Source organism: Gymnogyps californianus, chromosome 1, assembly GCF_018139145.2.
Source record: "Gymnogyps californianus isolate 813 chromosome 1, ASM1813914v2, whole genome shotgun sequence".
NCBI classification, from domain to species: Eukaryota; Metazoa; Chordata; class Aves; order Accipitriformes; family Cathartidae; genus Gymnogyps; species Gymnogyps californianus.
The window spans coordinates 132,458,907-132,526,534 of record NC_059471.1 but is presented as its reverse complement, the minus strand read 5'-3'; the positions used below and the strand labels follow the sequence as shown (position 1 = coordinate 132,526,534).

The 67,628-nt window shown below is 52.9% G+C and overlaps 8 protein-coding genes across 8 annotated transcripts in view; 1 reads left to right on the top strand and 7 right to left on the bottom strand.

The window, feature by feature from the left end:
* Positions 1-2,494, bottom strand: part of LRRC23 (leucine rich repeat containing 23) — a 6,033-nt gene extending 3,539 nt beyond the window's left edge. The window contains exons 1-4 of the mRNA XM_050895242.1: positions 2,381-2,494; positions 2,192-2,304; positions 1,066-1,319; positions 850-980 (exon numbers count right to left, since the gene is read on the bottom strand). Coding sequence (XP_050751199.1) covers positions 850-980; positions 1,066-1,319; positions 2,192-2,304; positions 2,381-2,494 — 612 coding nt within the window. The remainder of the gene's footprint in view (positions 1-849; positions 981-1,065; positions 1,320-2,191; positions 2,305-2,380) is intronic.
* Positions 2,495-7,600: 5,106 nt separating this feature from the next.
* On the bottom strand, positions 7,601-10,618 carry TPI1 (triosephosphate isomerase 1). The gene is made up of 7 exons (XM_050901306.1): positions 10,467-10,618; positions 9,501-9,624; positions 9,331-9,415; positions 9,068-9,200; positions 8,730-8,815; positions 8,442-8,529; positions 7,601-8,177 (listed from the first exon to the last, which is right to left on the bottom strand). The coding sequence occupies exons 1-7, from the start codon at positions 10,576-10,578 to the stop codon at positions 8,059-8,061; spliced, it is 747 nt and encodes a 248-aa protein (XP_050757263.1). The 5' UTR covers positions 10,579-10,618; the 3' UTR covers positions 7,601-8,058.
* Positions 10,619-11,492: 874 nt separating this feature from the next.
* USP5 (ubiquitin specific peptidase 5) lies at positions 11,493-26,214 on the bottom strand. Its single transcript, XM_050892733.1, is given in 21 exon segments — positions 11,493-11,608; positions 11,780-11,864; positions 12,501-12,654; positions 12,736-12,881; positions 13,040-13,183; positions 13,735-13,926; positions 14,116-14,204; positions 15,577-15,751; positions 16,164-16,317; positions 16,758-16,883; positions 17,104-17,185; positions 18,504-18,575; positions 18,738-18,931; positions 19,444-19,538; positions 20,129-20,313; positions 20,608-20,753; positions 21,058-21,191; positions 24,119-24,154; positions 24,157-24,184; positions 24,482-24,607; positions 26,107-26,214. Coding segments are annotated over 21 exon segments (2,565 nt in total). The 3' UTR covers positions 11,493-11,514.
* Positions 26,215-26,690: 476 nt separating this feature from the next.
* CDCA3 (cell division cycle associated 3) lies at positions 26,691-29,333 on the top strand. The gene is given in 6 exon segments (XM_050895977.1): positions 26,691-26,766; positions 26,769-26,803; positions 26,895-27,024; positions 27,108-27,362; positions 28,405-28,526; positions 28,922-29,333. Coding segments are annotated over 6 exon segments (759 nt in total). The 3' UTR covers positions 29,063-29,333.
* A 1,493-nt stretch (positions 29,334-30,826) lies between these two features.
* Positions 30,827-40,721, bottom strand: GNB3 (G protein subunit beta 3). Its single transcript, XM_050895967.1, has 10 exons — positions 40,659-40,721; positions 35,844-35,945; positions 35,232-35,270; positions 34,953-35,059; positions 34,778-34,841; positions 34,499-34,661; positions 34,331-34,397; positions 33,206-33,407; positions 31,814-32,030; positions 30,827-30,986 (listed from the first exon to the last, which is right to left on the bottom strand). Exons 2-10 carry the CDS (start codon positions 35,898-35,900, stop codon positions 30,880-30,882), a joined length of 1,023 nt encoding a protein of 340 aa, XP_050751924.1. The 5' UTR covers positions 35,901-35,945; positions 40,659-40,721; the 3' UTR covers positions 30,827-30,879.
* A 1,743-nt stretch (positions 40,722-42,464) lies between these two features.
* Positions 42,465-53,604, bottom strand: P3H3 (prolyl 3-hydroxylase 3). The gene is made up of 15 exons (XM_050894614.1): positions 53,191-53,604; positions 52,715-52,867; positions 51,805-51,994; positions 51,546-51,677; positions 50,493-50,626; positions 50,138-50,227; positions 49,739-49,791; positions 49,468-49,526; positions 48,182-48,306; positions 47,962-48,057; positions 46,815-46,965; positions 46,524-46,641; positions 44,020-44,095; positions 43,456-43,596; positions 42,465-43,160 (listed from the first exon to the last, which is right to left on the bottom strand). The coding sequence occupies exons 1-15, from the start codon at positions 53,602-53,604 to the stop codon at positions 42,948-42,950; spliced, it is 2,145 nt and encodes a 714-aa protein (XP_050750571.1). The 3' UTR covers positions 42,465-42,947.
* A 1,244-nt stretch (positions 53,605-54,848) lies between these two features.
* Positions 54,849-58,797, bottom strand: GPR162 (G protein-coupled receptor 162). The gene is given in 5 exon segments (XM_050906938.1): positions 54,849-55,486; positions 55,489-55,714; positions 55,881-56,032; positions 56,611-56,800; positions 57,631-58,797. Coding segments are annotated over 5 exon segments (1,707 nt in total). The 5' UTR covers positions 58,471-58,797; the 3' UTR covers positions 54,849-55,187.
* Positions 58,798-67,142: 8,345 nt separating this feature from the next.
* Positions 67,143-67,628, bottom strand: part of LOC127015266 (T-cell surface glycoprotein CD4-like) — an 8,520-nt gene continuing 8,034 nt past the window's right edge. Inside the window, exon 9 of the mRNA XM_050895124.1 lies at positions 67,143-67,164. Coding sequence (XP_050751081.1) covers positions 67,143-67,164 — 22 coding nt within the window. The remainder of the gene's footprint in view (positions 67,165-67,628) is intronic.

Genomic DNA, 67,628 nt, shown 5'->3' with positions numbered 1-67,628 from the left:
GTCCAAAAATCTGTTTTCTACCAGAAAATTGCAGGCAATCTCAGCAAGCAATCTCCTCGGTGTTTTCTGCCAGGGAGTCTTGATGAAAAGAAACCATATAGCTTTTCAAAGTCTTTATCATCTTTAATTGCTTTTTAGGAGGTAGTGACTCAGGACACCCATCCAGTCTTCGCAAGCTGTAGCACTGTGTGATGCATGGGACTAAGCCATACATACTTTCTTCACTTGCGTCTCTAGGAGTAAATGTTCCCTGAAGCAACTGTTTATGGTATTAGGAAATTGCTTCTCCTATCTTAGTTTCACTGCAATGTTCAATCAGTTTCTGTTTTGGCAGCTGAAGGTGTGAATCATATAATTGTGCTGGTTTTAAGCCAGTATTTGATTAGGCCCATCAGAGAGGAGAAAGAGGCATCACCTCCTCCTGTCACTGAGTGCAAACCTGTTGCTTTCCCCACTGACCTCCGGGGGTCCTGGGACACACTGAATACAGGCTTGCCTAACACCGCCAGAAGAGAATACCGCTCTTCCGTAGGTGACTGGGAGGGAAGAACCCGACGCACTGAACATTGCCGACTTCTCTGCTCTCTGCAGAGGAATTACTGGTCAGTGGCCACTCCCTTCACACCATCTGGGCAGACAGCATAGAAGGAGCTACCCCAAAGAAGTGATTTTGTCTCTTTAGCGCTCTGAAATCTGTTCCTCTCTCAGGCTGAGAAGTTTGAACTGAACAGGCTAGCACAAAAATTATGCTGCTTTGAAGGGGACAGCCTCCTCCCCTGCTCCCACTGACTGGAGGTGCCAGGCTCTGCAGCAGCTCTGTCCCACTCCCCTAGCTGGCTGATACCTTACCAGGTAGAGGTTCTTGAGCTTGGGAAGATTGAGCCCTGCTGTGCTCTCTAGCATGTTTCCTCGCAGCTCCAGGATTTGCAGGCTGAACAATTGGCCATGACCCAGGCCCAGCGCTGTCTGGATTTTATTTCCTGAGTGTCAAGAAACGAGAGAGTTAATCCCACCCAAAGAGAGTGTCCTATGGGCACAAGAACGAAGAGAGGTTTTCTGTATCACCTTTCAGGCTGAGGTTGGCTAAGCGGGGGTGAGTAATGCCCTCCATATCCTTGATGCGGTTGTGAGCAAAGCTGATGATCTGGAGGTAGGGCAGCTCCTGCATGCAGGCACTGGTAAGCAGATTCCCATCTACCTTCAGCCAAAGCAGGTGGGTTAGGCTGCTCAGTGGAGACAAATCTTGCAGCTTGTTCTCTGACAAATCCACATACCGCAGGTGAATGAAGCATTCGAGGAGGCTGATGTCTGTCAAGTCCCTGTGGGAGGGAGGATGTGAATAAAACATCTCTCATATTTCCTCCTGCTACCTTGCCGCTACTGGAGGGAGGGCATCCTCCTCTCCCGTTTCCCTGCTGTCCTAGGAAGCCTTGCTGGAGAGAAGGAAGAAAAAGGCAGGCGATAGGGACAGGCAGAACAGTCTGTAAACAAGGCCGAATGGTAAGATTGGACCTGCTTTCCTGGCACAGGGAGTACTTATTCCGATTGAATTGTATCTGTCAGGAGAGGGCAGAACCAGAGCAGAAAAGAGGATAAGTTTGGGGGGGTGGGTCTGTTAGACAGTAGGGGCAACACCAAGGGCTGTGTGGAAGGACTTTCCTAGTGGGAAAAAGCTGGTTGAGATACCTATGAGGCTGCTGAAAGGACACAGTCTTACTGAGGCCTGTTAGTTAGGTCTAGGGTTATGTGTGTGTGCTGATGGGGCTGAGGCGCCAAACTGTCCCCAGGCCATTGTGGCACTGTACTTGCAAGTGCATGCCTTAAAGGTTAGCAGTTAACAGGAGAGATGCTTAATGGATATTTCTCAAAGTGACTGTGGGGAGGTCACCCTGTTTAGGTCCCTCTAAGGAGACCACAGTCCAGAGCGATGGGCAGGCTCCCCTCAGTCTAGGGGGACACTGATGTTCCCACCAGTGTGTCTGGCTACGGTGGAGGCAGTCCCCAGCTCAGGGCTGAGGAGGGACAAGCTATGCTGAGGCACAGACTGGCGGCCAGACAGCCAGAGAACATGGCCTGGAAATGCTCCTGCCCCACACAGCCAGTCGCCAGTGGCCTTTTGGCGCAGCTGCTCGGTGGCTACACAGATGCCCAGGGAGGAGGCCTTCTTCTGGGGCAGGTATTGCACACTCACTTGTATTTGGCTTCAAATTTCACATAGGCGTGGGCTAGGCCATTGCCGGTCTTACAGAGGAGAGAGAGGCCTTCCTTCAGGACCTCCTCTGTCAGGGGACACAGGGCCAGCACCTGGGAGAGAAGGAGAGAGCACAATGCCAGCGCTGGCCTAACCACAGCCAGAGGGTGCTGAGGCCCCCTCCCTCACCTGTTCTTCCTCCTCCTGCTCCGACAGCGCCGCCGCCTCCTCCTCCTCCTCCTCTCCCTCCTCCCCCTCCTCCTGAAGGCTGTACTCGTCCCCCTCCAGCTCCTCGCCCTCCATCCTCACAGGCTCCGCTTCCCGCCCCGCTGAGGGAGCTCCGTCAGGCCCGGCGGCGGCCGTCACCCTGGGCTGCGCGGGCCGCGGCGGCCCGCTGCCATGGAAACGGGGGGGAGGCGGGGCCCGGCGCCGCTGCCATAGCAACCGCGCTGAGCGACAGCTCCGGGGCGGGGTAGGGCAGGGGGTTGCTGCTTCCCGCGCCGGCGCTGAGCGCGCGGGGCCGCCGGGGCCGGCGGCGCTGCAGGGGGTGCAGGGCGCTGCAGGCAGCCTGGGCCTCTGCCTCAGCCACACAGGCCTCATCCTCTGGGCTTTCCCAGGGACACCCCTTCTCTCGCCGGCGTTATCCTTGCCCCTCTAATCCGGACCTTTCTGCTGCCTCAGACAGGCCAAATGTGAAATCCGAAGTCTGGTCAGCTCTGAGTAAACCCCCCAAAAAGAGACTTCTCGTATTTCACAGGCAGCGTTCCGATTAGTGCATCCCACAGCTAACGCTCGATTTCCTGCAGCAACGTGGACGCTGGTGATTTGCAGCTCCCTGTGGTTTCTTTTTTCATCATCCTGCTGGTAATACTCCTCCCAGCTGACCGCTTGTGTTCGTTTGCTGCTCCGACTGCAATGGCTCGTCATTTGTGGTATTAAATTCCATGTGGAAAGCTCAGAGCACGTCTCGCCTTCATCAGAAGCACTTTGTGATCCTACTCTACCTTCCCAAGTGTTCCCGGCCCTTCCTAGCTGGGTGACATCCACAATTATTAGGAGTGTATCCAGAGAACTGAAGGATCATTTCGGTGGGAAGGGACCACTGGAGGTCATCCTGTCCACCCCCCAGCTCAAAACAGGGCCGGCTTCGAAGTTAGGCCGAGCTGCACAGGGTGGTGGTCACTCAGGTAGTGAGTATCTCTGAGGAAAGACATTCCCTCTGGTAAATGTTTATTAATATGTTGAGCAGACTTAGGCGCGGGCTTGGTGTGAAACCTCCCACGACACAATCTCCCAGATGCCAGGAAGCGGCTTTTGGGGTACGGTGTCCCGACCCGCTGCAGGTGACGCTGCTTCAGCCCTCTCCTCCAGGCTGGGGAGCCGAGGAGGGCTGAGGCTGCCAGTGCCCAGCAGATGCCATCAGTGCCTGCCCGGCTTTAGCACCCGTGGACAGGCGGGTGGCTGTACCCCCGTCGGCTGCCGAGCAGAGCTGGGTGTTCACCAGCTGGGAAACACTGCTCAGAGCTGATGACCGCCAGTGTCTTGCGGTTAGTACCAAAGTCCAAGGCCCTGCTCCCTTTTCCTCTGGTGCACTTCGCTCCTTCACAGCCCCCAGGCAATGTCAGCGTTAGATAAGCTGGTCCAAGCTGAGCTGGACACACAACCGTCAGACACGCGTCTCACGCCCTCACAACGCGTGTGCGAGCCGTCACCCCTCCTGCAAAGCACCCTTCTGCGCTCAGGGCTGCACGGCAAGCTACCGTCCATGTCCCCTGCCTCGTCCCGCTTGACTCCCCGGTGCCAACCTCTTCTCCTGTGCTACACTCACCCCATCTGAATTCACTCCCTGGTCATTGACCTGCATATGATGTGGTTTTCCACTATATCCCCTGAAAAAAAAAACCCTCTACACATAAAGCACTCCAGCTCCTCTTGCCTTTGCTTTCCAAGGCTTTAAGGAGCCCTTCAGCAAATCGGTGCTGGAGGAAAAGTGATGACATGCTTTTCTTCCTGTCCCTCGTCCCTTTATGCTGAAGAACGCACTGGTAGAAGTCCCGTGTGCCTTTGTACACATGTTTTATATGGTCTTACAACATGAGCATATGGCTCAATTGCCTTGTTTCTAGATGACCAAAGAACTTACAAGAAACAAGAAAAATTATACAAGGAAACCGAAATCTTTAAAAGAGAGAAATTTTATTTAGGTTATGTATTAAAAAAAAAATCCCAAACCTAACTATACTGATCATTAAGGAGGTTATGTGCTAAAAGCTCCTCTGCACACCCACAAAGGAGCACAGGGAGACGAGGGCAGGAGCGGGAGCCCAAACAGCACCCTGCCGGGCTGCTCCCAGGCCCATCCCAGGAGCCATCAGCCCACCAAAGGCCCATCCCAGGAGCCATCAGCCCACCAAAGGCCCATCTCCACACGCCCTGAGGAGCACAGGGGTACGATGGCAGGCAGGAACCCAAAATAAGGACCCAGAGGAAGGGACACCCTGTCCGGGCCCCTCCCAGGGCTGTCCCAGGGGAGCCTCAGCCCCAGAGCACCTTTAGGGCTGGGGGGAGTCGCTGCGTTCAGGGGTGTGGGACGCATGATGGGATGCAGGGGAAGAGCGTTTGGGGATTGCGCAGGACTCATTAGGGGACGTTTAGGGGAGGAACCAAAGGCGGGAAAGGGAGGGAACTAGGTGGTTTGTGGAGGATCGAGTGTGGGAGAACAGAGGGATACGGGAATAAAAAGGGCCAGTCGTGTGTAAATGGTTTGTGATGGTTTGGCCATGCCCTGTGCCTGATCAGCGCAGCCTGTCCCATCTTCTCATTAAACTCCTTTCGCACTTTGCCCTGGGCGAGGGACTCTTGTTACCACATGCAGGGGGTGTGGGGGGGTCTGGGTGCCAGCGGCTGGGACTCGTGCCCGTGGGGCAGCACCTGGCATGGGCATGGGCATGCGGGCGAGCGTGTGAGCAGCAGTGAGGGTGCAGCTGGACCAGCCAGCGAGGGGGCCTGGGGACCAGGAGGGGGCTGCGAGGGGGGAGATGGCTGCCAGGGGGACCGGGCAGCTGCCAAAGAGGCTGAGGGGCCTGGGGGGCCAGAGCACCATGGGGGAGCTGGCTACTGGGAGACCAAGGGGACTGGAGAGGCTGGAATCGAGGGGCAGCTACTGGGCAGACTGCCTGAGCCCAGCTGCTGGAGGGAGCATACATGTGTGTGTATGTATATATATATAAATACACATATATATATATATGCATGCTTACTAGCGCACCTCCATCCTGCTCAGCCAGAGGAGGGGGTGGGATGAGGCTGCTGGTGCTGTGTTCATGCGAGTGCTCTCTGTGGCTGGCCATGTTATCTGCGTGGCCATCCGTGTATATATGTATATATGTGGTGTATACATGTGTTTGTGTCTGGGCACCTACTGGGAATACAAGCTCAGCCTGGCTAGTGGTTGGGACTGAGGACATGGAGCCGCAGCAGCCTCTCTCAGGCTGTCATATCTGGCACAATGCATTTTTCCCAACAGCAACCTGTTTAAGATCCAACCACTACAATTTGCGGTGAGGATCTGGCAGTATTTCCACTCCACAGAGCTGTGGTGCTGCCAGAAAGCAGACAAAAAGAAGAAAAACAAGATCTGGCATTCCTGCTGATGCAGAAATTATTTTCCATGAGTTTACTCCTCATTAAACGAATGCTTTCATGCCTCTGTATTCTCCTCAAAGCAGCAAGATCAATGCTCAGCTCCCATCTGTTTTCTTCTATGTAGGTCACTCTCCTGGGCTCTTGCCTAGCTCTGTGGGCAGGGCTGGGCAGGAGCGGGAACCGACAGCGGAGCTGCAGCCCGTGGCTGATCCCTGTGAGCAATCCTGCCCACCCACTGCCGGCAGCCTTAGGCACTGTCCGTGTCCCTACCGAGTCACCACTGCTCTGGTCATGCTGACCCCAATGCCCTGAGGCATCACACTACGGTCATGCCCCAGCAGCCTCTCAGAAACACTCTGGTTGCAGAAACCACAGAATTTTCAGGTGTTTTGTTTTTGTTTTGGTTTTTTTTTTGCCTTTGAAGCATCCTCCTCTCCACATCACTCTGCACGCACCGAGAGCCAGTAGCTGTCATCTCTCTGCCGCAGTCAGGCTCTTCCTTCTCAGGCCATCCCACGTCCTGCCCTGTTTGATGGGCCTGCTTCCGTCAGGAGAGGTTCCCAGCAGTCGCAGGGCTCCTACGCCCGGGGCCCTCCGCTTCCTAACAGCGCTTACCCCACCGCGACCCACGGCCGGTTTCAGCGCCATTTTAGCGCGGGCTGGCCCAGCCCTGCCTGCCCACGCCGCCCGCCCCTCGCCGGCGGAGGGCTCCGCGGACGCCCGGGGGCGCGCCAGCAGCGCCCGCCCCACCGGCAGCTGGCCCGGGGCCCGGCGGCGGCTCCTCCCCGAAAGGCTCCCGCCTCGGAAGGGGCAGGGCCGGGCTTCTGCTCCCAGGAGATGCCCCCTGAAGGGTCTTCTCTCCCCGTCCCTTCCAGCTGGGAGGAGGAACCCCTGCAGCAGCACCTCAGCGGAGTAGGAGGACCCGCAGCATTAGCGGGCTTCCAGAGACTTTCTCCTCCTCGGTCCCTCACCTCCTGCCTTCCATCCCTCAGGTGATGCTGGCAGGGCAGTACACTGACAGCTGGAGCATCAGGGGAGGAACATGCCACAACTGCAAAAACTATGGGCCAGAAACACGAAATGGGAGAGGATCTCTCAGCTGTGCGCTGACAGAGCGAGTGCGCCTTCGCATGTCTGCTCCACACCAGAGCACTGCCCACAGGCTCCCAAGGATATACTGCCTCACAGCTAAGCTCCTCCTTGCGAGGCGCTTCCTCTTTCATTACCCTTAGTACTACCTAAAAATCTCCTAGCTGGTGCAGCAGCTGGGAAGTAACATCTAGTCTTGCTTTCTCACCCATCAGCACACAGCTGAAAGCAGGCAGCAAGCACAGCCTCAGCACATGGCCTTAAAAACCTTCCCTGCATAAAGAGGGAGTTGCTCTGCTCAATTACCAGTCCTCACAGGCAAGGGGTAGGGATGAGCGCATTACCAAGCCTGCCTGGAAAGATCAGCTCACTAGTGGGACAGCCAAGTGCTCCAGCAGCTACTGGAATAGAGACATTCACAAATCACCACGGGCCCAAAGAGGAGCTGTAACAGGAGAGAAGCAAGATGCCCAGGGCATGCTGCAGGTAAAGCCTATGACAGCAAAATGCAGGTTGTTGAACCTGTGCAGTGCCTACCAGGGCAATGGAGGGCCCTCAAAAAAAAAAGCCGACAAAAACCACACTACCCTCTCTGCAACCAGCTACCTCCAGAATTAGTAAATTCTGTACACTGCTTGTCCCCAGCTGCTTCTGAATAAGAGCCAGGACACACCTTTGCTTTTTCTTTTTTTCATTTATTGTTCAGTACAGGACACAGGTGAGGTAAGACATCTCACAAGGGTCTAAGCTGACAGGCTCCTTGCTGATGGAGCTGAAGGATGCAGGAGACTGTAGTTCCTTTTTCCTTCCCCCAGCACCAGTGGCCCCCTCTCCCTGCAGTGCCGCAGAGAAAGGGGGAGGCACTGGCCAGGTTGACTGTGGGCTCTTACAGGTCAATAGGCAACCAAGGATTTTGCCAATTCAGAGAGGAGGCTGTCAAGACTCTGCTGAGACAGGCTCCCACTAACAGAACTCCAACATGGTGGTGGGGGTTAGCAGCACAGCTAGAACAATGACCGTAGAGGGGGAAAGCCTCAGAGGATGCCTCTGTACTGAGAGGTGTGCAATGAAAGGTCCCTTCTTGCTTCCGTTTCTTGCTCTTAACCACAAGGGACTGCTCCTCACAGGCTGCTTCAGTGTTTGGCATTGATAATATCCACAAACTCTGGCTTGAGAGAAGCTCCACCAACAAGAAAGCCATCCACATCGTGCTGAGAGGCCAGCTCCTTACAGTTGCTGCCAGTGACCGAACCTAAGGAGGGAGCAGTATTTTAAGGTCAGATGGCCAGCTCTAAAAAATGGGGCCAGGGCAAAGGTAAGACCTGCAAGGTACTAGCCATCTCTTACTATGCAGACAGTAAGACTGTCTCCCATTTACCCAAACAAGCTCGTACATGGTTCTTCATGCTCTGACAATCTCGAGTTTCCTCGCCAGCAGAGCATGCTGTACAACTGCAGCAACAAGCAGAGAAACTAAGTGCTTCCTGCACTGGAAAGGGGCTTCAGACTCATTTACCTCCGTAGATGATCCTAGTTGACTGAGCAACAGCATCAGACACATGGCTTTTCAGCCACCCCCTCAGCTTCTCATGAACTTCCTGAGCCTGCAATGGAACAGAAAGACTCCCACTGAGGGCTGAGGCATTCTGCATACAATTCCCTTCCAAGGAGAAGAGAAAATGTCTTTTAGAGGATCTTCAGAGAATCTCTAAATCTTTATTCTTTACAGAGAATCTTCAAGAAGATCTCTTGAGTGGGAAGGGTCAGTTGGCCATTTAGTCAGCCACCTTTCCCCCGCTCATACCTGTTGGGGAGTTGCAGTTTTACCAGTTCCAATAGCCCAAACTGGCTCATAGGCAAGAACCACTTTACTCCAGTCCTTCACGTTATCTGAGAAGGAGGGAGAAAGTATAGGTAAGCACAGTACCCCACACTGGGAAGCGCAGAGGTGGAAAACTTTCTGGAGCATGCAGGCCTTTTATTAACATGATCACATTAATATTGTGTGTGAACATTTGCAGCAACATGTCTGCAAGCCTTACAATGAAGGCCAGGATAGCCATTATGGCCTTCCAGTTAAGGCCAGGATGACCATTTCCCAAATGTCCAAAGCAGAAAAAAGCACCAGTTTTCTTCCCTTACCGGCAATGGCCTTGGTCTGTTCAAAAACCACCTTCTCCGTTATGCCAGCTTCTCTCTCATCCAGCTTCTCCCCAATGCAGGCAATGACTCCAAGGCCCTCAGCTAGAGCATGAGCCACCTTCTGCCCAATCAACTGGGGATGGAAAAGAAACAAGGCAACCGCTAAGTCAGACCTACTCCCATATCATATTTTAACTGCTCACCCCTCCAGCCTTTGCAGGCACATCTGAGCTGGACCATCTCACCATTCCAGGGTCACTCACCTCATCAGACTCTCCAAAAACATGCCTCCGCTCCGAGTGGCCCAGGATCACCCATGCGGCTCCAATATCTTTGATCATTGCTGGGCTGGGGAGAAAGGAGATGACTCACACCTCTGGAGGAAATTAATGTCCCAGAGGCACTCTGGCTTTACTCTTCTCTGTGGGCTCACCTGATCTCTCCTGTGAAAGCACCCTTTGGTACCTTGTAACAGTTCTGTGCTGCAACTCCAATCTTTGCATCAAGCTTCTGACGGGCAAAGTCAAGGTAGATGGAGGGCGCTCCACAAACCACCTCTGGAAGGCACAGAAGGTGGTTACCCTTGAGACAGGCGAAGGGCAGAAACTGTACCCAGCCACCAACCCCAAATCTCAGCCCCAAGAGATCATCCCTCTCTCCCCTCCCCCACTCCTGGGAAGGCTCAGCTTGCCTGCCCTCGCTGACATTTGGGGGACCCTCTGCAGCAGAAATATCCCTGCTATCTGATGACTCCACAGCAGGGAGGAAGCCCTTTCCAGTGGGCAGACAGGTGATACCAGGCCGACGGCCAGGCCACTCGGCACATTCACACGGGTCCCTTGGAAGAGTCCCAGCTGAGAAACCGGGCGAGAATCCTGCCCTGCTGCCCGGGCCTGGCTGAACCGGGGGGAGAGGGCAGCATCGGGTTACGCCTGGGGTCGTAACCGGGTACGGCGGTGAGGCAGGGGCACGGTCTCGCAGCCTGCCCTGGCAGCGCAGCTCGGCTGAAACACGGAACTCCGCACTCCCCGGTCCCGGCGCAAGGCCGAGGGAGAGGCACGGGGCCCAGGGAGACGGGCGGCCTGCGGGGCTCGGCAGCGGCGACACCGGGCCACCCACTCCCGCTGGGGCCTGCGGGGGGAGGCCTCCTCCCGGGGCCCCGCCGCCCGGGGGTGCAGCCGGAGGCGACCCGGGGGACTGCCGCACGTGTCCGCCGGGCCCGCGGCCCCAGATCCGGTTTCGCGGGTATATTTAGCCCCGTCGCCAGGTTATATTTAGGCGCCCGCCGCCCTCTGACATTTGCCGCTCCCGGGCCCGGGCCCCAGCCCCGCCAGGCCGGGCCGCCGCCGGGCCGTGAGGCGCCGCGCGGGACGTGCGCTACGTGCGGCCGCGCCCTCACCGGTGTCGGCGGAGAGCTTGGCGCCGTTCAGCGTGTGGATGAGCTCGCCCAGGCTCTTCTTGTCGCCGTTCATCTTCCAGTTGCCCCCCACGAAGAACTTCCTGGGCGCCATGGCGGGAGCGGGCAGGAGCCGGTACCAGAGGAGAGGCGAAGGTCAGCGGCGGCGACGTGCGGGTCCCGGCGCCCGCTTTTATCGCCCGGCAGCGCCCGAAGCCCCGCCCCCTCAGATAGCCCCGCCCCTCCCCGCCGCCGCCGCCGCAGCGCCCCGCGCCGGTCTCCGCGGCCCCCGCCGGGGCCCGGCCCCGGCTCCCGGCGCTCCGAGCACGCTCTGCCCCGCGGCTCCTCGGTGTGGGCGGCGAGAGGGGTGGCTGTGGGGGCGAGAGCACAGGGAGCCCGGGGCGGAGAGGGGGGCCTCTGCCGCACCATCAGCGCTCACACCCCACCACCACTCGTGTTTCAGCTCCCGGAGGGCCCCCAGCAATGCAGAGGGCAGACAGAAACCAGGGGGTATTTCGACTTTTATTTTGTCCCTCGTGTATTTTGGCATGTAAAGGGCACGCAACGGGGGGGGGGGGGGGGGGGGGCGGGGGGCGCTGCTCGTGGCCCGCCTTGCTGCCCGCCCCGTGCCCTCCCCGGCAGGGCAGGCAGGAGGAACCCCCCCCATACACAAGCCACACATACACACGAGTCCCCTCCTCCCCTTACGGACAGCAAGGAGGCGGCATCATCCCACCAAGCAGCAAAGCACTAGGGCTGCGTGTCACACGGGGGTGGGGACAGTGACGACATTTCCTATAGAGAGAGAGATTCCCACCCTCCCCGGACCCCCTTCACTCATGTCCACGGGGGCTCCAGCCCCCTCCCCCAGTCTATTAGCCAGGGAACTCTTGTCTCCCCGTGTGTCTCCGTGGAGAGGCCACGAAGGGATGAGTGGGGAAAGAGGAGCAGGGGAGAGAAGGACCCTGCTCGCATCCTCACTGCCCCCACCCCTTTCCCCCCCCCCGCCTTCAGCCCACTCTCCCCCCACCACACACAGCAAGAGGATGTTCTAGCTGGGAATCCGCTGATAGAAGTAGATGTAGCCCAGGTCCTTGGGGGGCTTCTCAGAAGCACAGACTTTCTGGTCGTTGTAGATCACCCACCTGCAACAGGCAGAAGGGGAGCTCAGGGACACCATTCTGTGGCTAAGACACGACTTGATTCCCCTCATCTGCTCTCATGCCCGACCCCGCAAGACCTCTGAAGAAACAGGGGAGGATGGTAATTTAAAGCTGTACCTCAGAGTCCCCTTACGCTGTGAAAATCCCTCTTACCTGCCATCTTTCTTGATGTGACAAACGTAGTGTCCACACATAGTTGAAGTGCCCATGTGGCTGATGAAGGCAAACAGCTGATATTCTTGAGAGGAGGAGGGAAGAGAGCAGTGATCAGAGAAAGAAAGGCATCTTACCCCAAAACATCCTCTGCAAGGCCCTCTCTAGAAAAGGATCCCTGAAGGTAATAATTTAGAAGTGGGTCTCCGTCAAGCGTGACTGTGACGATTTGGTCTGAGGGCCAAACGTGCAGGGAAACAGGAGATGGTAACTGCCACTCAGCCTTCTCTCTTCCAACTGTTTATTTGTCCCATGGGTGCCGGGTGGGTAACGGCAGAGATTCCCCCTCCCTATGGCACCTAGCAGCCTAGCAGCATTGGCACCGATTCTGCACAGAGACTGGAACCTGGTTTTTCAATGGGAGCCTGAAGAACAAAAAAGCCTCCTGGGAGGACTGGGAAAAAGCAGCACAGCCCTTCCCGTCTTTCACTTGATGATGTTTCCTCTGCCTCTCTCTTACTGGCTTCCAGGTAATCCCCACCCTGAAGGGTCTAGACCCTAGTTTGCCATCCCTCTCCTTTTCCTCCCTGCTTCCACCTCAACAACCAGACCAGCTCTGTGGCAGCTGCTGCTAAAACCCGTGGTACTGCATGGATTAGGGAGGACAAAGCCATGTTGAGTTTGCACCCCAAAATCCACATTCCTACTGCTTGGAACTCACTTCCAGGCCCATCGCGCACTTTAGGACCCACAGGGACAGATTCAGAGATGGACTCAGCTGCTGAGCGCCCCTCTGAGATATCCATAGCAGCTTCTGCATCAAGGTCATCAATGTGACTAAAGATCCAATCCACAGCACGCTCCAGGCTGTTGTTCTGGAAGGAAGAAGACTGTGAACTTGGGAAAGCCTGTTCCTGAGAATATCCTTTCACTCTGACATCACCCATGCCTCTCACCGTGGCTCTAAGCGCTTTCATAGCCTGGTCCCGGGAGAAGCCCATGGAGACAATGGTGGCCACACTGTCTTCTGAAGGAGGGTCTGGGCAGGCAATAGTTGACCCTGGTCCACTGGATCCAGGGAGAACTAGTGGGTTAGCAAAGTCTGCAGCAGAAAAGAGAATACAGCTCAGAGCAGTTAGATCTCTCCGAAAGGGATACAGTCTGAGGTCCCAACTACTTCAGTTTTCCACTGCGGTAGTGGGACAGGAAGTACAATGGCCCAGATGCAATAAGCTCCACCACGGCCCTGTGGCCTCATACCTGGATCATCCATATGTGACATGACCCAGTTCATGGCAGCCTCAACCCCACTGTTCCCTGTGTAATACACGGCTTTGCGGCAGGCATCCATGGGAAAGCCCATCTCCACTAGCTGGATAATCACCGACTCATCCAACATGGGTGCTGTGGGAAGACAGAGATTAGAGCCACCCACTCCCACCCAGCCCTGCCTGCTCTGTTTTGTGCAGTGTCACACAGCCCCCCAAGCCACCATTTCCTGGCTTCGTTTCACTCAAGTTCTGCCTCTCTGCTCTTCTCATCCTTTGCTACCTTTCTTCTTCAGAAGCGCAGTCTCACACACAGGCACCCCAGGGAACAAAAGGATTCAACTCAGGAACTCAGGAGCACTGGCTCTTCCCTACCCTCCAAACCCTACCTCCCAATGCGTTTTGTGAAAATAAAATACCTCTACCAGTTAAATCTTGTATAAACCCCAGCTCTGCCCCCTCTAAATGCACTAGACATGCCACCTCCCCATCTTCAACAGAACAGGAATCAACAAACTCCCTTGCATAACACCCTTGCATAACAGGCATGCAAGGGAGGCAGCTGGCATTCGCTGACAGAGGGACAGGGGAAAGTCTGAGCAGGTGGAAACCGCTAGCATGGGAGACAAGACAAGGAGAGCAAGGAAATGAGTCAGGCATCAGGAAGAGAGGAGGAGAATCACTAACATGTCGGAGAGGAGAAGTGAGGGGAGCAGAAGGAGTCGTCGTCCTCGTTGCCATAGAACCCCAGGCTACCTTTGGGCTCATCTGGTGTCACCAGTGGGGGTGCGATGTCTGGCATTTCTTCTTCTCCATCTTGCAGCCCTGTTCCCTGCAGTGCAGAGATATCCAGCTCCTCTGGCATTTCAATGGAGACATCTGCAAGATACAGTCTTGCTCAGCCTCCCCACAGGGGCAAAAACAAAGGACTCGTAAGTCCCTGGGGATGCAATACGCTACAGTCTGCAGCTCCTTTTGGGGTAGTTACTTTCCTCTTTGCAGTAATGACCACAGTACCCATATACGACTCCCAATACCTATCTGCTCTGTACTTCTCATCCTTCTTACCAAGCTTTTTGGGCACCCAGTCCAGACCAAAAGTGAATTTCTTGATCTGGATCACCAGATAATCCGGGAAAGAGGCAAACCGTGTTGTTCTGAAAGAGATAAATAATATTTTTAAATACTTTGGCAGCAAGGATTGAGGGCACCTAGTTAATTCAAGAAATCAGTGATTAGGGTGGAGGCATATCCTAAGGGGGGATACACATATCTGTGCAGCTCTCCTATGCTGAGCTTAAAGCTCCTCAAACACAGAACCATTTCTGAAGCAGATGCTCTGACAAGATGAGACGGAATGCAACATTTACAAAATCTTGGGGGATGAGGAAAAATAGTACATGTTCTCTACCTTCCAATCCTGTATTTTACAAGCCTCCTCAGATTTTAGTATTTAATTAAAAGTCTAACCCTTAAGGAATGTAGAGGAAATAACATCTTTTATTAGACCAACAGATACAGCTGCAGGAACTGACAAGCTTTTAAGCACAAGAGCACTTCTTCGGATACGAAGCAGAAGCAGTGAATTTTAAGCTAACTGAATTTGATTGAACATTATTTAGTTAGACAGTTCGAGGGAGAGGGTGCCTGGAATCTATGAACAGAGGGGAATGTTTGTGAAGGGAGAAGCACTAATAAAAGAGACAGATACTTACTATTGGGGGATAATTGTAACATGCCGTAAAATTAATTTAAGCAACGGTATGTATTCAATGCTAATTCTTACGAAGTGTTTGAAGACAACTCACTATTTAAAAGCAAAACAGTAAGTTAATTTTCAATGTGATTGCATTACTGACTGTTCGTTTATAGTAGCTATTGCTTAATAACAGAACATTTGTTAGAAAAACACTTCCAATTCTTTGAGGACTACTCTCTCATTGCAGAAGAACAGTCAGTGGCATCACAGCAGGAGGCTGCTTAAGTTTGTAATCCTCTCACTACACCTTTGCACTGTTGCATGAGCTGCAACATGAGTGAGACACATTAAAGCTGTTTTTAAAACCTTGCTATTAGCATTTAAGTTAGCATTCTTTAAAATAACTCACACGTCTGTTACACTCAGTGTTTTGCTCAAACTTTAATAGCTAAAAACTTCCTTTAAAGAAATTTTAGAGACCATGCAAGACCAGTGTTGCCATATTGTCAGTACTGATTTTAAAGCTAAATTTTGAATTTAGAATAAAAGCTGCTAGTTTTCTGGAATATCACTGTATTTTCATAGCCCCTCAGTAGTTGAAATCTGATGGTAAGGATTTCACTAGCACTGCTGTTCTGCCCACTGTAATCCCTTGGGGGCAATCACTTCAGCACTGGCAGACTGGTTCCCCCTCTGCTTCGATGTTCCATGGGCCCAGGGTGTGGAGGACTACAAAGCTTTGGTAACGCTTCTTCCCCAAGCAACTAGAAGAAGTCCCCGAAGATGCAGCCAGTTCATCATAGCCTAGCTGGTAACTCACACACACTCACTTGAGAGCCACAGACTTGGCCTGCAAGGCTGTGCTCCAGAAATCATCCACCTGCTCTGGAGCTCCATAGGCCTCTAGGCAGGAGCTGAAAGGCACCTTGGCTCGCACCAGCTCAGGCAGTGGCTGCTTCTCCTCCTCTGCCTGCCGCTTCTTCTCCTCATATTCCAGTAGTTCATCTAGAGAATAAAGCAGAGGAGTCAAGGACCACCTCTAGGTACCTACAAAGCAACTGGTGTAAGCTACACCCAGAGGCAGAATAGGCCTATAGATACACGTCATCAAGAACGGAGCACAAAGTAGACAGTGTCTTCCAGAGCACTGTTCTGCTACTGCAGTTCTGTTTTGCTGTTGAATCACAGCCCAGCTTGTGGTGTCGGAGGGAAAGGTTCTAGAGGGACATCACCGTGTCACACCACCTCTGAAGAAATCAGCCCGATCCCACAAAAGCAGGTGAAGGATCGATCTGGCTTCAGAAGTGGCAAAGCCAGTCCTTGAGGAAGTCCCTTTCTCATTTAAGGAGTTCTGTAATAAAAGTACAATATCCAAACATAATATTTGCTACTGTTCTGGCCTTAGCACATTACTGACCTTTGTTGAGTGCAGCATCCATGGGCACAGGCAGCTGCATAATATAGTCCACACGCTGGGTATATTTCACCTTTTCTGTGGCCAGGCACTTCAGCTTCTCCTCCACCAGAAAACGGAAGACCTCATTAGGGTTCTCCGAGCTGCGGCAGTTCCTCTGAAGAAGGAGAGATTAGAAGGATAGATGCAACATCAGAATGGCAGAAATAAATATCTGCAGTAGCAGCAGTTCCACACAGGACACGGCTAAAGACTATTCACTTCTGTACCCAGTCCACTGGAAAAGACAGCAAAGAGTAAACTAGAGCCAACTTCTCTACCCCAAGAACCCATGCCATTCCCTGCTCCTAAGGAAGACAATTCACATCTCCAGTTGTGCCATTCCCAAGAGAGATTCCTCCAAGAAATCAGCCCTGAAAACATGGCCAAGCACCTCTCCTTCTCTGCTCCCACAGATGCTAGCTGGCCCATTTCCCTGTGTTCTCTCCCTTTCTCTGCTCTGATTGCCAGCTTCTTACTTCCACCCCTCACCCCCTGCTGTGGGGAGAAAACAAAGCTGGGCTTTTCCATCATTTGACAGATAGACTCAACCATTACCTCCACCATGTTGATGAAGTGCAGAAAGAATTCCTGGGCATCTTGCTGTCGGTTAGTGGAAAATTCTGGGTGCCCCTTTCCAATGAGGGACTTAAACATGCGTGGAGCAATGCCATTTTGCATACCCTGCAAATAACAAGGTGGAAGAGGAAGGTGGTCATAATTTACCAAGCATGTGTCCTGGCATGTAGCACTCTACTCTTAGCCATGCTTTTCTTCAGGTGACAGGGCTCTCGAACGAGCCCCAGGACATGTCTTCAGAACGGGTTCTCCGTCCTTTCTCATGTAACACACACAATACCTCATGCATCACACATATCATGAGGATGCTGTATCCAAGTCTCACCTTCTGATCGGGCTGCTGTTCCCCATCTGCAGAAGCTGGCTTTGAATACTCCCCAGAAAGCAGTCCATGGCCCAGTTTGGCTCTGGAATGATGAAGAAGTCACTGTTAGCATCAAAATGGTTTCTTCAATCCCACATACTCCCAGAAGCCACATCAGCCCATCCAGCTTTAACACTGCCATGGACTGTCAATCTCACAGAGATCAGCTTTCTCTGCTGCACCAGCCAAGATCATCTTATCTTGGTCTGCTCTCTGGTCCCATGAGACATCATTGACTTGAAAGTTACTAGGACTTCTGGCCACCAATCTCAACCATTGCTTGCACATTGGGTAGAACATATAGGAACAGCTTCCTTTCCCCCGCAGAAGGGCAGCTGGTGCCTAGCCATACAGCAGCTGTATAACAGCCAAACTAAGCTGCAGCCTGACATGGGTAAAGTAGCAGTGTATCTGACTCTGCAGGAGACAACAGGGCAGAGTGAAATTGTCTGAGCCAGAAATAGCATTGCTGTGAGCAGACTGATCACATTTTCCCATGGGAGAGATCAAGGATGACTGCATGAGGCACTTAATGGACAACAGTAACGCTCAGCGATTTCCTCCTGTGCTCAGACTCTTCTACTGTTCCACTTCACTCCAGTCCCTCCCCATCACTGTTGCCATTTGTCTGGAACCAAACCCTACCAATTCCTTCCTTTGCCCAGGCAAAAATCTTTCTGGCTGTCTCAACTTAATCCCCTCCTCAGTGAACACCTCGCTCCAGGCTGTCCAAATGTAGCATCCTCCCTTACCGCTGAACTCCCTTCCACAAATGCCACCTTCCATTCCTCCACTCCAAACCTCCATATACTGCTTTCCTGTTTTAGAGCAGATGTAGCAGAGAATTCATGTATTTAAAATGCAACACCCTCCCAAATCTTGTGTTCCTTCTTCTGCATATTCTCCTGCTATTGCTTGCACAATACCTCTTGCGGGAAGCCTCTTTCAGCCTCTTTAAATTATCCACTGAGAATAAAGTTGCCTAAATCTATGCATTTCTCTGCTCTTAGCCATCTCCCTCCGCTGCAAAGACCAAGCACCTTTTTGCTGTTACGCAGATAGAATATGCCTACCAGAAATCCCCCCGTGGTAACAGGTGGTAGTGCGTTCCCCACATAATACATTTAAGAGCCTCTCATGAACAGTGAGCTGCACTCTGTCCTCTCCATCTAGGGCATTCAGCTGAACTTTCTTGGCTTAGATCCTTATTGATCACTGAGGATCAGTGTCTCTGGTGATGGACACAGAAACAGAGAGGCGAGGCTTAAGGGAGAAACCTGCAGCAAAGCACACTGTAGCAGCGCAGAGGGGACGCACCCAGGCAGCCTCAGCCTTCCTTCTCTCACCAAAACTCTACGTACACTTGTGTGCTGAAGTCCTGTGTGGGGTCCGAAGGTGCACTTTGGAATATCTTCTCCAGCTTGTCCACATACCTGCAAAGCAAAACGGAGCAATCTAAGGGACATACGGGTTCATCTAGTAAAAACACGGTTCTGAGCCAGATTACTGTAACAGAAGCTTCCAGCTCTAAGAGACCTTTGTACTGATCCCAGGGGATCCTAGGCTAATGGAAAGGAATGATTAAGCTCACTTACTTTCTCTGGAAGTCTGGGATACTGAACAGCACCTGCATCACAGAATTGAGGTAGCAACTGTTGCCCAGGTTACGGATACCAGTGTACCCAGGCCCGTAGAGGGGCTTGAGCTGCACGCCAGACTCCTGGATAAGCTCCCACTCCCCAATGCGCTGGTTCATGTCTATTTCCAGTTCTGTCATTGTCTTGTCTGTCTGTGGAGGGAAAGACCAGGAAAAACCCTCAAAGAAGACTCAAGGGAACATCAGAGGTGTGAAAAGGGCAATGCTGTAGAGAAACATAAGGGGTCAAATCCATTCCGTTTTACTAAATGAGAAACGAAGGAAAATACAACAGTTGTTTTCAAATATCTGAATACCTGGGACACGAGGAGGAATGATAAGAAACATGAGAGAAATCTCAACCACCCCCTCTAAAGTGGCATGGAAATCACACACTAACACTGAATCTAGGAAGCGAAGCTCGGAGCCTGCGTACCTCCCTGCCTACAGTACTGGCACAGAGCCCCAACGAAACCTGAGGGACAGGGAGGAAAGACAAAAAAGGCAATGGAAGAAGAAAGGCAGATGAGGCAACTCTGCCTGATAAAAAACTGGGTTTCTTGACCAGCAATGGTTCTGCACAGCCATGGAAAGCTGGGATCCAGCTAAGAAACGTCAGAATTCCTTCTCTCCCCCTCTGGACCTACAGAAGAACCTCCCCTCACCTTCTGCATCTTGAGCATGTCAATCCCAAAGTGAGCAAGGTGTTCTGCCAGGTTGGGATCCAACACCATATCATCCTCGTCATAGGAGTAGACGTCTATGCAGGAACACAGAGGAAAAGGAGAGACTTATCATGGCCTGTGATCTAACATTCGCTGCTGGATGAAGAGAACAGAATGCTCAGAACTAGGAGCTTTGACAAACTGAGCAGCTGGAGTTTCTCTCCCTTCTCAGGAGAGTAGCAAAACAGACAGAATACTGAGGTTCCTCCAAAACATGTGACAAGACAAACAACTTTGTCATTGATCAAGGTACAGAGGTACACGTATGTCTGGAGTGAGGAAAGCGGGTTACTGTGCCATATACTCTCTGCTCAGGCTTTGGACACAAAATTATTTGATAAACGTCCCACCACAGAAAACAAGGCAGCAACCTGGATAACTATTCTAAACCCCTTCAAATTACAAGAGAGGGGAGGACGAAGGCAAGGTTTTATCAGCTGGTTCTTTACCTGCCACAATAAGCAGGTCAGAGTGGGAAAGTTCACAATAGGATGATACTGAATGTTCCAGGTCATAAGGTGGGCAACAACAGCCTGGAAATCCTCCCTGACTTCCCTTGTCAGAGACCACAGTCAGCCTGAGTGGTGCCTCACATCTATAACCCTCAGAGGATCCCCCTTCTCACCAGCCCCATCAGGAGTAATTGTTCCCAGTTTCACAGCCAGTGGGTAGCCAGTTTCCCGGTAATGCTCAACAGCATGATTGTTGCCACCGCTGCCATCAAAATAGCGCCGACCACAGAGGATGGCTCCATCGGTCATGTTCAGCCACAGGTTCTCCCTCATGTCACACTTGCTGCACTTCCAGCCACTATTGACAAGAAACAGAGAAAAAGCGGTTAGGGTGAAAACCTTTGGGTTTTACTTCCCAAGCCCTCTCCATTACTACCATAGTATAAGCAATCTCATTCCTCTTTTACTTCAGAACACTGAGCATCCTGAAATCCCTTAGTTTGCCATTTCCCCTGAATTTACTATGACAAGGCACACTCAGAGACTCACAAAAAAAGTCTCATCTGCTGCTGCAGTCCAGGACAGGAGAAGAAGGTGATGGGGGTGGGTCTGGGATACAGAGCGATACAGCTAGTTTCAGTACTATGCTCACCACGGTGGGATGCGGACATCATTCTGAAGTTGGTGCAGGGAGAAAGCGTGTTTGGAAACACGTCGAACCTCCCCATCCCAAGCCTGCACCTCCTGCTTCCGTGATGCTGAATCTGCTGTCAGGATGGCCTCAACCGCGCTGGCAATCTGGAATTAGGACAGGAGGAAAAAAAATGAAGGGCACAAGGAAAGAAGCTTCTAGTGCCACAACACTGCACATTTAGGCTCAGATCAGCAAGTCAGTTGTGTTAGGGCAGCATTCAGGAGCCTCAGTCACGAGCCAGGACTCTGTAATATAAAGCACTGTATAAGTGCAGAACAATCCTGCTTACTGCAAGCTGAGACTTCACAGCAGCTCTGCAGGATCCCTTTTACAGGACAGCGGCTCCTTCTCTGTAATGGGGCATTTCCTCCCCACCAACAGAAAACACAGCTCTCCATGCAAACATACCCTGTCTCTGACCATGTCTGGTAGTCCCTCCAGCCCATCACGAGGAATATCCAAATGCTCTGGGAAAATTACTATTTTTACATCTTCGTCATATTCAAACTTTTCCTCTGTGATGTCAAATCCACCTTCTACACCTACAGGAAGGAAAAACATTGTGGTAACAGGTAAAACCAAATAGCTTGCAAAGCTTCCTTGCCCATAGGTTACATGAAATAAGGCACCATGACTAAGGCAAAGCTCTAGATCAATGACCCACAATCTTTCTTCCATTTCTAGATCCTAAAGTTTCTGCTGGCGGTGTGGACTTCACAGGAGCAAATAAAAGCCTAATGACAATAGGTTTGTTTTTCCCAGCTCTTTTTACAGATGCTTAGAAGGAATCTCCAGACCCTGACTACAACCAGAAAAAAGAAGACCTGGTCTAGAGAGACATTGGCCAGAACAGAGCCACGATGAAGCACTGCTGTTCATCCTTCACATATATCCAAGATGATGAATGGAGATGTGCATGAAGAGATCATATTGTAACCCAGTGCAAAGGTCTAGTCTACCAGAATCTTTAAGGATCCTGGCTCTGCTTCTTGCCTCTTCCAGGAAGGACGGTTCAGAGTCCTGAACTTAGGCAAGGAGAACCAGGAGTTCCTCTGGAACCAGAACATCCATAATTACAGAAAAAGTCTTTAGGAAAGGTATAGTGCTAGTAGTTTCTCATGCCCACCTAGCCATGCTTTCCAGAGGTTGCAACAGAAATGGGAGTTCCATACATAACAGGTTATTTGCCAGTTGTCAAGAGTCATGCTGGACGCTCACCAAAAAGTAATATTTGCAGTGGAGGGAACAGTTTCTGTTTTATGTAGGTACTCAGGAAAAAACCTTGGCCTTTCCTGTTCTCCAAGTGTTGACACCTTATATCCCAGAAGGAAACAGGCAGAACACACATTGCTTACTAGCAGCCTTAACCCCCTATGTTTTTTTTTAACTGAATTTCCTTCATTTCTTTAAAAATGGCATGCTGTGACTGCAACAGATCTCTGCAACAGATCTCTGAAGATCTGTCGCTGCAACAAATCTCTGAAGGGAATACGAGTTTTTGCTATTTAATGCCTCAGCCTCAAGAATCCTGTGTGTGACACATTTCTGATAACCATTACCGCTTTTACTTAAAACATTGACAAAAATATCCGGTTCCCACAACAACTCCTGCAACTCTCCCCTCAAATACCTACATTTTTCACACTATGCACAAAGTGCCATGTATGAATGCAGATGCTGCAAGCCTCAGTGATTTTAGAAATACCTGAAAACAGTCACCAGCATCACGCAACAACATACGCAGATAATCCTCTTCTGTGCCTCTTCAGCACATCCCAGAGAGATCTCCTGTCATCACTTCACAGAGTAAAGCAATACACAATCCCTCAGGGTATCACATAATTCCTGAACTCTAAACAAACTCAAACAGACTGGTGAGGTCCCCTCGGGTGGTTATGTGAACCTTCTGAGGCTCCAGATGAGGAAGAGGGTCTTCAGCCAGCAGACTGTCTCCTAGCCCTTGTTCCCCCAGATATAGCCAACAGCTTGCCACGAGGTACACTGCCTCCCTCTCCATGGTTGTATCTAAGCACCACAAACTCCAAAAGTCATCCAACCAACATGCAGGCATGGGAGGCAAGCACTATAGGGTTTTTTTTTTTTTCCCATGGAGAGGGAAGCTGAGGTACACAGAGATCAAGGACTACATTTTGCAGCCAATGACATTTTTCTTCTGGATCTTCCTAGCACTTCAAAAAATCTCCCATGTCAGGATTAGCTAAACCACCACAGTTTAGCTAAAAAAGGCGGGGGAAAAAAAAAATCTCTCCTAGATTTAAGATCACTGCCTCACAGGGCTAATACTTTCTTTTATTCTCTCCTGCTCCATTCACACCGCTAAGCTGTTATCACAGGCAGCTATTTGCTGACCCAGTGACAACACTTGTCTCAAGACCTTTGCAGAATCGAGGATGCAGAAATAACTCATAATGCAGACTGGGTCGCACCTCTCCGAAAGCAGCATAATCATATACATAAAACACTGGCTATCTGAAGAAATGTAGATTCTAGTCTCAGTTTTGCCAGAAGTGACCTTTGGGACTCCATTCACCTCACCATAAAAATAGGGAGCAGCTAAAAGTCTCAGTGTTGGTGTTTGCGCTGTGGCAGCAGCAGAGTCACCAGGCATCTGCTACACAACGGCACAGCCGGGGAAAAAGTAAGCAAAAAGCAAGACGTGCACTGTCCAGGTTCTGGATTTCCCTCTAGTGGTCAGCTTCTAGCAAGTCAAGAACCTGTTACTGCTAAAAAATGTTCCTATCCTGCGCTTTATAGATCTCCATAATGGTTCAGAAATTACTAGCCGAGACTGCTCCAAATAAGCAGCATCTTCGTTGATTGCCATGACAGCCTTTTCAGTCAGTGCAAGAGAGTAATGGAACACCAGCCCCGTTCTTCCAAAAAAGGGCTTGTTTTTTAAATTTTAATGTTCACATGTTTCCTCCAGTATCAGCCTTGTATTTCAAAGAACTATCAAGCCCAAAATGTTAATACAGCATTTACCAGTAATTTCTTCTATACAAATAACACTAGTTCAATATCTGAGAAGTTTAAAAAATAGTTTTTCCATCAGAAACTTCAAACTTACTTTTCCCAGACTTACACATTTTCTCAAACTTACTTCAGCCCCACACTGGACACATCCATATAAAGCAACAGTCCCACGCTGGTTATAACCGCACCAAGCTCAGTCAGGCATACAGAGTTAAGAGAGGATGCAAAACATATTTATCTACAGAAAACACGATGCAACTGTGGACACAGAACAAAACTACCACCTCAACAACTGTGTTGCAGAAACTGCCCACCTAAGACACACTAGAAAACACAAAGTTTGAATTCGGATGGGGATACTAGCTTCAACTAGCCCAGAAGAGTAAAGGCAAAAGAGGCGTGCCACAAAGCCAGGCAGCTCCAGAATACTGGTTCAAAACAAGAAGGACAATACGGTACAGAAGTGCTTTCTCACCAATAGCCAAGCGAGTTGGTTTCTTCCTTGGGGGTCCCCAGCACTGGAGTTGGTGTCTTCTTCCTTCTATTTTGTTGAGAAGATATAGGGAAATAAGAGTTAGGGGGACAGGCAAGCTGTGGCAAGCCTTAAGGATTGAAATTAGGCTACTCTGAAAACAGAAAGAGGCCAGGCAGAAATAGCGTGGGCAATCCATACAACAATTAAACATAAGCAGAGCTGAAGAACTGGTGTACCTCAATTCACCAAGAAAAACATCAGTTATATTTGAGGAGAGAAAACTCTGTATCTGATTGAGTACAGAGACATAGCCCAGCTCTCAATTTCAGAACAAGTTTGACTGTATGTATTTTTATTTTTTACCGGTTTACGTGTTCTTTTGAGGTGCAGGTAGACCCGCTGGCCTGTTTTCTGATAGTGCTTTTCCACATACTGCTTCCCAAAGCCCAGGAACGTGTTCATGCAGATATACAAGCCGCCATCCGACTCCTGGAAGGAAGGAGAGATAAAAACTAAAGGGAGGTGGTAAAGAATGCCATTCCAACTGCTAGGATAGGCACAGACTTACCTCTAGGAACACTATTCATTATTCATTAAATCATGGCCACAGCTCATTCCTACATACCAGCCACTTAGTAGCTAGTCAGAAATAAGATGGCAAGCCCCAGCCTGGCTGTCCCAGAAGAACAGGTACTCCTGTCAAGATGATGTATTTAAAAAACTATTTGCCTGTTCCTTTATGGCAGGATGCTACCGAATCAGGAAAGCCTGAGCGAGATTCCTCAGACGCTTATCTTGCAAAAGGTCCTTAGCACACACAGTTCACACGTTCAGAGCACGGTACAATCACTACCAAGAAAACCGTGCCACCCTGTCTGAACGCGTAATTCCCAGTGCCATAGGGAACGCTGCCAAACTACAGTGTGAGGAAGGTTAACAGACCACTGTTTATTTTTGCTGCTGCATTCAAAAGCTTGTTAGTAGCTCCGAAATGGATACTGAATGAGCCCTCTCCATCCCACAAGCACCTGGAAAACGCCACGCTCATTCAGCAGAGATACCCTTTTTAAATCGAAGAGGCGAGGGACCCCAAATGCAGAGGCTGGAAAAGAGGAAAACCACTAAGAAGCTCTCAGCCTGCTTCCCAACATTAAGCAGCTGGGACAGAGGCAGAGTGGGGAGTGCATGGACAAGCATCACTGTGGGGCTCGGGGAGGGAAAGAGGGCCAGGCTGCCGTGTGCTGCTTCCTCGAAGGACCCGTATCTTCCAGCCGCAGCCCATTCCTTCTGGTGGACTGGGGCACAGCCCGGACGGGCGACCGCGGAGGGGGCCAAAGGAGGGACCTCGCCCTCCCGCCGCCTGGGCCTCCCCAGGTCCGCCTAGGGCAGGCGGGGGTAGGGAGGGAGGAGCAGGGATGCCGGCGGGGTGGAGACGGCTGGAGAAGGGACCACTGCCATCTTAATGACACAGCAACGACTCGCCCCCCGCCTGCCGGGCCACGCCACGCGGCGAGGCCGGAGGGGTAGCTTAGTCCCGGGCAGGGCGGGACCCCCGGCCCGCCCCCCGCCGCCAAGGGCCGGGCCCGGGGCGCGCCCCGGCCCCCCGCCGCCTGCAGGACTACAACTCCCGGCAAGCCCCCGCAGCGGAGGGGGGGGGGGGGGTCGGGGAGCACCCGCTCTCCAGGCGCGCGGGGCCGGGCCGGGCCGCCGCCGAACGGGGCGAGCGACCTGCCCACGCCCGCTCCGGCCCCAGAACTACAGCCCCCAGCGCGCCGCAGCCGGGAGGGGCGCGTCGCGGGGCACGCCGGGCGCTGTAGTCCCCGGGGGCCCCGCGCTCCGCCCGGCCGCGGGCCGCCCCGGCCACCGGGGAACCACAAGTCCCGTCGCGCCGCGCGCCAGCGGCACCCCGACGGGCGGGTGGGCTGGGAGCGGGCCGGAGCCGGGGGCAGCCCGGCGAGGCGGGCGGGCCGGCGGCGGGGCGCGCTTACCGGCGTGTCAAAGGAAAAGGCGCACTCGTCCTTGTGGACCCGGTCGCCGGCCTTGGGCACCCGGATGGACGGCAACACCGAGAGCAGCGCCTCGCTCAGCTCCGCCATGACAGCTGCCCACTGCAGCACCGCCCACAGCCCCACCCTAACCAATCAGAGCCCAGCACAGTCAGGCGGGCTCTGGCCAATCCCGCGCCGCACGGGCGCGCCGGCAGCGAGGCTGAGGGCCGGGCCCGCGGCACCGCCCGTCCGGTTCGCCCAATCGCAGCCACCCTTCCGCCGTCACGGGAGGCGGTGCCGGGCTCCTCGGCCAATAGCGACGTAGGGCGGGGAGCTCCCCGAAGATTGACAGCGGGCCGGCGGCGGGCGAGGCGGGACGTGCCGGGCGGGGGCTTCGGAGCCGCCGGGAGGCCCCCGCGGGAGATGGGCGTTCTGGGGCGGGCCCGGGGGCGGGGCGGGGCGGGGCGAGCCCCTCCTCCGTGCGGGGGCCAATGGGGCGGAGCCGCCCGGCGCGCGGGAGATTTGAATCGCGGCGGCGGCGGGTGGCGCAGGGGAGCAGTGCGGCTCGGCGCCCGCCCGCCGCCATGGGGGTCTCCGGCAGCGCCCCGGCCACCCCCGCCGCCCCCCGCAACAAGCACCTGGCGCACGTCAGCGACCCCCGCTCCCCAGCGCCGGCATCCTGCGCACCCCTATCGAGGTAGGCGCCCTCCCGCGGGCCGCCCGCCGCCACTCCCCCCCCCCCCCTCGGCGGCCCCGGCCCGCCGCCCCCATGCCTGCCCTCTCCGCAGGTGGTGAGCTCCCCGGCGGGCAGCCCTCAGCCCGGCCCCGCCGAGCCGGCGGCGGGCACCAGCCAGGACCGGGACCCGCGCTCGCCCACACCCGGCATCTCCCGCACGCCCATGAGAGCCGCGTCGAGTGGTGAGTGAGGCGGCCCCGGCGGGGCGGGTCGGTGGGCTGCCCGGCGCGGCCCGGCGGCTCACCCCGTCCTCCGTCCCCGGCAGACAGCGTGGACCGCCTGGTGAAGCAGCTCAGCGAGGCCTTCGGGGCTGAGGCCGCGCCCCAGGAGCCGGCGCCGCCGGGAGCGGCCTGCCCCGCGGGGGAGCCGGCAGCGGAGGAGCCGGCCCGGCGGGGCTCCCCGCCTGCGGGCGGCCCGGAGGCGGCCGCCGCCGCCTCGGGGGAAGAAGCAGAGAGGCCGCCCTCTCCCAGCGCGGGCCCGGCCCGGCCAGCCCGCGTTGCTGGGCCTGGCTTCTCCTCGGGTAAGTGCTCGGTGTGGGGGGTAACACACCTAGGGCTCCGTGTGCCTGAGGAGCTGCATGGTGCCTGGTATGAGGAGGTCAACACCCTCTGGTGCACATGCCTTCTCCAGGCTTGCTTGCTTACAGAGACCTTGTCTGTTCCCCCAGTTCAGCTGTCTCCCACCGCCGCAGATGGCCTGGCCTTGGGACTGTGCAGCTGGCAGATGGGAGGCCCCTTTGGGAACTGTTCTTTTATCGAACTGGTTTCTGTCAGGAGTTGAAAAAATTACGTTTTCAATCAGTAGTCAAAATCAAGAGGTAAATGTACCTCTCCAAGAGGTAAATCTCAGCTCTTCCCCTCTCTGAGACAGGCTTGTAACTGTGGAGGCCTACTCAGTGGGACCTTGGAGTTCCTCCTTGGGAGGAGCTGGGGAGCGAGGGCAGGAAGCACATCTCAGTGTTAGTACTGAGTGGTGCTGAGAGTCTTTAATATAGACCGTGCTTCAGAAAACTCTGTGCTGAGCATCTCTCCGATGAGGAGAGGCTGAGAGCTGGGACTGTTCATCCTGGAGAAGAGAATGCTCAGGGGGATCTTATTAATATGTATAAATACCTGAAGGGAGGGTGCAAGGAAGGGAGAGCCAGGCTCTCTTCGGTGGTGCCCAGTGACGGGACCAGAGGCAATGGGCACAAACTGGAACACAGGAGGCTCCCTCTGAACATTGGCAAACACTTCTTTTGCTGTGAGGATGACAGAGCACTGGAGCAGGTTGCCCAGAGAGGTTACGGAGTCTCCATTCTTGGAGATATTCAAAAGCAGTCTGGACACTGTCCTGGGCAACTGGCTCTAGGTGGCCCTGCTGGAGCAGTAGGGTTGGACCAGAGGACCTCCAGAGCTCCCTTCCAACTTCAACCTTTCTGTGATCCCTTTACCTGGAATTCCTTGGGTAACAGTCTTTGCTGTGCAGGCAAGCAAGCTAGATCATAAAGGCCAGGAGACATTTAAAATCCAGGATCCTCCAGCCTTGTTGTGACACACTGATGTGTTTCCTTCTGTCACTAGGGAGCAAGCCTGTGAGACGCAAGACCAACAACAAAATCATGGCAACATCTGGTGGAACTGGCCGCTCTCCCCTCAGCATCCTACAAGATGATAATTCCCCCAGTGCTCCTGCCCCTCGCCAGGTAAAGCTTAACGAGTCATACTGTGGGAGGAAGAATAGGCTGAAAAAAACCCCAAATCCTTCAGTTTCTGTATTTTGTAGAGCCCCAGTTTGGAACTGTGGCCTCCTGGGCCTGTAGAGCCTATTGACTTCATGAGTATTTTTCTGTGGGTCAGTCTTGTCCCTAGAGGCCTCCAAGTCTTGTTCAATGTCTGTATCTTTGGCCTTACCATGATATTGCCCATTTCAGTGCATCCTTTCTCTTTAGGCTGTAGAAAGAAGTCTGTCACTTAGACATTGTCACAAGAGAGCCAAAGCTGAATGGTCTGAAAATGGGCTATGTGTTCCACTGAGAATTAACTAACCCTCAATTAACTTGTGTTTTACACTGTATATTTGGGTTTTTTATTTCTCGAGGGTAAGAGGCATGTGTTGGGAGAGAACCCTGGGGAGAAGAAGGAAGTGACAGTGGATCTGAGCCGGAGCCTCAAATCCGGGAACTGTGCTTGGAGTGACTTGAACAAAGAAAACCAACAGTGTCCTTTTGTGGAGAACTAGAGATTTCCTTTTCCAGGATCTTGCTGTAATTTGCTTCTATGTTTTGAGAGTCTTCTAGGGGTGCGAAATCCTGCAATAGACTGAAACTCCAGACTTGTGGTCACTCTTCTCACCTATCCCTGTTGGGGAAAGGAGAAAGAGCACACTCTCTCTCTCTCCTAGCTTTGCATGTCTTATGTACAGTACAGACTTTGGCTCTTCTATTGTATATCAGCTGTATGACTTACTGCACAGTTCTTATCTGTAGCAAATAAACTTGTATTAAACCTTTGCTGACTGTATCTATGTCATGATAGGACAGTAGGAGTCCCCTGCTTGTCCAGTGCAATGTTTTCTTCGGGGACAAGGATTCAGGAACAAATAGTTCAGCCTTCCATTAGCCCTAAAACTCAGCTCTGTCCCTTGCCGGTAACATGCCACCATAGAGCTGTGCTGAGATGGGTCTGAGCTTCAACCCATGTACTATAGAGTGGGCTGGGAAGCTGCAGCTCTGTGCAGGAGACTGATGTATCTAGTGTCATTTCTGGAGTTCTGCTGCACCTACAGCAGCCAGAAACTAATGTATACAAAGGACTGTAGCCTATTGCAAGGGTCTGGCATGAGGGTGAGATCCAAAATAGGATGAGATAGTGTTGTGTGTTAATATCTTGACCTTCTGTTGATAAGTCACTACACCTTGTTGACCTTCAACTCTCCTTAGCAGAGCCTTGTCACCTCAGGATGACACTATGAGCCAGTAAGTGGAATAGGGGCTGAATATAAAGGCTCTGTCCTGTACTTGAGCTCAAATTGCCAAGGTTTGCAAGGATGTATTTTCAGCTTTCCATCCCAACTCTAGGGCAGCAAGCCTCAGGACTAACAGCCTCTTCTCAACTAAAACATAGGTGAGGAACAGCCTCCCCTGGGGACTTTGAGGTAGAGCAAGGCCTGTGGATGATGTTCTCTGGATGGGGTCAGCAGGCAGTATTCACAGGAGGAGAATTATGTTTGCAGTAGCTCATTGCGATGCTGGAAAGAACACAGCCTGCGCTTATGTGAGCTTTCTTTATTTGCATGGGCTATGAAGACCTATAACAGACTTGAAAACAGGGGCTGATGGCTACTGGTTAGACAGAGTCACCACACAATGCAGGAGCGAGGCAAAAAGAGAAGGAACAGCAAGAAGCAGACAATAAATAAGAATAAAATATTCCCTGGTATTCTGGCAGGTCTGAAGGCTACCTTTCCCCCATTTATGCATAGGTAAGACTTGCGCTAAGTCTTCCCCAGTGGAAAATGAGTCCAATTTACACTAGCTTTTTGTTTGAAGTTGCATGATAGAAATGTAAAAGCCAGTACATCTCTGAGGCTGTCTGCAGGGATATAGGACAGCTGCACAGAGAAGCTAGGTAGGTTAAATCAGGGACAGAGCTTAGTCTGGGACAGAGGCGTTGGATGAGGGGTCCTCCAAAGGATTGGTGTCAACATGGGTAGAGGTGTTTGAAGAAAGATGCAGGGTGTCTGAACTGTACTGTAAAGTCCTGAGACATAATGAACAGTGTTCTGCATGTCTTTAAGCCTGCACGAGGCTGGAAACTGCTGGGCCTGTTCAGAGGTGGAGAGAAGGGCCAGTGTGTGTGCTCCTGCCCCCCAGCTCCCCCCGCTTCCCCTCCCCAACCTCTCCTTTCACTCTGGGAGACCCCTACAAGTGACCTGTGTCTAGAGACAAGCAGGAGTGGTAGGTAGGTGTTTCTGTTGTGCTCAGCTGACGATGCTGTTTGCATGGGCTCGGGCTGTGGGCCATGCTTCCACTGCTCTTTCCCTCTCTGCTGCCGTCCTCAGTTCCAAATCTTGAGGAAGCTGTCCCAGGAGCCGGTGGCAACGGCCATGCCATCTGCTGTCACCCCCAGGCAGCTCACTCTGTTGTCATGGCCAGAAAGGATTCCTATGGGGGGAAAGAAGAGAGGTCAGGAAAAGAAGTGGGGCCTGGGAGAGATGAAGGGGTTGACCACGCCGAGGACATGCATCGTAGGCTGTGTACCTACACCCCTGTGTATCGCGCTGTCTGTTCCTGCACAACGTGTTACGATCAGTACGTGGCTAATAAGAACAAGCATGCAGAAGAACATTTGTACATGGCATATAACCACCACCCATGGGACTGGCCGAAGAAAGAACAATGTTGTTGGGAAGGTCTGGCTAGCTGAATCCTCATATGACTGCTTTCACCCTGGGAAGATGGTAGTACTAAGAAAAGATGGCATCCTTGATAAGACTGAGAAATAGCAATGCCCTTGGTGGGCTGCGTTCTAAATTTTCAGAGGCTAGGGGCCACATCTGAAAGAAAAATGGCACTTGAGTGTATTCTGTGTATGAGCATCACGGAGTATCCAAAGATGTTGGATGGAAGCCGAGGTTCATGCTCAGCTTGGTGCCTGGCCACCAAGTGGCACTGGGAGTAGCTGGAACTGGCAAACAGCAGAGGCTAGGAGAAAGTAGGAAATACTACTGATGCTTGTGAGCAGTTTTAGCTAGTAGAAACCTTAATGCTCTTTTCCGCCTTGAAACAATGTTGTTTAAAGGCTCGACTTCCTTAACATTAAAAACAACAGTTCTACACAAAAGAGAGTTGTACTAGTTATGGTGTGCTCCTTAAGTGCAAGGAAGCTTTGTTGGGTTTCAGTCAGTATAGGATGTGTCCCTTTTAGAAAAAATAAAGGCCTTTTCCTTGCCCTGGTAGGGACAGAAGACTTTGCAGGGAATGCCACTCACCCACACGCTCTGCTTTCAGGGAGTCCCAGATGTTGCAGTTGAAGTCATCATATCCAGCAAGCAAGAGGCGCCCGCTGCGGGAGAAGGCGACTGATGTGATTCCGCAGATGATGCTCTCATGAGAGTATACTATGAGCTCCTGGTCTGCCCGGAGGTCAAAGAGGCGGCAGGTGGCATCATCTGAGCCGGTGCAGATGGCTTCACCGTTAGGGAAGAACTGAGGACGGCACACACCAGATTTTAATCAGGCTGTGCCTTACAGATTTCCTCAACTCTTCACCTCCCTGCTAACCACCAGGAAGCCACAGAGGTAGGAAAACTCAGTGGGACAAGACACTGGATCATAAAAGTTGAGTCTGCTGAAGGGGGAGACTGATGCTTCTCCTAAGACTTAGTAAACCCCTTCCACCTCAAGAAAGCCAATGACCTAGGGGCTAGAGCTATTGCAAGATGTCCCAGTGCTTGAGGAAGGATTATTGTCTCTTTAACTCCAACTGTTAGTTTGAGGCTTTACAAATGTCCACCCATTATCCCGCAGATGAGGTCTGGCATGATTCAGAACTACGAGAGCCTTCCTCTGTCTGGTCTTCATACCCCAGCCTTCTCATACACACTCCTTTTCTGTGTCCTTGCTCTGAGGAGCAAAAAAGAGCTCCTCAGGAGCAGGTATGGCAGAAAACCATACGGCTGGCAGGGTAGCCATGGGACAGGTGAGAAAAGCTGTACTAACTGAAGTCAGTGAAGAGTGATTCAAGCAGCAGACATTGCAGGAAGCTGGCAGACTGATTTGGTTAGCCACATGGGATTAAACTGACATGTGTCTTGTCCTGCCACCTCTAGGGCTCTGGTCTGAATCCTTTGCCTCTGAGGGGGATACTTGTCCCAAAATGTCTGTGCTGCCTCCTGTGAAGATTTCATCTTCAGATGATCTCCCTATGATCCCAAGTTCCCACCTCTGCTGTCTGGAGCTGACTAAAACCCTCAGCTGAGTTAGGTATTCCTGCTGCCTCACTTGTGTCTTGCGCCAGGGCTCCTGGAGCATGCCTTAGCCATGGTTCCCAACAGCTGCTATGAGCAAAGCTGCACCAGCGCCTGTGTTAGGGTGCTGAGCTCCACAGACCACGGTGCGCTGGCTGAATCCAAGTAGTGCTTTGAGTCAGACCTAGGTGCTTTGGTGCCCTGGTGCCCAGGAAGAGCCAGCCTCCAAACTTCATTGAACTCAGGCCCTCCCTGCTTCAGGCTGGATCATGGGGCCAAGGTCTCCTGAGACCCTTGTTCCCCACACAACTGTGATTGATATCTTCTTTCAACCTTGTCCCAAGACCCTGTTTCAGAGCTGGTCCACTCTCCATTTTCCTTGCCTCCCCACCACCGTGCAGACAGCATACATACGCAGATGGCGTTGATATCGGACTCGTGCCCTGAGAAGGTCTGACGACAGGTGCCCTCTCGCACGTCCCACAGTTTGGCAGTAGCATCGCAAGCCCCAGAGATGAAGAGTTTGAAGTCCGGGGAGACGGCCAAGCTCATGCAGTCTCCGGTGTGACCCAGGAACACAGTCTTCTGCTGCCCTGTCTCAATGTCCCAGAGCGCGCTGTGGGAGAGGAGAGATCTCTGAGCCTACCCAGGCAGAACAGATCTACAGCTGGGCTGAAGAGCTGCCCCGCTCGCAAACAAAGGAGGGAAGCCATGGGGAAAAGGGTGAGAGTATCGCTGGAGTCAGCTGTATACAGCAGGAGATATCTTCACAGCTGTTGCTGGTCATACCTTTGCCAAAGCAGAGTTAGACCAAGGCTGGGGGTGTGTGAGGTTTGACCGTATTCCCATAACTGCAATCATTGAAGGGAGTACTGAGAGGAGGTAAGAGGGACCCACAGGCAAACAGCTGAAAAAGGTCTGCTGTATCCACGCTCATAGGATGCACGGGCCATGTTCACTAGGATCACACATTACAGCCAGGCAAACAAGCCCTGTGTAACCTCGATCTCTGATGGAAATGCCACATCCTGACTTGTCCTCGGTCAAGAGGTTCTTCCAGAGCAGGTGTTGGGATGGGGTGGGGGTGAATAAAGACTCAGCACGGCTCAGAGTCACAGCACAGCGAGACCCAAGAGCCAGGAACCAAAGGATCCAGGCACTGGTTTTACAGGTGTCCCTTGCACAGTGGACAAGACTTGAGAAGTGGAGTGCGTATGTGGGCTCCGTATAAATTTACGATGTTTTCTGTCCTGGGATAAATGACACTGTGCTTTGTGAGAGCTGACAACATGGTCCCTACTGCTTCACCAATAGATCTGCATCTTGACCTGACCTCAACTGGGAAAAGAAGCACCTGTTCTGCCAAGGGAGGAAGAATGGATCTGGCTTCCTAAGGTGCTCTGTGTGGCCTCCCCGTGTAGGAGCAATTCGTCCTTAGATAGTGGACTGCTACAGAGCAAAAGGACTGCACTTACTGATGTGCACTGTGCCTCTAAGAGCCAGAGGTCATGTCACTAGAATGCAGAAGATAACACTCACCACGTAGTATCTCCAGAGCTAGTCACAATATTGTTGTCATCAAGAAATCGGCAGCAGGAGAGGTAACCTGGGAAGTGGGAACAAGCAAATATGAGAAACGGGGCAGGGCTAGAAGAGTGAGGTTTGGAAGCAGAGGGCACCCAGGCTGCGGGCAGGCAGAACACAAACCTGTATGGGCTGAGAGCTCCCGGCTCACTTTGACATTGCCTTCACGAGTCTTGAGGTTGTAGATGGAGCACATGTTGTCAAGGCCCCCACAGGCCACAAAATTGCCTGAGGGGGCATAGGCACAGGTCATGACCCAGGAAGAACGCAAAGGGATGGCATGAACCTGGGAGGACAAGAAACCATGTTGGGACTCTGGCAGCAGAGAGAGCAGGGCAAGGGCACTAGCTCCGAGGGAACTCACTCCAGCACCCCTGTTTGCTGCAGCCGTCTGACTCCTACCTTGTTAGTTGTGTATGTGTCCCACACAATCAGTTTCCCATCTTGTGAGGCACTGACCAGAAGTCTGTGAGAGAGGAACAAGATCATGTTAGTAGCTCTCTTCCCATCAGAGCCTTCTTGCCCTTCACACCCATGTGCTGCCCTGCACCCAGCAGGTCAGCAGCATCTCTCTCACTTGGAGTCCGTGGACCAGTGCATGGCGTAGATCTTGGCCAGGTGCCCACGCAGGGTCCTTCGGGTCCGCATCTGGATGCGGCCAACAACCTCCACTCCAGACACAATCTGAGGAAAGAGTTGGGGGAGAGAAAGAATTAATCTTGGGCTGGCAGGAGCTTTACTGCTCCCCCCCATTTCTGCCTCCTAACTCTGCTTCCCAACTGGAGAGAGTCCCCCTTGAAGTGCTGCTAGCTGACCCACCCCCACACTCACCTGCCCAGCCAGCCCTGTCCCTTACCTGAGCAAGCGTTGTGTCTGCACAGGCTTTCCGGGCATCCTGGAGAAGAGACAAGAGCAAATGAGACAGAAAAAAGCCATGTGATGAAGGCAATGGCAAGTGAAATTCAGGGACATAGCCTGGGGGCCGCTAGAAGTAGGAACTGTGGCTTTGCTGTGTTTGGATTGTGGCCAGCACAGGGGGATCCTGGTCTGTGACTAGGGCAACTCGGCACCAGTCAAACGTCAGGAAGGTGAGCCAAAAGCTGCTCAGCATCCAGTTCCTCGTGCTACACCCTTTCCACGGATCCTCCTGCCTGGCAGAACACCCACTGCCTCCCAGACAGAGGAGGTCCTGGGGACACATGACACTCTTTGGCCCCCTGCAGACACAATGCTGGTGGCCACTTCCTTCTCACTGTTGTGTCCCCTCTTCTCTCCCTTCCCCTCCCTCTCTTCCCCCCACCATACTGTGAAGATCTCCATTAGCACGTAAAGGGCTGTGCAGAACTGCAGAGGGCTCCAAGGACGCAGATGGAGAAAGCTCAACTCCAAGTTGTGGCTGAGGAGGAGAACTTGGACATGGGGGGGATAGACACTCTCCCAGCAGTTTCATCACTGTTGCCAGCATTACCGCAATCTGCTTTTTCAGCTGCTCAGCCTCCTGCTTCATCTGTTCAATTTCACCCATATTTCTGGCCTAGGGGTGGCTCCTCCACGTGTGGTAGCCTTGATTCTGGGGAGACAAATCAAAGGAGAGAGGTGTGAGGTAGAAAGGGCACTAATATAACTGCTCAGTTATGCAAATGTAGGCATCTCTGATAAGGGCTTAGCAACTATTTCTTGGCTGAATGCTTGGTAATGTCGTGCTGTATCTGGTCAAAGCCCTTAGCATTTGGGAAGATCGTACTGGGCCTGATTAAAGGTCCATTTGGTCTTGCATCCTGCTTACACGTACACTGGGAAGCTGGAGACCTCCAGAGCCTCTTGCTGAGGTTCTGGCCACACTCGTCCCCTCACCTCTTTATTCTTAACCTCTCCATTCCAAGCCCTACCAAGTCCTGGGTCCTCTTCATCAGCTTCTCCCTGTCTATGGCCAAACTGTCCATCTCAGCTCCAGGAGGAGGAAACTTGATGAGGGGAGCCCAGTGGCTATTTCCTATCATTTGTGCTAGGCCAAGCATCACCAGGCAGTGCCCACCAGCTCTTTGACCACCAAAGAAACCTGGGAGCTGTTGAGGTGCTCTGTCAGGGTTCCTTTCTAGTTTTGCATTCAAAAAAAAAAAAAAAATCCTGCCTAGGGAAGGATCCTAGAAAATATCCTAAGAATAACATAAGCAGATAGTGGTATTTCTTCTACTTTCGTAGCCCCAGCTTTTCATTGACATCCCAAGCTAGAGGCAGCATTACTGTATGCAAGTCTTTGATGGACTTTTCTCCTATGCATTTGTCCACACAATTTTTGTGCCCATGTGAAAGTTTAGCATCCTCAGTACCCCATGGTGATGACTTCCACAGCTTAGTGGCAGGCTCTGCAAAAAAGTTCCTGGTTCTGTTACTCCCCAATGGCACTAGTTTTACTTGGTGGTCCCTAGTTTTTGAGTTGGAAGAATCAGCAAATAACTGGTCTCTATTCACCTCAGCATCACTCGGTATTTTATAGATCTTTGTCATATCTGTCTTCATCCATCTCTTTTCCAGACTGCAGAGCACACTTAGTCATTCCTCCCATGTAAGCCATTACATCCTATTACCTCTGTTATTCTCTAAGCCCTTTTCAGTTGTTTACAGAGTATAGAAGATATGTTTTTGCAGAGAGGACAATGAACCAGAACTGTAATCCATTTTCAAGATACAGGTGCACCATATGTTTATACAGCATCTCTGTTTTGTTCTCTCTTTCTTGTTACGTGCACTTAAAACTTCACCAGTGATTCTAGCATTTCCCAGTCTTGTAGACAAATCTGGTCTTTATTGCTTCAATCTTTCTCCTGGGTAGGTGTGAGTGTCCAGATGTGCTCCGGGTGTTCTTCAACATTAGAACCAGTGCTTTGCCCCAAGGCCAAGAAATGCTCCAGCAGCATCTGCAGAATTTCTCCTTCTAGTCCCCATGAGTCACATCACCACCATCCCCCTCTGGCCTGTTGCCTGAAGGCCTCGTTTCTTCCAGCCAGCGGGGCTTTGGGTCCTTCCATGCCAGGCTGCTCTCTTGCTGTGGGCAAGCACATGCAGATAGCTCCTGAGTCCCACCTTTGCTTGCTGCTTCATAGAGCTCTTCGAGTTTCCCTCCAGAATCCCTTCCCCTGAACGTCTCTGTGGCTTTCCTTTGATCTTCCAGGCAGGGTGAGTTTCTGCTTGGTCAACGACTCCCAAGGCATGGCTTGAGTGTAGGAAAAACAGGGAGATACAGGTTTCCCCCAGCTCCCGGGAGGCATGAGCTTATCCCAGAGGGAGGCTATTTCAGGTTATACTTTGCAGAGAAAGACTCGTACCTGCTGCCTGCAAGCCTGAAAGGAGCCACAGCACTGCTGCCTCTTCCCTTCTCCCTGGCCATGCACTGGACGTGCCTGCTGGCCTGGTCTGCTGGCCCCAGCACATGGTGAGGGAGCAGGAGAGGAGCCTGGAGCAGCACTGCCAGAGCCCGGAGGCATATGCCATAGCAGTGGCCCGGGGCTGCCAGCCTCAGCTACGCTGAAGGATGGGGACAGAGCAGCACCTGAGCTGGGCCCTTTCCACTGTTTTTTTCTTCTCTCATTTTGACAGAACAGTGATGAGGGGGTTCCTCCCAGCAAGGATGCATAGCTGCACCTGGTTGAGTGACGCTGGCCATGAAAGCCCACCTGCATGCATTTGTCCTCCTTTGGGAACAGGCTGGGCACCCCATGCCATCTCTTAGCTAACTGACAAACTGGGGAGATGCTGCAGAAGGCCTTGCAGCTTTCAGTAGGAGGCTGCACATCCTCCTTATCTTGTGGCATTTGCCCCTCAGCTTTGGTGTACAGTCAAGCTGTGGAGAGTGTGTCCAGCTCTGGTCACTGCCTACCAGCACAACGAGTGGCAAACCTGAACTTCCAGCCACGCTGTGGAGACCAGCCCTACCATTGTGGTCCACACCTTCCCCTTTCTCCGTTTTCCCTAGGACTGATCCTACCTCCCTTCCATCAACCCTATGCGTTGGATTGCCTTTTCCTGCTGGGCCACCTCTTCCCCCCTGACTCTCTCCTTCCAGTCTCCTCTGCTTGGTCCCCAAGCTCTCCAGCCTGTTATTTCACACACCTTTGGCCATCCGAGATCATTGTCCATCCACCTGCCCTAATCTGTCTTTGTGGACTTCTGTTTTTGCCCACCCAGACCTGCATGCAGATGGGAGCCTTGTTCTCTGTTCCTTCCCATTTCTGCCCCAGGTGAAGCTGGCTGCACATGTCCTCCTCATTACCCATCAGATCCCCAGTCTTCCTTGCATCTCTCCTGCTTTTTTACCATTCTCTTCCCTTCCCTGGGTGTTTCTTTCTCAACTCTGGCACTAGGATGGGAGCACTACTTCACAGGCGCCTGCTCTGTGAAGTTGCACAACCAGATGAGGGGCTTTCAGAGCCAGTAGGCAGATCAAAGGGCAGGGGCACGATGTCGAGGATGGATAAAAAGGGCTAAATATAGAGAAGGTGCAGCTCAGGTTCAGGACCCTGTCCAAACCTTTAAATCCCTTTGGGGGAACACTCTAAATGAAGTTGGGAATTGTTCTCAGCTGCAGAAGGACAAGAAGCCACAGATGAGCGATAAGAATAGCTCCAGCTTCGCCTGTCACCTCCACTCATCACATCCCAGTGCAATTTGTGGAGAGTGAGTTACCTGGTCCCCAGCTGAGGGCAGCTGCCTCCCAGGAGACCCACAGCATGTGTGCAAAAGAGCAGCTCGTCATGGTCATGCAAATTTAGGACAGGAAATGGGGCAACCAAATGGGGGAAGAAAGGAGGAAAGGGAATGGAGTTTGGAGTCTGGCCAAGGCACATTCCTGCCGTGACCAGTGGGGCCTTAAGGGATGCACATTTCTTGTGGATCCGTGGATCAGCTCACGGTTGCTCATGGTAGCTGCCCAACCTGGTTTTAATGCAAAAGGCTTCTAAATTGTGCATGCTCAGTGCTTTCTGGAAGTAAGGGCTCTTTCAGGTGGATGCTAAGCAGTAGAGGAAGTCCTTAGGTACCTTTGAAAAAGCAACTCACCACCACCAGCCCACCATTGCAAAGAGCTACTGACAGGAGGACCTTGGCACCAGCACTTGTCCAGAGTTGTGTTTCCTACAAGCATCACTGAGGAGCACAGCACAGCCAAACAGAGCCTGGGATTAGTCAGTTCACGCCAGCCCTCTTCTGAGCTCTGCCTTGGCTGTTCACAGTTCTCGGCTTTTGAAATCACGTTTCATTTCTTCTGCTCTCCAACGTGACAGTTCTTTCACCTCATGCCTTTTCTGACAAACTTTCTGGAGGCACCTGCTGTAGCTTTCCTGTCTGTGGGCAACCGGACCCATCCTGAGCCCTTGGGTGTCTGCTTGTAGCAGACCAAATGCCTCTCATGTGGCGCAAGGCCGAGTGGGGTCTGCAATCATGTGCCTTCTGCCTTTTGCTGCCACACCATGACTTTTCAGGGCAGTGGCTATGTTCCTTGCACCACGGCACGGCAGAGGCCCAGCCTGCACCCCAGGGGCTGTCCTACCGAGCCACCTGCATCACTCCCTTGTGGGGATCGGGGCGCAAGTGACGGGTGGGAAGAAAGGGGAGGTGAACCTCCTTATTTCCTATCCTCCGGGTAGCTTCCCCCACACTGGGGAAGGAGTGATCCCTCTGTGGGATGCTGGGAAAGGGCTGTAAATAGAGAAGGGAAAGGTGCAGGAGGGAAGACTGAGTACTAACAGGCCTGGGTCTCCGTGTAATCCCTGGCTGGCCTCGCATGGTTGCCCTGGTGACCCTGGGCTCCTTGCAGAGCCGGATACAGAGATGATCCCCCTCTCCTGTGATGGAGATCAAAGGCCAGGGTAAAATTACCCTGCTCTGCTCCTCGCTTTCTGAGGGCTCCTTCTCCATCCAGAAAAGCAGCCAGCTGCAAGGAGGTGTGCACAGGGGTGCACCAGGAGTGCAGAACTGTGTATGGGTACTGAGTGCCAGGTGCCTCAGGGGAGACGTCACCCTCCTGTTCCAGTCTGGAAACTGGTGAGATCTACCTGCCAAGGGAAGAACAAGCAACCCCATCCCAGGGCAAAGCCCCGCATCATTGTAAAGACATCTCAGCACTAACCCCAATTCCCTCCACACCACGATCTTCCCTTCCACACCCTCTGATGGGGATCAGCCCTTGTACAAAAAGTCCCCACAGAATCACACCAAGAAACTCAGGGTCCCAAGTGCCAGGCTCACCAAGGTGACCTCAAGCATCGCAATAAGGCAGCATCCTTACCGGGATCTGTAGAGCAAGGTGGGTTGCTGTCTCCCCTGGATGGGACCCTCACGGCCTGCCTCTCCTGCTGAGAACAGCTCCCTGTCGGCCAGAAGCCCCTTGTCCCTGTGCAGTCTCCGGTCAGTCCTGCCCGTCCACCCAGCGAGTCCCTTGCTCCCTCTCTGCTCCTCAGCCTCTCCCAGGACTGATCTCCCCATGGGGAGCTGGAAGGCTGTGGACGGGAGGGGTTGGGGGAGGGCTGATTTCCAGGAGCAGCGTCAGGCAAATTAAATCAGACACCAGAGACTTGGGGAAATCGGATTGGGACGTAATGCAAAGCAGGTGGATGGGGAGGGGTGAAAAGAGAGAGTAGCACGCTGCTCCTGAAGGGAAAGAAACCATCACAGGTGGATTTGACTCCCTCTGTTTATATCAGCAACAAACTAACAACGTGAAGATTAGCCAGAACAGGCTAGGATTATCAGCCACTGGGGTAGGTGCAGCCACTTGCTGCACCTCACAGCCCACAGGAATGCCCGTTTTCCCAGGGACACCGTGCCACTCGTGTCCTGGGCAGGGCAGGAAGAGGGATGGTGCCACCCACAGTGGCCCTGCCAAGGGAACACCAATGGCAGGGCCGGGGTCACGCTCTCTCTGGGCAGCAAACTCGTCTCCGCATAGGGAAAACAGAACTGGGCACAGGGGCCAGGGGCGGCAAAAGATTTGGTGGCGTGCCTTTTGGCAGCCACTTTAGTGGGATGCTGTGAGGGGATTATCTTGGCCTCAATCTCTTTTAATCTCTCCCGCAGCTTTGGCCCAAGCCCGAGATAAATACCTTTTAACGGATCTCATCTGACGTCAGGAGGCCATCAGTCTAATCACCCAAGCCACCTTTGGGCAAAGCAAGCCAGAGATGTGGACACCGGCCTCTCACCCCCCCAAGACGTCCTCGTCAAGCAGGAACCACCCAGCGCCCCCACATAAATCACAGGGGCCGACGTGCGAGTGTTAGGATGTGATGGACCTCTCGCCAGGGAGAGGGAATTTGAAATGCACACATCGAACTGTTTTTTTTCCTGTGACCCTGGGGAGGACGGGAGGCAAAAAGGGTTGCCAATGAAGGTTTCCAAAGCTTGCGTGTTAAGAAAGTGCCAGGATTCAGACCAAGGAAAGACTTCCCTTTTCATGGAGCAGGAGCCCTGTGCCAACAGTGACAAGGGGATCACCCACACACCTCTTACACCACTGGCCCTGGCCCTACACATTTCTTCCATCCAAACTGCAGTTGGGGTCTCCATGCACAACTCTCATCAAGGCCCGAGTATGTCATGATCACAGATTGATCTCTGGCTCTAACACTTCCCAGGAAAAGGGTCACTGCTCTTTTTGATACTCCATATCCACCCCATTCAATTCCTTTTTGGCTGCAGTGTAATCCCATCTCGTGACACTAATCCCCTGGGTAGTGACAGCAGATTGTCTTTGTATCAGGGTAGAAAATGATAAACAAAATATCTCTTCTGCGTTCAGGGGCAATTTGGTGTATGGAGGGGGGGGAAAGAGAGGCCTTGCTGCAGTGAAATGCGAGTGTACAGCGCTTTTTCTTAAAGGCACTCCCCACTCTTTCCAAGGGTTAGTCATGGCAGAGGTGACTTTCTCTCTTGCTCTCCCCTTACTGGAAGTAGCTGACATCTGGGCAAATACTTCGTTTTCCTTCACCGAGGGCTCAATCTCCTTCCATCATTTGTTGATTAAATTTCCATCAGCAACAAGTGTGCATGTCTCCCTCCTGGTGTACAGACTCAAGCTCCCACCAACATCTGTGTCCAGCATTTTGCTTTTATTCCATATATTCACAGCTCCTCACCTTCCCTCTCTCAGACCAGTTGCGAGGTTCTGGAGTTTGCAGGTGCCTGGGAAATTCAGAGGCTTCTGTTTTGAGTTCCTGAATGGGAGACAGCCCTCACTGAAAGACCCCAGGCTCCTCCTTCCCCTCTCAGATTTGGCCCTGGATGACCAACAAGTTGGCACTGAGAGGAGTGGGGTGAGGAGACCCTACCTTCCTACTTCTGAGTGACACAAACACGTTGGTGAGGCAGTGAAGAAAGTTCCTGGTGTCACTGACTTCAATACTCTATCCCTGCTCCCATTTTTCAGCTGCTGGGATGTCACAGAGAAGAAAGCTGCATCCCTCCCCATCACTACGGCTCTAACATGCTAATACACTGCTCCAGGCCTCTGTGGCTACGGTGCTACCGCAACCTGCCAGGCCATGGTGTGTGCCAGTCCGGCCCCCAGGGCCCCATGTACTCAGAACTCATCTCTGGCCCGCAGCTTCTTGGGCTGCTGTGTCCTGTCCGAGCCAGGCTTGTGTCTCCGGCTTGTGGGCCTGGCTCCGCTGTTGGGAATGGGAGGCTCTGAGGAGGATCTGCCGCTGTGATCAGCCCCCTGACGCTCTTCTCCATCAGGCCGGTCCTGCTCCACAGCCTTCTGCTCCATCAGCTCCTCTGCCTTTACCCGTTCCTGCAGCCATGGAGACAGAGATGATGTGAATCCCTCCCTGCTAGGGTCTTGGCTCTGCTTGCAGGGGCCGACAAGACACATCTCGTCTTTGCCACATCCATCCAACCCCCCCAGAGCCCATTCTCTCTTGCAGGACCCATCACAGGCTGGCCCCTCCACCAGATACCTTGTCAGAGGACAACCCCCAGCTGCTGCACTAGGCCCTGCCCCATGTGAAAGTCCACAAGCCATTCCTCGGTGGGATTTGATCTAGCTTGGAAGTACTCGTATTCGTTTCTCCAGCATGGTCCTTTACCTGCTCAGCGTGCTCCTGGGAGTGTGTGTACCAGAGAGCAATGGCACAGCGCCTTCCGCGGCTCACTGCCCACACACCGTGGGGGTTCTCCTTGCCAGAGCTGAAGGCTACCAGCCTTCCACACTTAGGATGCACCTCGGCCTGCCAGGAGAGAGAGAAGAGAGAATGAAGCCAGGAGCCCCCTGCTCTGGGGTACACGGTCCTTCTACAGAGGTCACACTGCCTCTGGGAATGTGGAACAGCAGAGAGCCACCAGGCATCCACTGCCAGTCTATGAGCAAGGTAGACCTTGGGGAGGGACAGAGAGAATCAAAGGGACAACACAGGTCACAGACACCCACAGACTGGAAGAGCCTGGAACATCTCAGCTAGGAAGGAGTTAACCTCTCCCCTGTCTGAGATTTGCCTCAATTTGCCTTTAGCTGCCCCTATTTGAATCTGCCACAGCACCAGCACTGGATTGTTTTTGGAGTGGTGGGATCCAATAACCAACTAGTTTCCTCCCGCCCAGACTAAGTCTCACCCTCAGTCTTCTCTCCGTCTTTTGGCCAGTCCCAGACTTACTGTGACAGTCACAGTGTCCATTTCAGTGAAGAAAAGGCCCCCACCTTGGAAGTCATCATTGAGGTAGAGAATGCCACTGTGGACAAAAAGAAAGAGGACATATGGACGGTGAAGCTCATTCCTCCCAGGTGCTTCCCCACACTCCTTGTCACAGGAGGCTGTGGATACCACAGGTTCAAAAAGCGAGTAGACTAGCTAACAGGAGGCATTAAATACAGCAGTGCCTAGCTCAGGGGAGTCCCTGAGCTGCAAGCCACAGGAGGCTAGGAGAGCATGCCAGGGAGTTAGCTCTACACACTTGTCCCGTTTTGTTTTGCTTTGTTTTTAATCCACTGCAGCATGCATCTGTGGTACCGTTGTGACAACACCCCGGGCTAGACAGATTTTGGTTCTGATCTGGCATGATGTGGTTTATGTTTTAAGATGGCGAATAATCCAAAGCCTGGAAGAGGAGACTGATCAGCAAAAAAACCCCATGTCTTAAGGGTCAAGGAATTTTAGGGTAACATAAGAATGGTCAAAAAGAGGCTTAGTACATGCAGAAAAGAAAATTAAAACAAGAAATTTCTTTACTAATGTTAGACAAAAAGAGAAGTAGTGAGGCCACTGTGCAGGGCAGGTGAGACCACAGTCAACTAGGTGAAAGAATGGACCACAAACTACTTGAGTTCCTCTTGGTATTCAGTTAAGCTGATAGAAAATGTCAGAAGAACACGAGAGGCTCACTAACGGGACTGGGAGAAAGAAATAGAAATCAGCACTGTGGCTGCTGAAGCCAAACGTTAAGGACATAAGGACAGTGAGAGGATTACCAACCTTGAAACCTAGGAAGTTACAGCTCTTCTGCCATAGGGTTTTAATAAGACTGTGAAGTCGGGGTGGTAGCATGACCGGAGAAAAGCAAGGATAGCTCTCACACACACGAAGGGGCAGGAGGGTAGGGATAATGGTTGAAGCATAAACATGCCTGTTAGCCTGACCTCAGCAGTCTGCAGGGCTTTAGACTCCATTTCTGAGGAGAAGGATAATTGAAGGACAAGAGGTAAATGGAAAATGGTCTTAAAATGTAACATGGGGGTAAGTAAAAGCAGATTGGGCTAGCCACACAATCTTTGACAAAACAGTTGATTTCCCAGGGAAAGACAACATGCTCGACCTCAGCAGTCTGGACTCTGGTAGAAGTACTCAGAACGGTGCCACTAGAGAAATTACTAATGAACACAGAGAAGGTGAAGAAGAGCGCGTGAACAGCGCACACACTAACTAGCACACCACTGGCACTGAAAGGAGTACTGTTTGCCTGGAGGAGGATCACTGGGACTCTTGGACCCCGGGCCCAATCGTGTTCAATAGTTTCATTAATGACCATAGCACAAATACACAGAAGAGATCCAGGAAGTTTGGAGCACAGGGACCTCTTTCAAAAGGACACTGGAAGAGCTCAGCCCTTGTGAGTTGGTTGGTCAACCACAATTCACTCTGCAAGAGGACAGGAATACTCCTGGAAATAGCTCAGTGCCATAGATCCCAGGAAGATATTTTAACATACATTCAAGTAGAAGTCAGAGAAGCCCACTACCCAGGGAGGAGTGAGGGGACCCGACAGCTTTCCCACAGGAGGGACAGACATCTAACCAGTTACATGACAGAGCCTGGTAACTTTACAATCTGACTATACCAAGTCAACATCTACATCAGAAGGGAAATGGACTCAGTGATACTAGAATTCCCTCTAAGTCCCACATCCTTACCATAGGCTGCTCAGAGAAGACTTCTGCTCTGGGTACAGCTACCACTCAAAGAAAAGGCAAATAAGATTTCTGGATGCCCAGGGATGGGCTGGTAAATAGGAGGAATTAACTGTAGTGAACTGACCTCATTTGGCTGCAGTGTGCAACAAGTGTCACCATCTTTAAAACATATTTCAGGTTCTTTCACAGAAGAGTAACAAAACCTGCCACAGGCTGGAAAAAAACTCTCACATCGAATGGAAAAACCCAACACAAAGTATTGGCAGTGAATCTTTAGAGAAATGAATGGAGAGAATAGTCACTAAAGTACACTGACTGCTCAAACAAAGGAAATCCAAGGAGCCTGGTTCTCCCTCTCCTGTAATGCACGGAAGACTATGAAAGACAGAACTTGAATAGAAGAAACAGACTGTCATAACGGCTGGCAGTGGACTATAGTACTGTGGTAGACCCACAAGACAAGAATTTGATATCATGGTTCTAGTCCGTGCAGCCTCCCAGCCTTGTTCCGCTCTCCATTAATGCTGGCTGTGAGGAGGGAGGAGGGAGAAAGGGCAGATCTTCCTCCCAGCCTAGGAAAGGCATTTCACACCTCATTCTGAAGCCACTGATGCAGCCTGACGCCACAGTCCCGGCTGGCTTTGAGCCAACAACTCATCACCCGGTTTCTATAAGCTGAGTTCATCCTCTGATGGGGCCAGGGAGACGTTCTGGTCTCCACATGATCTAATGCAGGTCCCCTTCTTCTCTTACCTGTAGTCCCTGTACACGTAGGCAGGCGGCTCTCTCCAGCACTCTTGCCCCTCAGGATCCAAGAGACAATTATCAGCATGGACAGGATGACTAAGATCCATGCGACCCTCCTGTTCCGCTGAAAAGGGAAGTTACAAAAAAGAATATAAGCATTTTCAGCTTCAGGAAAGAATAAGGCAGAGAGAAAGGGGCACAGTGAGAGTAAAGGGAAGAGAGTCTCCTGAGGGCACATGGCTGGGACTGAGGAGACTCTCCAGGAGACAGGGACTAACAGGGTGAAAGATTCTTTACCGTCTACAGCCGTGCGGCACACAAGGTGTGTGAATGAGAAATGGAGTTTCTTTCCAGGAGTAAAGTAGGACTCTATGATTTTCCGCGATTTCTCACTGGCCTGCAGAAGCAATTTGGCATCTCTCCAGTCCACGTCCCCATTCTGGGCCAGCTACAAGTGAAAACCAAGCCTGTTAGAATACTTACATACAAAGACACTCTAAGAAATGATACACGTACACAGTACAGAAGAAGAGACCTGTGTAAAGTCCTGTGGTCACACATGTAAGAAAAGAACATGTTTTCTCATGTAATATAAGTCAGGAGTACACCTGTACAGCACGGCAATTCTTTCCTTCTACTTAGCACATGAAGCCACATCGGGAATGCAGCATCATTTTGGGTCCTCCAGTACACAAGGGACCCTAGCAACTGGAGTGAGTCTTCAGTGAAGGGTCTTAAGATGGCAGGGGTGTTGAAGCACATGACTTAGAAAAAGTGGCTGAAAGAGCTGGGTTTCTTCAGCCTAGAGAAGAGAAGGCCAAAGGAGGATCTAACTACAGTCTCCTGTCACCTAAAAGGGAGTTATAGAGAAGATGGAGGCAGTCTCTTCTCAGAGGGACACACTGAAAAGACAAGAAGCAACACGCAGAAGCTGCAGCAAGGGAAATTTTGGCTAGATAGAAAGAAAAATTTTGTCCTCCTGAGAGTGGTACAGCACTGAAACAGGTGCCCAGAGAGGCTGGGGAATCTCCACCCTTGGAGATGTTCAGGACTTGCCTGCGCAAAGCCCTGAGGGATCTCACCTAGCTTCGGAATTAGCCACACTGTGAGCAGGGGGTCAAACTAGAGATCTCCAGAGGCTCCTTCCACCTTAATTAATTCTCCAATTCTAAGCTAAGCATGTCTGTAAGACTACCACACAGGGACAAGTAGCAATCCCAAAACCCTGTCTCACAGGAGAGAAAGCACTTGTCAAGCCCTCCATGTACAACATGCCTGAAAGTGATCGTGGAGGAAGAGGGTCAGGGGAGACCGCACACGTGCTTGTGAGGAAGATAACACACCCATGACCCCATCCAGAGTGCAGTTCACAGAGAAAAACGCTCTGGTGGCAAACACTCTTTCTGGACAATCAAGAAGGTGGCAGACTCACAGAGCCACTTACCTGCATGGCCTTCAAAACAGTTAACCCCTCAAATCTCTCATGTGGGGTGTGAGGCGACCGTCTTGCCCGGTAGCCATCTCCTGCTTCTCCTGCTGCCTGGAATAGAAGGATACAGGTGATACACATTAGGCTGCCATCTCTCCTCCATGGAAACACTACAACCCTGCCTGCTGAGGAGGAAAGTACACATACAGGAGCTCCTACAAGACCCAGGCCTCACCTTTGTCAGTCGGAGGAGGTCCTTACACTCAGACTCCGTCAGCACTCTGTCAAACACAACCCTCTGGGTTCCATTCATCTGGTGGGAATCCATCGTGACAGCAATACCGTCAAAAGGCAAAGGACCTGTCAAGAAGCAAGGCATGAGCAAGCTTTGGACAAGAAGCCCTCAGACACCAACCCCCAGCCTGGATAAGGAAGTGGAGAGACACTATACATTCTCTGAGAAGACAGGACAGTTCCCCAGAAGTGCCCATTCCTCGCAGACCTGGGCCACTTGCACCCCTCACATGCTTCAGGGGAACGAGAGCATCAGCTGGGGAAGCTGGCCTACAGCGAGTGCTTCAGGAGCCAGCAGAAACTTGGGGCTTGCTGGGAGAGCAGCAGGGAGCTGGGGAAAGTTGAGTGCACTGTGGATCGCAGCAGCAGAACAGGTCCAGCCTACTGGGGTGAGGCTCTGGAGAAAAGAAGCAGGTAAACACCTCCATCAACCCTCCTTTCGATCACACATCTTATCCCAGAATTATCTCCAGTGAATCTTTCTACTTTCTTCAGCCCCAAAGAGAAGCAAGGGGTATTAGTTGGTGATTTGATCTTTTGACCTTTGGCCTTTTTTTCCCCCTTCTGACCATGAGATGGTCGGGCAAGGCGCTCAGGCCCTCAGAATGATCTGCTCTCCCATGTGTCACTGCAGAGAACCACTTGGGGTCACTTCAAGCAAAGACTCCAGGACAGAGCCCGGCAACAGGCTGTGTGTTCACACATAAGAATAGAGGACCAGCAAGAACACGGGACTCTGCACTGCAGTCTATAGCATTCAGCCACAAACCATTTGGACTTGTGTTTTTCAGGGAAAGACTTGCCCAAGCCAAATAGTCTGTTTCCAGTTTCCATTTCCCCCCCTCTCTCCTTGTCCCCTTCAGAAAAATGTTGTTTGAAGTTGGGCTGGTGGAGTTGAACCAGGTTTGGTGTAGACACTCCTGCCACACTGAACAGGGATCTGCACGTCCACAGGCTTGTCACATATTCAGGCACCACTGCTCTCAGCTTCTCCAGCCACAGTGCTCTTTGAGTTCCCATCCCAGAACTGCACGCAGTGAGATTTTGCAAGGTTACACATGCATCAAAGAGGGAGAAAAGAAACAGTGAGAAGACTTGCTGAGCCATTCGAGTCAGTCTGCATCTATGCTAGCATTCAAATGTCTGAGGATGGAAGAAAAGACAACACTTAGCCTGACTAAGCCTGGCTGACTGCATCAAAATCCTTCTTCAAGCTCTTTTACTCACCCCTCTTCTCCCTCTCTTCCACATCCAGAATTTCCTGCTTTTGCTTCTCCTGATCCTCTCTCGGGAGCAAGGGAAGAAATAGAGACCAGGGCTGTCAGTACACAGAGCTATGCCTAACTCTCCTCTGTGGTAGCATTTCACACCCTTTCTGTTCCTGTTTTGCCCATTCCTCAGTAGTTATTACTGTTCCTTGTATGACCCCTGCCAGTCCAAGCCCATCCCCTACTGCCAACACTCATACTTCAGTCCTAGTCAACTTGGCCAACCTTACCTGTGTTTCTCCTTTAGGTTTTCAGGAATCAGCTCATCTGGAGTCCAAAGATCCTGTAGGAACAAATGCAGATGGTTCAGTACACAACGAACTTCTCCCACATTGGATCATGTCAAACAGCCAGTTCCTTGTCCTGCTTCTCCAGTGAATATCAGACCAATGGTTCTGGCCTGCTTCTGACGACAGCCAGATTGGGCTAATGCATATGGTTACAGCAGCAATTTCAAACTAACTTCAGTCTTAGAGCAGCAGAAAGGCCTTAAAGATCCACCTCATAAGGACTTGGGGGTCCTTCTCATCAGCATCTGATCCTTTCTGGATCACATGCTACTGAAGTGAATTCTGGCAACTGTCGTGGCGAAATCAGGGCAGGAAGATGAAGATGATACCATTACTTACAGGGTCGTTAAAAGTTCCTCCTAGATGCTCCACTGCATAATAAATCAACTTCTTCTCCATCAAAGATCTCTGCACATAATGTTGAATACTCTAAGGAAGCAAAGAGACTGTCAAACAACCACCCCACAAAAGACAACCTGCCCCAACACACTGCTGTGCACTATGAAAGCCCGGTTGTGTCCTGAAGGGACCCTGCCTGGTACAGACTATAAGTAAACTCAGGCTCCAGTTTCTTCAGTCCTGGGCTTGGCACACATCTGCAGTGAAACACATTTCCCTTTTTGTCTCCTGGACTGTGATCCTGTTGTATGGGACAGGGGAGGGCCAAAAAGTACAGACCTGGGGTTGTAACTACCTCTCTGGCTGTGACAGCTGTGTCCTCTCCCAGTTCTGTGCGATACCGTTTCATTTTCTCCAGCATTGGCTCATCCATGGGATAGAAGAGCAAGTAGGAAGCAGCACATTCAGCAGCCAGTGCCTGGTTCCCAACTTGGGCAGGGACAGAACAGAACAGAACAGATATGTCTCTGAAAGACTTGATGTTAGCAGCAAACGTGTATAGGCCAGCAGCACCCAACACCCCGGTCAGGATCCGGTAGTAGGAGGCCTTACACAGAGTACACATCAGTCCCTGCCTAGTTGGGCCTCTACCCAATGATGGGTGGAGAATACAGGGAATGAGCTCGGTGAAGAATGGGCCCACTTTCAATACTTATTGGGAGCTTGTTCAGAGGAGACAGAGAAAAAATAAGTATATATTTGGAAGAAAGATGGTCCCACCTCCCTCACCCAATAGACATGATAAGGGGTCTGGAGGCTTCTTTGAGATACAAGTTTTACCAGTGGTCTGACAGAGGAGAAGAGAGACAGTTGGGTCAGTGTGGGAAGGAGCAGAGGTATCCAAGAGAAGAGCCAAGGGATGTGTGAAAGTGACAGGGTGACAGGATGACCAATGTCATGACAGGCCATCAGTTCAGCGAGGGCAGGCAGGGTTGACTCAGAAGGAACACCACTGTTGAGATGAGATGCACGCGCATGCTCTAGATAGGAAGTGGGGGCCTTGTCTGGAGCCACATACTGAAAAGGAGGGTATAAAATACACAGCAGATAGCTGGAGCAAGGACTGGAAATGGGGAGTGCTGCAGGAAAGAAATGGGAACAGCCACACATTACAGAAGCTTTACAAGGAGATTGAAGTGGACCACGATGGACCTCTCCCAAGGTGGCCATAGGCTTGAGCAAGAGAAGAGAGGTTCTGGGAAGAGTCGGGGGCAGAAGGGGGGAGAGAGAGGTAGAGCGCAGGTCAGTGTACCAATTCTCCCCATGACATGCTGCCCTCCAGGTCCAGAGGCAAAGGGCAAGTTTAGGGGTGCCACAGCATAACTCGCTGGGTTGTGGCTCTGCTCACCTTGATCGTAGGCAAACTGCAGTAAATCAAGATGAGAGGGTATGAAATCTTCCGTGGCAGAAATCCGCCCTGGCTTTGTGGCAATTTCAAGGACGCACTGCTGTCTGCACTTCAAAACCTGAATATAATGGGCTGCAAGAGAGAGCAGCAAGACAGACAATAGCTCACACTTCTTCCAGACAGGAGCACTGGGAAGTGGGGCATGTCCAGTGTGGGGAACATGGCCTTCCTACCCAACCCTCTGTGCCTCTAATGCTACCTGCAATGGCTTCGTACAGGCCAGGTTGCATCTCCTCCTCCTCCTCGTCCTCATCCTCCCAAGGCCCTTCACACAGGGCACGACACTCTTCCAGTGCTGACAGCGCCTCTGTGAGTGACTCCTCCAGCCTGGCCACAGCCTGCAGGTACTCATCTGCATTGTAGTGCTGCACCCCAGCCTCATATGCTTCCTGTGAAGGACAGATCCAGGTCCCTCATCAATGTGGGTGACACCAAAGGATGCCCTGAGACTTCGAGTCGCTCACAGGGTAGTGCTGACATCTAGGGGCCTGCCTGATGATGCACAGCCCACCACACAGTGACAGCAAATCTTCTGGACTTAAGCCAAATATACTTCTCCAAGGCCCTGCAGCCTGCTGTAACTGTCACCAGAAAGTCTCTGTGTCACACTTGCAATGGTTTGTCTTCGCCCTGAAGAGAAGGCTTCAGAAAGACCTTCTTGCAGCCTTTCAAATATAAAGAAGGCTTATAAGAAAGACTGAGTGAGACTTTTGACCAAGGCCTGTAGTGACAGGACAAGGCGCAACGGTTTTAAACTGAAAGAGGGTAGATTTAGATTGGACATAAGGAAGACATTTGTAATGACGAGGGTGGTGAAACACGAACAGGTTGCCCAGAGAAGCTGGGGATGCCCCATCATTGGAAGTGTTCAAGGTCAGGTTGAACGGAGCTTTGAGCAACCGGATCTAGTGAAAGATGTCCCTGCCCATGGCAGGGGGTTGGACTAGGTGATCTTTAAAGGTCCCCTCCAGCCTAAACCATTCTATGATTCTATGTATGGGGGTCCTGTCTCAAGCCATGGCCCTTGCATGGGAACAGAGCAGGGTCCCAGACTGGTCCCTAGGATGGGGTAAGAGCTGCAGATGCCTGGCTCTGCATCGAACCCTCACCCAGTGCGGCGTGGCCTCCAGGTCCCGGAAGTTGTCCGACTTCACCCCTGACATACGCCGGTACTTCTCTATGTCCTCCCGCATTTGGAGGTGCTGGGGATTAGCGACGAAGAAGGTGTGAGCGGCGGACACGGCCTGATCCAGCTTCTTCAGCTGTGGAGAAAAGGCAGCAGCGCCTGTCACACTCCTGCGGGCCCCCTTCTCTTCGCATCCACCCCTCACCCCAGCTGCTCCCTGGATTCACCCACAAGGTGCGGCTGGCCCCACGCTGCCCCGACGGCCCGTGTCCCGGGCCGGCGAGCCCTTGCCCACCACCCCCTCAGCTGGCCAGTGGCCCTCCAGGAGAGCCGCGCAGAGCCAGCTGCCCGCCTTTGCTGACAAAGGCCCTCGGGGCCTGCCCGGGGGCGGCGACTCCCAGCCCCCTGGGGAGAGCCCACCCCGGGGGGCCCCTCGCCGCCACCGGGGCCGGTCCCCACCTGGAAGAAGGCCACCTGGAGGTAGTTGTAGGGCTCCCTCTGCTCGAAGTCCCGGCGGATGGCGTGGCTGGCACGGTGGGCGGAGGGCGCGGCGCCCAGCCGGAGCCCCAGGCAGTGCTGCAGGCAGTCGGCGCGCTGCAGCACCCGGCCGAAGAGGGCGGCCTCCCAGGGCCCGGCCCCCGGCGGCCCGCCGAGGAAGGCCGCCTCCCGGCGGCAAGCGGCGCGGCAGGCGCGGCGGGCCGCCCGCAGCCCCGCGTAGCTGTGGAGGGCGCGCTGCAGCAGCTCGGCCGCCCGCCCCCAGTCCCGGGCGAAGTACGCCCTCACCCCGTCCGCGTACAGCAGGTCGTAGGGGACCAGGCGGCTCGGCGACGTGGCGGCGGCAGTGGCGAGGAGGAGGCAGAGGAGGGAAGCCATGGCCGGGCCGCCGGAGAGGAGGAGGAGGAGGAGGAGAGGGGGTCCGGGGCGGGTAGGCGTCCTGGCGGGCCCCGGGCTAGGCCCACCCAGGGGGCCGGGCCGGGCGGGCCGGCGGGCGGTGCCGGGCCGGGGCCGCAGTGGGCGGGCAGCTCGGCGTCCAGGTGGGGGAGCGGGGGAGAGGGCCGCTGCTGGGGGCAAGGCCCGGCTCGGACCCCGTCTCCACGTCTCTCCGCGGGAGCAGGCCCTGCTGCGCCAGCTGAGACCTGCCGCCACTTCGTGGGCGCCTGGACCAGCCCGGTTGCTCATCGTCTGACGTGGTCCTTCGTCCAGGCATCCGCCAAGCATCCCCCAGCGCTAACCCTCCCTTTGGTATGGGTCACCCAGACCCCTCCAACGAGACGTCTTGTGAGAGGTTGTGGTTAATCTACCAGAATCCACGCCAGGGATGAGGCACGCTTTGACAGTTCATAGACCAAGTCCCATCACGTGGAGAAGCACTTTCGAAGTGAAGGGCTACCTAATCTCCCACAGCCCCTCCGAGGCAGCCAAACCCTTCCCCATGGCTGGAACTACAGCCAGCACCGGGCAGGAGAAGGTCCATCTCCCACACGCTACCTCTGCATCTCCCTTCCAAGAGTTTTGCGCAGGGCAGGAGCTTGCTCCAGACCTCACCGCTCCCAGCTTTGACGGCATGGGCAGACGGGGGCCTTCCCTCTGGAAGGCTCTGTCGGCTTTCCTGTTTGGGTGAGAAGTTTGGGCGAGAAGTTTGGGCCATCGTGTTTCATGCAAAGTTGGCACTGGAATCAACAGTTTGCACTGGTGAAATGAGATGTTATGGGTCAGGGTCTTTTTGGAGAGAATTTAATTGTTTTCAAGCCTGGGGTTGCCTTAAAGCAATACCTTTTGCTGAGCGATATGAGAAAGCACAGAGGCTGCTCCTGCTTAGCTGTAGGCAGCCTGTGTCTCCCCTGAAATGGACAGGAAAACTTTCCACCCAGTCTCCCATGACAACTCCTTTACGGGGTTTGTTCCCTTCCCTGGGCTACTAAGCATCTGCTGCCTTCCAGATGCACTGACAAGAAAGGGATGGAGAGGGAGGAAAGGAGCCTTGCACATTCCGCATTTCCCTTCCAGAAGCCTGTGAAGCTTCATTAAACATTGGGCCAGTCATTTTGTTTCTATGGAAACAAAATTATTACTAATATATTATTTTAAAAACAGACACACGATTGACACTCCAAATATAGAATTTTAATACCATTCTGCACCTGCCTTGTCTCTTAGGGCAGAGCAGATGCCAGGGTGGAGTTCACAAAGGGATGGGACGGGCGAGGGTGCCAAGTGGCGGTGGCAGCGGTGGGTGTGTTTGTAACCTGAGAGCAGGTACTGGCTGTCCGTCTGTCGTGCTCCCTTCTGCGGGTCTGTCCCACTTCTTTTTCCCCCACCAGTGTGGGGTGCTGTGTTTCCTGCCTGCTGGCGAGAAAGATGAGAATGCAAATTAGTGATCGGATCCCAGGACAAAGGGAACACTTGAAGTTTTATTTAAAAATCGCGATGGCACTGAATGTTTTTGATGCTGTCTCTCACAGTTTGGGATCCTGGAAGGTCTGTGCCTCGCAGGCCTCAAGGGTCCTTTCACCCGGTGCCTGCTCTCCGTCCTGCAGATGCCAGGCTTCGTTGCCAGCCAAGGAGCAGCGCCGTGGCCGGTCGGCGTTCTCCTCCTCTCTGCTGCCGAGGGAGAGGCGGCGATCGCGGCGTGATGCAAGCGGGAGACGGGAGTGCCGTGGGCTGCAGGCTGGGGTGGGTTGTGGCGTCTCGTCGATGAATGTGGTGATCTCATCTCGGAAGAAGCAGGCGCTGGAGCTGGAGCCCCGGGGCATCAGCCCCCCTCCAAAAACTGCCGTAGGGTTGTCAGCTCATCTTCTGGGGGCCGCCGGCGGTGCTGGTAGTCATGCAGCTGAGGAGGCAAGAAGCCAGGGCCTCCAGGCTTGCGGGGGGTGGAAATGCGGATGTCGTCAGATGAAGACCACTTGTGTAGGAAGGATGGAGCAGAGCGGTGGGCGGAAAAGATGTTAGTCTCATCATGTGACATTCTCCGGGAGATAGGGACCTGGAAAACAGAGAAGGAGGCAGGTGATGGAAGACTTGAAGAGACAGAACAGGAGCGGAGTAGCTGAGACTTTCTCAGAGAAGAGAGTCAAGAGGACACAAAGGCGTGGGAGACTGACGGAGAAGGAAGTGGGTTGTGGGGCTGCTCCTGCTAGCTCTCGGCTCACCTGCAGGTAGTGCACCTTGTCCTGGGGCAACAACATGTGGTGCATGGGTAACAGCTTGATGTCCCGGGAGTCCCGCTTCACAGCTGCAGCACCGTTCGCATCAAATCTCACTTTGCAGATCCTGCCATCGCCATAATCATCACACACACCATCTGTTGGCAAAGAGGAGAACAGCAGTCAACACTTTTCAGCCAGAAGAGGAGCGTTATCAGGGCACCTGGACACCATCCTAACGCTTGTCTGACTTCTGCCACCCTACTTGCAGCCCTCAGGGCTCACCTCTGAACAAGGACCTCGTCTTTCTGCTTGCAGCAGCACTAAAGCACCCAGAGACTGCCCCGTGTCTTCTGTCTTGCTTTTGAACTGCTCACTGCCAGAACTTGGACCTTTGGATCAGCGAGTTGGGCTGAGGCCCAGCGTGTCACTTTTGTTGTGGTTTGGCAGCTGTACACATCGTCTCTACTCTTGCATCTACTGTGAAGGATGTTGCACTAATTTTTCCTCGATGCTAGTGAGTCCTAAGACAGCCAGTGAGTGGCAGAGCGTTCTCCAGAATAAATTTTCTCATGGTCGCTGACTCCAAGCTATAACATGAATCCCACCTAGCCACCCACAACACCACTCCCAGTGCCGTCAGGTCCTTTTCCCAAGGCAGACCCCTCTTTCCTCTGTAGTCTTTTACGGAGGGGGTTAGTGAAGAAAGGTGACTGTGGGGTGGCGAGGAGCTTACCATCATCTCCGTCTTCCTCAGACATGATAGCCACACACTGCTCCCACACGGTGCGGAGATCTGCTCGGTAGCGCTCGCAGGACCAGATGAAGGAGGGGAGCAGCAGGGTCTGCACCATGGAGCACCAGAGCACAGCCAGGACCATCCAGGTGGGGGCCGTATCATAGCGCAGGCTAAAAAAGCTCACGACCTTCAAGGTAAGAGGGAGAAACAATGCCAAGAAAGAAGACAGAAGTGGGGATCAAGGGAGAAAGATGATGGGAGTCAAATCTGTAGTAGAACGTAATCTGTCTGTAAAGGATTCGTCAAGTAATTACCCCATGCCTGTTTGAAAAACTGTTCCTGGGGTGTTGCCCCAGGTTTGCCGGACCATATTCCGAGCTGTCATATCTCTAAGATGAGACCTGGTGTTAGCATCCCTTCTTCCCCGTGCTCGTTGTGAGCTGGAGCTAAATAGGTGCTAACAAAGGACACAGCCACTGGAAAAAAAAGCTGTGACAAAGCCTCTGTTCTCTTAATGGTTCCCTTTGAGAACTTCCCCAGCTCTCCAGTTTTGCAGAGAATCAACCAGCCAGCCAAAACCTGAATGCTGACTATGACCATACAAGCAGAAGGAAAAAGAAAACTGTCTGCAACAGCTTTTAAAGCTGGTGTGTCAGTTCCCCAGAAGCAAATTGGAGAAATAGAAATCTCATTGTTTTTACAGAGGTAGATCCCCCTGTAAATTTGCAGAATAATTTCCTCTCCAGTCTCCTCTTAGCCACTTAAAACTTTTACAGTGGTTTTAGCTGTGTGGTGTGTATTCCCCAGGCTTAGACTTGTCTTAAGAAAATGCTGCTGCGGAAGGATGGGAGAATTACTGCAATCTTTTTAAAACCGGCCCTCAGAATAACACAGATTCAGATGCAGCAACTCTGTGGCTGGTGGACAGAAGACAGAGTTTCTTCTCTAAAACTTGAGAGAAACGGAAATCTAGTTTAACTGCAGACTCTGAAGGGAAAGGGAGAACTCGCTGCTTACCAAGATAGGCACCCCAGTGAGTGTGTCATACAGGAAGACAATAGCGCTGATGAGGTTGGTCATCTGCAAGGAGGTCTTGGCTGACTCAGAGCCATCCAGTGAAGACCTCCTTTTGCCTCGTACATCCTCCACTACAATGGCCGGCACATTGAAAGTGGTGTGTGCTGATGAAGAGCAGGATGACGCTTCCTCTGCCCTCTGATGGCGGCACCGCCGGCGTCTTCTGTGTGCCCACAGGGTCTGGTAGAAAGTGATACCCACGCACACCAAGCCCATGACAATTCCTCCGAGCAGCAGGAGGCTAAAGCAGACACCGAAGCCCAGCCCTATCTTGCTGACAATGAACTGGCAGCCACGGGCATAGTAGCGCTCGCCGTTGTTGTGCCAGCCGATGGAGGGCAGGGTGGAGAGGATGAATGATACCATCCAGATACCCATGACCGCGTGCAGAGCCTGCTTCTTGGCATTGCTCAGCCGGTAGTTGACTGGCCATCTCACCATCCACATCCGGTGGTAGGAAAGGGACGCCACTGTGAAGCAGGTGGCCAGCGCCAGGGTGTAGTATGTGGAGACAAAGACCTTGCAGATGCTTTCGTTCCAGTCGTAGTCGGAGGACTCACGCCGCAGCTGCACCACGGCATAGGTGGTGAGGGGTACTGCTGCCATAAGGATGTGGGTCCCAGCAAGGAAGCATAGCAGCAGCTCCAGGGGCTTGTGTTTCTGTTGTTTGGCCGTGATGCTGAGGATAATCCAAGAGTTGGCCAACAGGGCTAACATCCCACATGCCAGCCACCACAGTGAGTTGTTGTGCAAAGTGGACTCTGATTCAGAGTCCCCCATGCTGCCACCCCTGCTAGGCTGCACCCTGTCCCTGCTGCTGGGATTTTGTAAGAGGGTGAGTGGGACTCCGCACTGGGGGAGCCACGTCCCTCCTCATCTGCTGCTGCTGCTGTGATGCAAGGTGTACGCACGCTGGAGGGGTTCCTCAAGGCATTGCCACCACGTGCTAGGCGGAACAGCCGTCAACTCTGTCGCACTTTCAGTCCTCCCTTTCCCTTCTGTTTGATTATATTTCTTTCCCTTGTTCTAACTGTTTCACCTGTTTTTTCCGTTGTTCTCTTTCTTTTTCTTTCTTCCACCTTCTTTCGCTCTCTTTCTCATGAACACTTGCCAGTGCTTCTTCCCTCACTCGCTTGGGTTCAGTTTTTTTTTTCCTCCCCATCTATTTCATCCCCCTCCTCCACTCTTCCCCCAAAGAAAAAGCTCTCCTTACTTCATGTGCCCTCCAGGCACCTTCTGTCTCAGGGACCACCTTCTGCTGGGACTGGTGAAGGCCACACGCAAACAGGGACTGCTGGGGACTCCAAACAGTTTGATAGTAGCAGGTGCCTGCTGCCCAGTGTCCTAGTCAATGAGGAGCTAGCCAAGAGTTTCAGAGATGACGGGAGGCAGGACAAAGGTCCTGCGGAAATGGTGAGGGTGGTGCATACACCATGTGTAATCCCCCTCTCACCAAATGCCACGCTCGTGGCCAGGTAGAGGTTCCTGCCAAGGCTGTCAGAGAGCCATCAGCGGAGAGCGAAGGGCGAGGAACAAGATTCAGAGGGTTCCCTATCCAAGACCTCACAGCACCCTCACTACATTGTCCTTTTTGCTGTCCTCTGGGGCTCAGCCTGCTCTTTCAAGCTTCCCTGCACAATGCAGGGCAGAGCTGGCAGACAATAAGGAGATGGCGGGGAGGGGAAGATCCTTTTCAAAGGTTCCCTTGGAGATTCAGGGCATGAGGTTCACTGTAGAAGAGAGAAAAGAGAAAAAGTAATTTAAGATCATTCCGTCTCCCCAGTTCTCTCTCTCTCCTTGCCCACACAAATGCCTTGTTATGATTTAGGCTGTGCGGAGCACCCCCTGTGTCTTTCAGGGAACAGAAGAGCCAGATTTGCACCAGTCCCTGCATACCTCAGGCTGGACTCTGGCCCCCAGCAACTCCTTCTGGTGCTGCTGGGACACCCTGTGCTCCCTGCCCTTCCAGTCTGAGGCTCCCCACCCAAAGCGTTACTAATGCCATTTCTGTAATGGAAGGCCTGCTTTGCATCGCTCCCTGCCATTCGGGTCCTGCCCTCCCCACGCACCCGCTCCGACACCCATCGCTCCTGCCATACAGCTCCCACAGCTCCGCCAGTCTTTGGACCTCAGCTTTTCTCTGCCAGTGCTCTGGATTTTAACCTGCTGCTCCCGTCCTGTCCCATCCACGGGTGCGTGCCACCACTCCAGCAATACCCTGCCATCCCGCAGTCTTGAAGCACAAGTCTTTCGGCCACACACCTCGCCCACCTAGCGCGTTTCTGCTAGAGCAGCTCTGGTCTCCAGAGACCCCACGGTTACAAATCTGGCGAACGAGACTGCTAACCTAGTCCTGAGACTACTCACCTTTGCCAGTGACCCCTGGTCCTACCAGCTCAGACCCCCTCTCCTGTCTTCATCTATAGGGGACGCCCAAGCAATATCTTCCAGGGAGGTATAGGCCTGCTCCGCGCCTTGACCAGAGCAGATGTAAACTTAATCTTTCTGTGGATGGATCAGTGCCCCCAGTCTGAGCTAGTGGCTCAGTTCCCACCCCTCCCCTTCCTTCTGCTTCTCCGTATTTTCTCACCCTCTCTGTAACCACCTGAGGCTTTTCCTCCTTTCCTCCCTGCTTGGAGCAGTTTGCCATGACTGGATTGGCGATGCCCCCATTCTGCCCTGGTTCATCTTTTTTGCCCCAGGGCCATCGCTCTTGCAGTTAGGCCCGTGGCCTCTGGAGACAGTTACGAAGCTAGCCAGCCCTGATAATCCCAGGGGAATGAATTTCCTTGCAGCATCTCCTTCTGCCGCCCTTCCTACCCAGCTTGTTCTGGTGGCCCACGCTGTTCCCTTGATGAGGCAGGAACCCTCCCGCCTCTGCTGGCTTTGGGGCCCAATTCTGCTCCGAGCTGCGGTCCTCCCGCTCCCGGAGACGGGAGAGCCCCGGAGCCGATGCAGGGTGGCCAGGTCGGGGAAACCCATCCTCACCTGGCCCTGCTCCCCGGCCAGAGCCCCCCCGCTTCATCCCACCGCCCATCCCACCAGCGGGGAGAGAAGAGACTCTTGGGGCTGGTGACTCAGGGGAAGGCAAAGGCGGGGGGTCTGAGGGGAAGATGACCCAGAATAATTGCAAGGAAGAGCGGAGAAAAACGGGGTGCCGGGGGATGCGGCCGGCCGGCCGGTCCGGGGCCGAGGTGCGGTGCTGCCCCCGCCGCCCCCTCCCTTTGCCCCCCGCCCGGCAGCCCGGGCACGGCCGCGGCGGCCGGAGGGGGCGGCGGGGGTCCGGGCCGGGCCGCCCCGAGCCTCGCCCGGCGGCGGTGGAGCGAAGCGATGCGGCCGGCCGGGGCTGGGCTGGGCGGGGGCCGGGGCCGCGGGGCTCCCCGGGGCGCGGCCGTGCCCGGCGGCGGCGCCGCCCTGCGCGCGGCGGAGCCGAGCGGAGCGGGGGCCGCCGGCGGCGCGGGGGCCGATCGCGGCGGCGGCGGCGGGGGCCGGAGGGACCCATCTTACCTCTCGCCGGAGCAAGCGCTGCCATGGCGACGGGCGCCCCGCGCGGCTGTGCGCGCCTCTGCCCGGCTGTGCCGGCCCCCGGCCCCGGCCGCCGCAGCGGACGCCGCAGGCAGCCGCCCCGGCCCCGCGCTCCGGCCATCCGCCAGGCGGGGCGACGGCGAGGGGCGAGGGGCGGGGAGCGCCGGCGGGAGACGGCGGCGGGAGCACCGCCGGGCCGAGCAGCCAGGGGGCGGGCCGGCCGGCCGGGCGCGGGAGCCGCCGCCCCGGCCCCGGCCCCGGCCCCGGCCCCGGCCCCTCCCGGCGCCCGGGCGGCGGCGGTCCCCGCGGGCGCGGGGTGACGGGGCAGGCTGCGCCCGGCTGTGCCGGGTACGCGCGGCTCCCGGAGCTGGTCTTGGCCGAGGGCCCAGCTGCTGGTGCCGGGCCCCGGCCGGCTCCCCCTCGGATGCGTCCCTCCTGCCCCATGGGGCAAGCCTGGCCGCCCCCAGGAATACGAGTTGCAGGACAAGAAGGTGCCGGGCTCCCGTTCCCAAAGAAAGAGGGTTATGAGAAGGCGCCCAGGCCGTAAGAGATGTCCGGGAGGATGGGTGCTGACGTGAGGGGAAAGGCAAAGAGCTAGTGCTAACAGAGGGGCCTGCAAGGGGTGCTTGGAGAGCAGGGTGCCCAGGACACCTGCTGTCCAGGGTGAGCTGTGGTAGCAGAGCTGACCCAGTTTGCCCAGCTGCTGTGATGGCCTCTTCCATCACCAGCCAGCAGTGTGGTCCCACAAACAGGGAAAGGGGAAGAAAAGGAAGGAGATAGAGCAGGAGTAGTGCTCAGAGGAACGGGCTGGTCATGTCAGAGGGGTAAAGCTTCCCCTCCAGCTGTGTCACCTCAGTGAGGGCAATCCTGGCTGGAAAGTCTTCACAAGGCAACGGACATCTCATTTTCCTGTTACTGTCTTGCTACTGAAGTGAAGGCAACAACACCTTCCTTGTCTTTGTTCCTTGTAGGAACTGATGTCTACCAAAATCTCTACGCTCCTTTCCTGCATCAGAACTGGGGTGGGATGGGAGTCCATGTTTCTGGACAGTTAGGGTGCAGCTGCATTAGCACCTCATGAATCAGAACATGAACAATTTAGGTGAAAGGACCTGCAAGATGTGCAGCAAATGTGCTCTGAGGACTACGACAATTCAGCTTTGCGTTGGGCTAGGGTTAGTCTGAAGTAAGCCCCCAGACATTTACAGCGTGGCCACGAAGTCCTCAGCATCAGCTGTTTTCCTCTACAGATCTGCTCCTGCTGCATCACCCTGTTTGCTAAAGTGGACCTGACCCTACGGATCCAGGGGCTGCTCAGCTTTATCACGCCCTCTGACAGAGCAGATTTCATACATCATTCTAAATACCGGCTGAGGCGTTCCCAAGTGCCTTGGATACCAAGGAATTTTGTCTGAGGTTTCTATGGTCAGCAGAATGAGAGACTCCTGAGTAAGAAAGCTGGAGGTATTGCTGGCTGGAGGTACTGCTGGTTCTCAGGCCCAGGGGCAGCAGCGAAGGCAGTTCCAGAGGTATAAAAGAGACAAGACCTGTTTGCATTGCACGAGCTGTTGTGACTGGGGCCTGTTTTAGAGACAGTGAGTAGAATCAGGAACCACTAGAATAGATCCGTCTTTGCATCAGGTAGGTGATAGCTATTTTTGAGGAAGGTGGATGGTGACAATGCTGCCGTGCTCCGGCTGTTCTTTGGCATGCAGGAACTGCCACGGTGGAGCAAGCCCCGAGGTGGTTCATCTCAGTGGTCAGTCCAGCAACGGTAGGAGCCAGAGACGTGAGAAGGGACAATTATGCCCCCCCTCAGTCATTTCTTTTCAACTCCTATCATTTGCGGGAGGTTTATGCCTTGAAGTGAGAAAGCCCATATCCACAAATGTAAACATTTGTGCAGTTCCAATTGTGTCATTTGTATGAATTACTTAACGTGGTAACTTCCACATTACCATCTTCTGATTCAGAAGTTGAGTCTCCTTAGTGTGAGTTGTTAGCCTGCCTGCGTGGGTGAATAAATCCTCTTGTTATCTCAGGGAAACGGCAAACCAAGCTTCTGACACTTTCTGCGCTGCCTGCCTGCCTCAGCTCTGCTCAGGTAGGGACATCCTGTAGCCCAGCATCTCTTCATAGCTTGGGCTACACCTGACAGAGATTGGTGAGCAGAGCTGGATGGGGACAGGTCCTCCTATCTCGAGGAGGCTTCTTGTGTTTGCAAATGTGGCTGTGTTCTTAGTTTGAATGAAAGCACAAAATTGAAGATTTACTGTGAAGTGGAATGAACTCTGTGGGAAGAAGAGCTTTTGCCCTAGGGCTGTCATACTCCCAAGCAGATGCTTGTCCATCCATCCATCTCATCTAAATGGATTTCAAAGATTCTCTTTATTTTCCTAGGATTTCCAGACACCTGGTTTCACTGGTTTTGATAAGAGGTGGATTGCAACTGTGTATATGCTGCATATTGATAATGTATATGCAAAGGAGCACCAATGCTCAGATCTGGAAATCCTGAAGCCCGACAGTGCAGGGTTCCCTGTGTATCTAGGAAGTCCAAGCTAGAAATGAGACCCTCCCCAGACTCATCTCTTAGAAGGACTCACAGAGCTGGGAGCGATGTTTAATTCCTACAGAGCCAGGCTGGACTCTGACCAGTGGTCTAAAGGCTCAGTAGCTCACTAAAATATCCTAAGGCCCAAATCCACTGTTACAATGTCAGGGTAAGAAACGTTTTCTGGAAAAGTTCATTGCATAAAGATCAGATATTTCTGGACAGCAGCTCTGCAGGTCCAGGGAAATGCTCTTCCTAGAGGTGCACTGGATTCTTAAAGGAACAGAGCTCATTAACCAAGAAACAAACACCAGAATCCTAAAAGCAAAAGCATTAACAAAATAGCCAAATTCACTTCACAGGGCTTTGATGGTTTGCAGCTCTTACTCAGGACTTTGATAGTGATCATGGGCGGTTTCACACATGTTTCTCGCAGATCATGGATCCAAGTAAACCCATCCTCAGAGCCCCAACGTGGCTTACACAGCTTCTTGTGAGGCTATGCTGGTGTGCTTGCAAGCAGGTTTCCTGGCATCCTTCCTGGCTCTCTGAGCAGGGTGTGGTTAATGGCTAACAAGAATCCAGCCAAGCAGATATATTAGCATATTCCTTCACAAAAGACAGTGACTGCAATGTAATTTGTCATATCCAAGCCTTAGATTCTATTTCTAGCACCGTACAGAAAGATTTAGTGAGATTTCTCAGATAATTCGTCTGCAAAATGGGCAAGTGATAATAGCTCACATCAGGGGACAGACAACTAACGCTGGTCATGAGCTACACAGAAAAATTAAGGGCTTGCAATGTACATACTAGGATTTGAACTTGCGGATGCTTGTTTACAGCTGAATGTTTTTCCTTACACAGCTGGGCACCTTCTAAAAGATTTTTTTTCCTCTGTCACATACATAAATATTTGTATATGGTATTTTCCTTGAGAAAAGGAAGTACCAGGGTAGGCTTGTCAAATACATGGTTGTTATGACACTGCATGCCATTTGGCAGAGGTGTATATATCCTCCTGCTTCCCCCACCCCCTACCCGCCAGATGCAATGCTTTGCATGTTCTTCTCTTCTGTGTGTTACTGACCCCTTTTTCATCCCTCCTGCCCTTGTGGCCTCACTGATATCCCAGCACAGTGAGTTCCAGGCTGTAAAGGATGTAAAAATGTCATTTCAGAATTTAATTACACCACTTTCCAGAATTACTGAACGCTTACTTGTTTGTTCTCATACACAGAAAGGATAATTAGGAGCTCTTGAATCATTAATCTGGGAACTTACAATATCTGGAAGGACATGAAATTATTTCTTTTCTTTGGATTTGTAACACAGAATTGCAATTTTCATTTTACCACCTGTTCCCCTAGCTTGTCTAGGTATGTCTGAGGTTTCTCAAGACCAGAACAATCTTTTCTTAATTCAAAAATAGGTTGGGATTTCAGGAGCACCGCTGACACGCTGGATGCAGCTGGCCCATGCCAGGGAAGCTCTCTGGCTCCCCTCGTCATTCCAGCTGGTGTGGTGGCCCCTCCGGAGCCATGGTCCTCACACAGCCAGCATCACTGTTACTGCTGTTCATCTCCAGGACCTCACCTCCACACAGCATACAGACAAGCTCAGAGGAGGGACTTCCCAGCACTGGAGCCTGAAACAGGCACTTTGACACCAGCCAGCTGGTGCCGAAGCATTGAGGAGCATTGAGGGTTTCTCCTCTCATCCCTTTTGATTCCTTGCCAGCGATGCAGTCTCTGCCACCACCTCTTATTCTGCTATTCTCTAATTCTCCGAATTTGGAAGCACCTCTAAGGCTCGGTCAAGCTGGCTGGAAAATGAACAGGAGGAGAGCCAAAGACTTCTTCAGGGCGGATGCTGGGGAAGGATGCTGACACACATGAGGCAAAGGCAGCCTGCTGTGGTTTGGAGGTGTTGCTTGGATGTGAGCACACTAACAAACCCTGGGGTACCTCCTAGTAAACACGCACTTGGGAGTACTCTCAGAAAGGAACCAGTCCAGAGCTGAGCATCTCTCCCTCTCTACCCTCACCTCTGAGAAGGGCAGGTGGAAGCTACTCTCTCTCTGCAGCTGCATTAGGCTGATGAGCCACTCAAATGGACACTGAAGACTCTTCTTTTTTTTTCCCCCGAGATAAAAAGAAGTTAGGAGAGGCTGAAGTGCACAGCTTCCTCCCTTCTAGACCTTGGGAACATGCGAAGAAACACACAGGGTCATTTGGCTCTGAAGGCTGAGGGATGTGAGTGCTTCGCTGCAGAGCCCGCGGGGAGCATGAGTCACATGGACTGCCTCAGCAGATCGGGGCTGACAGCATCCACCGAATCGCCGGCTCACGTTGCACTCAAAGGGCAGAAATAAACTAGGAAGCAGGAGGAGCTTGGGGAGGTAGGGCTATGGGCCGGGGTTATTTCAGCCCACGTGTTTCTAGTTCAGCAGAACTGGACAGGGCAGTATATCCTCAGCTGTGTCCAAGCCCCTTCCTCCGCTGGAGCAAGCAGGTCTGTGGGTCCTGACAGGCGACCATGCATTGGACGTGGGTCCAAGGGACTGAAGCACGTGCTTTTTCCCTTCTGCAACCCAGAAACATGGGGAACAGTAGGACCAGGAAGACCAACACGTTAGGGAAAACCAGCACTTCTCAGTTTTTTCTAAACTCTTGCCTTCCGTGATGTTTCCACATCACTGCACAGAGCTCTTGCTGCCGTTGTAATTTTGTAAGTATTGCCATGTATGCCTTTCTGAGTCCTGCCATCATCTCAGGGCTACTCTGATGAGCTGTCACTACATGATAAAATATGTCTGTCGTGCTTGCTGCTTTGTAGAGTTGTATATCGCTATGGTTTGCATTGTGCAGAGGCATTATTCCATTACATACTGTAGATACACCCTCGTCACACCTAGCAAAGGGAGAGTCCTCAATGCCTCCTGAGAAGGAGGACCAGGATACATGCAACACAGCCTGTAAAGCCCTGGGATGCCACAAGGAAGGGACCACACAAAAGTGATCTGATGATAGGGACACCTGGCTTTTCATCTCTGTCTTCAATGCCTCATAGGAGCGCTGTTGCCACAGTGTTACCTGCTGCACAGGCTGTGAAGACAGTGTGTTGTGTCAGAAAGGGAGTGGGCTGTTGTATTACCGCAGCCCAGGCCTGGGCAAGATGTTACTGCAGTCCACTCCAGCTGGGGACTCACCAGGTATATCTACATTGACACTTACGTTTTGTGCAAGCTTGTTCTTATCTGGTCTGAACCTCCACCTCCATACTGCCTTGAAGCCCACACCGAAGCTTTCAGTATTGCACTCAGATGGAAAGCAAAGCCCATCTAGGACTCGCTCTGTGGATGACTTTTCTCTCAATCAGGGCAGTCTGTGCATCTAGGGAACAAAGAAGGTCGTCATGTGAAAAGATACAGACAGGAGAGCTGCCAGAAAAAAGAGATTTATGAGATCGGAGCCTAGAGTGGTTTGTGCTTGCAGGTGAGTTTCAAGTAGAGCAGGGCAGGGTCACGACTGCTGAGATCAGGAGACCTACTCAGAAAATGTGCAGCGTTGAGGAAGGCTTATCATTTTTGTTACGCCCATCCAGACGGGAGAACTGGAAGCTGTGCATCTGTGGACGTGGCTGTGCACTTACAGGCATCCCAGTGGCACCATCACGTCTGCTGTAACGCCAGCCAGGCCGCCTGGAAACGGGTGGAGGGGCCTTCTGCATCGATGACGGGGGTGTGAGCCTGACCGCGCTTTGCAGGTCGGTCCCAGCTGTGCATGGGGACATAGCCTTTGGTCACTTGCGGGGACTCAGGGTGCCTCTTCCAGCCCTTGGAAGAGAGCAGAAGTGG

Coding starts and splice junctions, on each gene's coding strand:
- TPI1 (XM_050901306.1), bottom strand. CDS start 10,578: ATGGCGCCCAGGAAGTTCTTCGTGGGGGGCAACTGGAAGATGAACGGC. Junction 9,201..9,330: donor TTTTTGGAGAGTCTGATGAG/GTGAGTGACCCT, acceptor TTCCATCCCCAG/TTGATTGGGCAGAAGGTGGC. Junction 8,178..8,441: donor AACTAGGATCATCTACGGAG/GTAAATGAGTCT, acceptor CTCCCTCCTTAG/GTTCGGTCACTGGCAGCAAC.
- GNB3 (XM_050895967.1), bottom strand. CDS start 35,900: ATGGGTGAAATTGAACAGATGAAGCAGGAGGCTGAGCAGCTGAAAAAG. Junction 35,060..35,231: donor CAGACACAACGCTTGCTCAG/GTAAGGGACAGG, acceptor CTCTTTCCTCAG/ATTGTGTCTGGAGTGGAGGT. Junction 33,408..34,330: donor AGCTCTGGAGATACTACGTG/GTGAGTGTTATC, acceptor CCTCTCCCACAG/CGCGCTCTGGGACATTGAGA.
- P3H3 (XM_050894614.1), bottom strand. CDS start 53,604: ATGGCTTCCCTCCTCTGCCTCCTCCTCGCCACTGCCGCCGCCACGTCG. Junction 52,868..53,190: donor TCCAGGTGGCCTTCTTCCAG/GTGGGGACCGGC, acceptor TTTTCTCCACAG/CTGAAGAAGCTGGATCAGGC. Junction 48,058..48,181: donor ACCTCCTCCGACTGACAAAG/GTGAGGCCTGGG, acceptor CTTCTATTCCAG/GCAGCAGGAGAAGCAGGAGA.